Genomic DNA, 72,089 nt, shown 5'->3' on the forward strand with positions numbered 1-72,089 from the left:
AACGAGTCATGTTTTCAAGCCTATGTGAGGACCCTTAGAAGCAATGTTAAAAAGTAGGATTTCTGCAGATGGGCATGCTCAGTTGTGCTGCTATACTCGTGTAATAACACCATCAGGACGTTATGACGATTTTATCTTGTGATGCAAATCTCAAACGAAGGACTGGTTGGCTACCTCGAATAGTAGCGCCGATTTAACATGTTATCGTGATCGGAATTTCAAATTTTTAGTTCCGAAGACGCTATCGTATTATAACTGAAATACGTTTTGGCTTTTCGCAGGAATAGCTACGCTAAATGGCAATGTCTGGAACGCAAACAGACAATTCTGCTTGCGTGAGCTGCGTGGCCTGTCAATTCAAGACCCCTCAGCAGAGGACCTTATGGCGGTAAGGCATTATTGCCCTCCCTAAGTTAGCGTTAATAAAGCTAGTACTACTAACTGTGTTTGTGGCCTCCTGACCTTATTAGGCCGTGTCAAAAACGAGCCCTATCCTGATTTGCCAATATTCAACTTCAGTGCTCATTTATGCACCATAAACTGAACTATCTCTTCTGATACACACTTTGTATTCCGGTACATATTTTGTTCGTGCACTTAACTCTTTGTTTCGAGATTCCTCTTCCATTCTTGTGATTGCTGTCTGCCTGCTGGTTTCAATTCATTGTCTGCTTAGATCTACTTAGATTGGGAATTGTCTACTTAGATCAATGAAGATGACTAGAATCTCTCCCATATTCCGACTACTCGATAGAAAAGGTGAAGGGCTGTTCAGTTTCGCACAGCGAACATTAAATTTTGCCCACTCTAACGTATATGTACCGGAAAGGTCTGGAGTGCATGCCCATGCGGAAAGAAACAATCAACCGTGGTCTGACTTCTGAAGATTGTGGCGTTCATCCTACTTAGGCGTTCAACCTACTTCGACAAAATATGAAATCTCTCTATGCCATGCTGCCGGCCGATGCTCTACTGGTTCTGACAGCGGGCTCGATGTCTATCTGATGGCAGCTGAAGTTGCTTTCAAGCAGTGTCCCAGTCATAATGCGTGCACTGTGTTCTACGCATCTTTTGATGACTGCTGCACGCCTTCTTCGTTAGAGTTGAAAGTTGAAAGTTGAAAGTTTATTGAGTAATACAATAAAAGTTACAAGCGTATACAGCGAGAGGTCCCATGGTACAAGACCGCGGGCGGGACCTCCCATGAAAATAAATTTCAATATGCAACATAATATAAAATAATCAACACATTAATTAGCGACGAAACAGAATAAATATAAGCACATAGTGTAATATTACTTACTGAAATATTTAAATACAAACAATGTAATGCACGATAATGTAAAATAAAACACTCACAGATGCCGCGATACATAGAATCAATAACATAACAAAAAAAATCACAAATTAAGAAGGAAAAGCTTTAGTTCGACCTTGAATAAAGAAAGCGTATTAGTTTGTTTGATGTCTATGTTCAAAGAATTCCAAAATGATGCGGATGAAAAATGGAGGCATTGTTTCCCGTAGTTAGTTCTGACCTTAGGTAGTAAAAAGTTATTACGCAGCGCAAAACGTGTGACGATGTTGCTCATGATCGTGCCGGGAGAAAATATGCTTAGCGGGAGATAATGATGAAGAATCTTAAAGAATAGGATACCAAGGTTGTAAAAATAAAGGGCCGAGATAGGTAGAACGTTTAAATCTATAAACAAAATGCGGGAGGGTGACATTCGAGGGGTATTGGTTATGATGCGCATGGCTTGCTTTTGGAGTTTTATTAAAGGCCAGAGATGAATATGATAGGCGTTACCCCAAGATGAGATACCGTAGTTTAAGTGGCTGTGGATGAATGCGTAGTAAAGAGATAATGAAGTTTGGACTGGAAAATAGCTTCGGGCTTTAATTAGTGCGCGTAACCCATATGAAATTTTCTTGCACGTTTCAGCTACATGATGATTGAATTTTAAGTGAGGGTCAATGATAACACCAAGAAAAGAAACTCGATCTTGCGGTGAAATAGCAGCAGAATTGAGGTATAGAAGTGGTGTGATGGGCAATGACTTCTGAGGGGGATGGAAAATCTGAAAACAAATTTTAGTGACGTTAACGGACAGGCGGTTAATGTGGCACCAACGCTCAAGAGAATTAAGATCATTCTGTAGGTTAAGAATCACCTGATTAATGTCCTGGTGCGATGATAGCATGGTAGAGTCATCTGCGTATAGTATACTATTGCAATTCTTTAAACAGGATGGTAAATCATTAATGTAGAGTAAAAACAATACAGGCCCAAGAATTGAGCCCTGTGGAACACCCTTGTTAATTAAAGCTATGTTAGATGTATGGTCATTAATAGAGACTATGTGCTCTCGATCACAGAGAAAGCTCTTCAAGAGCATTAGGGGAGGTCCAGTGATACCATAAGATTCCAATTTGTGAAACAAGATGGAGTGATCAATGGAATCAAATGCTTTGCTAAAATCTATGTAAACTGCTCCTGAGAACATTCCTTTATCAATTGTTAGCCTAACGTAATCTATGAGAGACGCTATTGCAGTATCTGTAGATAGTCCGCGCCGAAAGCCGTGTTGACTATCTGTCAATATGTTAAATTTTTCAATATAACTAGACAACCTTACTTCAATTAGTTTTTCTAAAATTTTGTCAAAAAAAGGAAGAATTGCAATCGGACGATAATTATTTGGCAAAGCTGGATCGCCTTTTTTGAAGACCGGTATTATTTTCGCTATCTTGAGCTGCTTGGGATAACTGCCAGATTTAAAAACGAGATTGCAGATGTGGCAAAGGACTGGAGCCAGCAATGACCGGATACTTTTCACATGCTTTCCATGGATATTGTCAACGCCGGGGCCGGTCGTCTTTAAATTAGCAATTACAGATAGAATTTCGTCTGGACACGTGGGGGTAAGAAAAAAGGAGTGAGGGCAGCGCTCAAGAGAAGGTGTGCATAACGAAGAGAAAGGATAATTAGGTGAATTGAAAAAATAATTGCTAAATGTATTCGCCATTTCCTCGGGATCAGATAAAGTAACACCACCGTGGAAAATAGATTTAACAACACTAGGTGACATACGAATATTCAGAAATTCGTCAAGCAGCTGCCATTTTCGTTTAGAATTGTTAGCATGTGTGGATAACTGGTTTTCATAATAACATCGTTTAGCTTTCTTTAGAAGTGACGTTAGTACACTGGAATACCTTTTATATCTTAATTTAAGACGCAGATTGAACGGCTGGTGTTTAGTTTTCTTATACATGTTTTCTTTTTTCTTCAGAGAGTTTAACAGAGCAGTAGTTATCCATGGGGAAATGGGGGTAACATATTTTCTCGTGGATGATTGGAGCGATGTGCATTTACTGATTGCTGATGAAATTATTTTCGACAGCTCAAGTACAGCCACTTCTGGGTTCGAGAGACCTAAAATGTATGAAAGATCAGTATTAGATATGGCTTCAAAATATTTTCCGCTATCAAAAACTGACTTCCTCGTGGACATGTTGTTACTACAGCGAGATGATAGTGCGCAAAGAAATACCTGAAAATGATCAGTGACATCACATTCTATCACGCCAACCGGAGGAGCAGTGGGAAAATTCGAAAGAATATGATCAAGTAATGAATGCGAGCCATGGTCAGTACAACGCGTAGGCGTGCTAATTAAATTTGCATAACCATAGCTGTAGAAACAGGTCGTGTAGTCGACACAGATGGGATTAGTCATGTCTAGCATATTGATATTAAAATCTCCCATAATGAGAGTGTTCGCACTTGTGTATATTTTTATTTTCTTTGTCGAAAGGCTTTGTTTGCAGATGGCAGGGTGCACGCCTGAGTTATTCTCACCTTTTATAACTTCGTGCCTTCTCATTATCACTGTTCGTCTATATGCTAGCTTGCCTCCCGATGTCTCGGAAAACTTGAACTCCGGTCTGAAAGTCAGAGAAAATCAGAAAAGCAAAGATTAAGATGCGGATGGCGCATGCTTCTGAGGAAAATTACGCGGTCCTAATCTTTAGCAACGCGTATCCTGTAAGGTCACGAACACAACTGGGTGCAAACCTGTGAATAAATACGCTAGCCGTGCGAGCGAGTACGGAAATCCGTCGCCGCAGCTTCTCGCGAAGTTTGCCTTCTGTCAGGACTCTCATCTGCGCATGTGTGTCCTTTCGTGCTCACTGGTAGGACTTTTTATTCGCTTTCGACGACGACTACAATGCCAGCTGTCATCTTCCGCATACATATACATTTTGGCGGCGCACGGCAGACGACACAGCGTGCACAGAGTGCGCTGGGAGCTTTAGCCAGAACATGTGTTGCCTACGAAGAGTGTGAAAAATTATTGTGACTGCTTTTACTAGCAAATGAGTAAAATGACTTCTTGACCTCCGCTCATCTGCACCAAGAAGTCCAGTCGTTGGTAATCTTAAGCATATTTCAACGTGACCGTGGTACAGTGTGGGCTTAGGCGAACGTCGTACCGGGCCCCTGCCAACTAGTTTCGACTATCTGGTGTTGTTTACCGTCCTGACGTGTCTCAGACATTTATCGTTCCTCGTGTATAGCAGCCGGAATCAATAAAAATGATGGTCCACCGCCGGAATCGGCAGCATAAATGAACGAGAAAAAAAAAGATCAATAGAAACAGGCCCGCTAAATAACCAGACTAGGAAAAATTGTCTTTGACTTGACTCAGCCATGCCTGAATATACAAGAGAAAGCTTCATTATGCCGTGGCTATGCTTAATTAGCGGCTGTTTAGGCAACGCCATCCGAAGGTGGAGCCTCCACGGCTCTTTGCTGCCGCCTTTCGGCGTCTTTTGAGTCGCCGCTGAGCCAGGCGATGCTCCCGCTCTTATTCGGTCTCTGCCGCCCGCTGGGCACGTTTCCGCTCCCTTCTGCTCGCTAAATCCCTCGCATGGTTGGCAATGTGAGCCGGATGAGCAGACTCAGAAGACGTCGGCTCGATCCGCTTCTTTCGTCCGTAGCGATAAACTGACAGGCGAGCACGCAACAGTGACGCCTTCGCATTTTCAAGCGAACAGAGTCATGCGACTAGTCACGTGGCAAGACGACAGTCGCTGCAGCGGCGACAGCAGACGCGCGGCTGCAGCCTCGGCGAAGCACGTGGTAAGTCACGTGAGAGATAGACTTCCACCGCTCCTCCGCTTTAAGGTCAAATGTGGCCTCTCGGTGACCTTAGCTCCTGCTAGGCCAGTAAAGCTTTCGCTTTAAAAGAGTATGCAATAACAGACCTGTCCCCGCAAACTAAAGTTTGTATTGCCTCGTGCCATTGCTAGAATTGTTCGAATACCTGCTCCCTGAAACTGGCATTGTTGTGGTCGTCAAACTGTGGGCGATTTAAAAAATGCAATGCTAACAACGGAATAGCCACGCAGTACTCTCCGTTAGTTTGCTTCGTCCCTGTCCTGACTTTCTTCCTGCGGTGTAGCATTTCAGGCGCTCTCTGACTGAAACACTATTGATATTGTTGATTCTTAGGCTACTTGCATGAGAGACAGGTTTTCAGGTTTTATAGTGTGGGAATTCGAAATACTTGTAGCAATAGCAACTGGATCGCAGAGTATATGGAAACCAATTTATAATTAAGAGCTTCGACTTCTTTCTGCGAGCTCGCTCACTGCTGAAGCCTCTCATCATGCCTAGGCTGCTCAGACACTATTAAACACTATTACTAAATAGAGGTTCCCTTTCGATGAGAGGAGGACGTCAACCTGAGGTTGAAGTCCTGAGGTTGAAGTCCTGAGGTCAACCTGAGGTTGAAGTCCTCCTATTCAATGTTCAGCTGCACAAAAAAGCTTCGATATCACGCCGTGGACGTCAGCCTGAGACGTCCACCTCTGTCGTCGAATCCTATTCACTGTTCAGCCGCATCAAAAAGCTTCGACATCACGCTGTGTACGTCAACCTGAGGCTGACGTCCACGGCGTGATGTCGAAGTTTTTTGATGCGGCTGAACAGTGAATAGGATTCGACGACAGATATCGTAATGTGTCGGTAAACGATGTGTTTGTGGTATTATTTGTACACACTAAAACCTTTGCTCATCTTCTTTCCAGAAACAGTTCCACCTGGTGGAGAACTGGATTAAGGAGGAAGGCAGCCAACTGCTGCCTGTGAAGCGGCCACTTCAGGACTTCGTGGTCCGAAACGTTGGGTCTCTCTTGTACGGCTCGGGGCTCTTAGAAGAGGCTTTGGCTCTACAGCAGATGAGCGACGTGCTCGAGAAGCTGGGCACGGCGGTGTTCGAAGGACCACAATTCAGCTTTTGGCCGCGATTTCTGTGCCGTATTCTTGAGTGCTTCCCGTTCACTAGACTGGGGAGGTTCTGCAAAGCTTCACATGAATTCGATATGTTTACAATGTGAGTATACAACTTTTCGTTAGGTATGCTAATCTGTTCCTTATTAGCTGAAGATCTAGAAAACGCGCTTGCGCCTGCTCTTGTCAACATGGACGACAGCTAAGCTTGCGGCCAAGGACCCCGGCGGGTAAACACCGGCAGACTTACCAGCTTGTTTTTCAAAGTGCAGCCGACCATGATCGCGGAGAGAGAGCCAGTGTAATAAGTGAGAAATGCGTGGTTTCAGTACGAAGGTTTTAATATAAGCAGATAAGAATTTCTTGCATTTAATGAGTGGGCTTATGTCGCCTTGCGAGGTTTCAGTACGAAGGTTTTAATGTTAGCAGGTGAGAATTTCTTGCATTTAATGAGTGGGCTGATGTCGCCTTGCAATCTGTTTCTGCCCCAGCCTTAATGCCAAATCAGATGTTTAAAGATTAAAGCGTCCCTTCTGCATTTTGTCGCAATGCAACAAGCCTCACATCAGGTACTTTTTTTAGTGCCCTGAACAGTAAAAACTTTGAGACGAAGCTTTTTCATTTAGACCAAAAGAATACGAAAAAAGAATACTGTTTAAGAATACCGTAGGCGCGAAATCATACGGCGTAAGGTTCGCATCAAGGGAATTTTCTTCGAGCAGTATTCTTTAGAGAAACTCATTGTCATAATACGGCAAAATGCACTCGTCGATCAAAGCGTTGAAATCTTTGTTTGACCGTACAACATAATTGTAACCAGTCGTAATAGCTCTTTGTAGCCACAGCCATCTGAAAAATGCATCTCGCCTGGTTTTACCTATTTAACAAAACCAACGTGGAAAGGACATGCCGTGGACGCTTCGTGTAACAGCAAAAATACTTCCACACTTAAGTCAAGACAACCGTGTGTAAAACAACCAAGTTTTTTAATATTACAACTAGCTAGTCATGTCGCACTCTGCCGAATTTCCACTTAATAGAGTTCCTGCCCCATGTTCTGCATCTGCCTTTAATTTTTTTAGCAAGAGAATTCTAAAGCCATGCTCTTGTTCACTGATATAAAGTCTGCGCAGCAGCGCGACATTTACCCATATTTCTCTCTCAAGACGACAGATAAATGGTTCTATGCAAAAACAGAAGGAAGAGACAGACAAGAACTTCATTCGCTCTTACATGAGCATGATTGAGAAGGCAACTAACGAGAAGCATCCACTGTTCCAACGTGAGTTGCGAAAAATTCCTTAGAAACTCATTTTCTCTCAGGCTGCGTTTTAGAGGTAACTGGCTCTAGCAGTCCATCAAGAGCCAGCTTAACATCAAAGGTGCTTAATCAACTGTGCGAATACAAGGTTGACTTGCAAGAGGACAAACTGACTTACTCTTTTCGTTACCTTATCCCCTGCAGACCGCTTCCTCGTCGGCACATTAAAATCCCTGACTGCGGGTGGCACTTTCACGACGGTCGCAAAGCTGCAGTGGCACTTCCTTAACTTTGCTGTTCACCAGGACACCATACAAGCTCGCGTTCACAGAGAAATCGATGCTGCGGTCGGTCAGCACAGAACTGCAACGTGGGAGGACCGAAAGCGAATGCCATTCACTCTGGCATGCGTCTGGGAAATGGAACGCTGGAAACCCACAGCCATTTATGGAACTGCAAGACAGTAAGTCTACATGAAATTGTAAAGAAAATGACGCCATTTTTGCCGTACCTATCAGGCTGTCACTCTCTTAACGCACTCAAAATCAGCAGAACGGAAGTTAATTTTCAAGTACCATGAGAATAACAGTGCCCTCTTATGAGAATACTGAAGTTATTCCTGACTGGTGATGCGGCGAATTAGACACTGAGTCATAAATAATCTTCCATTCTTCAGTTAATCGTTTTTGTGATACTTGCGTTTTTATTTGTCCCGTAGCAAACTGTTGCACCTAAATATGCAGGAGAAACTGAAAAACCACTTTTTGTTTCACGAGTGACTGTCGAATATTATAGAGGTTTCCGATGGCACCGGTTTCCGATGGCGCAGCTTCGCCATTTGGTATCGCTATGTGCCACTTTGAAGGAAACAGATCAGAGCTTCTGCTGTTCGCAGTGCTGCATTTGTTTCGCCAAAATCGAAAGTAGAAGGTGCTAGACAATTACATCGAAAGAATAAACTTCTAGTTGATCTCCTCAGCTTTGAACGTTTTTCGCATTGCTACCACTCGTTCCTTGCACATTTCGTAACTAATAACTGTACCACGGCTCTAATTTTTGCGCATGAAACATTAGGCGTGCTTGCTGCACAGCAACAACAATTTTCCTCTTTATACTCGCGATTGCCGCCGTGGTGGCTCAGTGGTTATGGAGCTCGGCTGCTGGCCAGAAAGACGTGTTTCGACCCCGGTCGCGGCGGTCTAATTTCGACAGCCACCAAGTTCTAGAGGCCCGTGTACTGCGCGATGTCAGTGCGCGTTAAAGATCCCCAGGGGGTCGAAATTTCCGGAGCCCTCCACTACAGCGTCCCTCATAACCTCAGTCGCTTTGGGACATTAAACCCGCACACACGAAGCCAAGCTTGCAACTGTTTTTGAAAATTGCTCTTGTTAGAAACGCTTTCACGACTCTATTTATCGTCGGGTTAATTTTTATTTTCATTGGGCATCTCAAAAAGGAACTAATGTATTCACTGCATAGAACAAGGCTTAGCAATCATGCTGACATAAGGAAAACTTTTGCATTACCTCTGAAATGTTCAACGCCCTCGTGATGGCTTTTGAGAAATTTAATTCTAGTCGGTCACCAACTATAAGAGCTACCTTAAAATGAAAGGAAAGTCAGAAATCGGCCTAAAAACTTGCATGTCTGCTGTAAACTTGGCTACTTTAAATGTGCAATTAACTGAAGGTTTTTTAGTACCGCTTCATCGTGGAACCAAAAAAAAAGGGGTGTATTTTCTTCCCACAGCTCGGCAATAGAAATGGCCTCCAATTCATCGAGGCTGCGATTTAGGAACGGACCGCCGAACTGCTTGATGTTGGTAGATCCGGGAAGATTTATTGAACTTCACTAAAGTATACGTATGTGCTTGAGGGGTCATGTATGCAATTTAAACGTGAATTTTATATCTCATCTGCTGGATTGTGCCTTTGTACTGTGTCACTCGCATCAATATATTCGCTGGAAAATTCAGCATTATAAGCACCTTAATAAATAAACAAACTGAGGTCGCGATTCGTTTTAGCTGTGCACTTATTCAGGGTATGGAAAAGTACGTGCTAATTAAGAGCCTTATTGCATTGATCATGGACGCGCTGTATGTTTCTTTTTACTAAACTTTTCCCACTGAGCACTTTGAGCTTGCCTATAACGGTGGGGAGAAAGATTCTATAGCACATAAATAACGGCGTTGGCGTTTATGACCTGCTAATTTAAAATAGCGGATGGACCTACATGAAAATAAAAAATTATAAAAAGTTGGATTTACTAATGAGTATTGCTAACGTTGTGACAAATTCCCACTGTTGGCTTCAGAATGCTCAAGATTCAAAACTGAACAGACCTAAAATTGGTGCTACTTTTTACATATGGGCAAGGTCGCTTAGTAAGGTATTAACTTACACTTTATTATAAATTGTTCATAATAAATGTGTAGTTAAAAAAAATGACAGCGATCAGGAATCCTTTCTCGACTACATCTTCCTGAAGTGTTTTCAAACAGTTCAAAGCGAAAGGTAATAACAAAGAAAGGAATGTGTGCTGCATACGCAGGTTATTGATTATAGTGGTTATTTAACTAATTGCTGGCAACTATTCTCGCTTTCTAACTTTTAGAAGCTCAAAATATTCAGTTCGAGTTAGAAGTGTGTCGTTGTGCAATTAGGTGTTTGTGGCAGACATATCCAGGTTTACCGTCACATAGCGTCAAGGAAAAGCAAGACTCAGTGATTTCGTAACCAATAAGCAAAATGCTAATGATTGCAAAAGTATAATGAACTGAATGTAAAGCCTGCAAAAATCCACCTTACTACGGTGCCCTGTTGTTTTTAGCTAAAACATGCCGTCGATATGTGGTCCCTTGTTGTCTGCGCTAGATTCTATTTGAAGAAGTTCTCTTTGAGAACTCTAATCACATTCCACATCCGTAACTCTGATTCGGTTCAAGAGGACATTTGTGTCATTATTTTCTTTGTTCTAGTTCCGCAAATAAGGTCTTCCACCTCGTTATCCTTCCGCCCTTATTTTTCACAGGGCAAGCAAGGACTTTATAATAGACGGCTTTTTTATTCCCAAGGGAACGGTCATTTTTTTCAATCTGTGGGCCGTGCTCAATGATCCGTCACACTGGAAAGAGCCACAACGGTTTGACCCGAGTCGATATTTCAACAGCGATGAATCTATGGGGCCCAAAAAACCTCAGAGCTTCATTCCTTTCTCAGTAGGTAAGTACCGCTGATGTTCAGGCTGCTAGTTCGGAAAAAAAGACTGAGATACAGTTGTACCTATATGATAGTAAAGCAGTAGCTTAAACATTGTCGATGAGCCTTGAAGAGGCGAAAATATTTCCGCTGCCTTTGTGACGCCAATCGACGAAGAAGATTTATATTGTTTGACAATCACGATTGTACCACTATTTGAAGGCAAGCATATGAAAACGCTGAGATTTAAGCTTCCACTGTGGAGTGTAACCGATACATTATAATAAAGAGCGAATAGTTATTCATCACCGTAGTTCAGATGATTATTCTACACATATATCGCGTGTTATGCAAATGACTCAAAACAATGAACTGATTTGGTTGCGGTGTACATTTGGAGGCGTTCTCGGGGTAAACAAACGAAGGCGGAACAGCTCGGCCAACGCACGCAACGGACGCAAGCGCCCAGAAGAAAACGACACAGATGTCCGCGCGTCTAGCAGTGAAAAGCACTTATAAGTGCCCCTTGTGATGGCTTCCGGTAACCAGTGAGCACGGAAACAATAGGACAAAGGGAGCCCTGGGTGTGAACAGTTAGCGGTGTCCTGGCATCGCTCGTCCGCCTTGGCAGCCGATGGTGGCGCGCTACAAGTACCTGTTCTCGCTAAGCGCTTAAGGATCAGTGTCCAAAACACGCGCGTATCTACTGAAACCGTCGCACTAGCCGCTCCTGAAAAGCGGGACCGAGCGAAAGTGTAATAGGATCTTTTATCAAAGGGAGTTTGGGCATGTTTGGTGTGTTAATTGGAACGCACAACTTGCGGCTGCCGCTATCTCGAGGTGTGACTAAAGCGCCAACAGCGATTAGCATGTAAAGAAAAAAGCTGGCGGGGCTGTTCCAGGCCACGTGACGCGGATAATGTATTTATTTATGTATTTAAATTTTCTGCAGCGCCGTGACAGCATAATTGCAGGGGGCGATACATACTACATACATTTCAAACAAACAACATGGGCTACTCAGTCAGTGATACATGGCAATGAAGAAGAAAATAGAAAGGAAGTAGTGGCATCAACTGTGTGTACACATCTTTCACGTTTACTGGGAGTACCAATGCAAAAGAGAAAAGTCAATAAAGTATAAGTGTGCATTCACGCACGCCTCAGGCTCGACAACAGTGCACGAAAAGCATTCTCAGACCGACATTCAACAACAGCATGAGGCAGCTTATTCCACTTATTGATGGTATGCGGAAAGAGAGAGTGCTTGCAAGCAACAGTACGTCATTGCGTCTCGCGTATTTTCCATTCATGATCGCGCCGTTTCGATGTAAAATAGGGTGGCAGCAAATATATTTTAGGGTTTATGACAGTTTTATTAAAACAAATGCGGTAGAGAAATTCTTGTTTAATCTGTAGTCGGCGCTCCTTAAGGAAGTTCCTCTCCAAATCCTGCTTAATGCTGCTTCTACAAGCTTTGTTGCTCGTCCTGGTCCTATTGGGTCGAATAGATTTGGCTAAATAGGCAGGAGCTGCCGTGACTTTCGTTGCTAAACGTTTCCTCCGTGCTCAAACATCCTTAACTCAACAGCGCATTCTGCCGCCGCGGTGACTAAGTTTTTATGGTGCTCGGCTGTTGACCCGAAAGAAGTGGGTTCGATCCCCGCCGAGGCGGTCGCATTTCGATGGAGGAGAAAGGCTAGAAGCCCGTGTACAGCGTGATATCCGTGCACGTTAAAGAATCCTAAGTGGTTGAAATTTCCGGATCCCTTCACTACGGCGTCCACCGTCGCCTCAGTCGCTTTGGGACGTTAAACCCACATAAGCCAAACGAAACCTAAACTTGCCTTTATGCAGCTGCGTACACTGGCTCCAAATTGCTTTTAGTATGATATCAGTAAACTAGTGGAAAATGTTGCGCATCCGCAAGAAGGGACGTTCGCAAACGCAGCAGGCGGAGAAGCGAGTACGTTAGCGTTTTTGAAAAACTGGTCAAAAGAAAGCACCGTTCCTTCCTTACAGACGAGCGAAATCATGTCAGCTTCTGTTGTCTATAATAGCCAGCGCCAGCATCAGCCCAGCGCAGTCTATTAACGGCATGAGAGCAGCAGAGCTGTTGCTGAAACAGTCGTCGACACGACTTCGGCGGACGTGGCTGCTGCACTAGCAGCCTTGTCACTCGATCCTTTCGCAACCCTCTTCTCCACCTCCATTCTGTGTGCATGCAGCAGCAATAGTTGACCAACTGAAGCCAGTATACAAGCCCATGCGCGTTCTTATTATTATCACAGCCACAGCTCCAGCAGGGCACGCGAGCAAATTCTCTTAGCTGCAGCCTTACGAATCGCTTCATAGCATTTCAAAAACACTAATTCCTTAAAGGGAGCCAAGAACCGCAGAGAGGACGTTGAAGACGATCACGTAGACAAAGTTCCATGTCCCTGCCACAAACACCTTTCTTTAATAATAGGCCGCGTTAAGCCATTAGTGCGTGCCATTAGTGCCGGGAAATGGCATAAATTTTTATATACTTATATATCCTTGTTTTTTTTTCACCAAATATCTGCCCAAAAAACTAGGGTTGTAGAAAATGTTTAGCTCGTATTAATATTATGCCAATTCACTTTAGTAAGAATTTCTCCCCCTCCTTTCAAATGTCCTATCTTACTACTGAAACAGCGGCGCAAAAATTTATTACAACAGACATTACGCGCCTAATCCTTAAAGTTCGTTCCGACTAAGTTTCATTGTTTATTGCGCAGTTGAATTCATTCTTCAGTGCTCCGTACACTTCATTGATTTCTGTTCTTTGATGCCTTAACTTTTTTCCGGTAACCTGAAGAGTTGTGGGTCGAAAAATGTAGTCTGCGCTTTTCCCACCCGTTGCAGGAACGACGTCCGAGTGTCGAACACGGTGTGTAGCGATAGGCACGTCATCAGCAGCGTAACAATGACGTCCGCTCTTCCTAGGTTCAAATTTCTTGATCCTACTGCTCTGCTGCAGTCAATATCTGATCTTCAACCGGCGTGCAACATCTTTTGCAAGAACGTGGAGCATTTCTTAATCAGACATTTTGCGTGACGATCGGCTCGGATAGCTCTATTTAGAGCGGTGATCGAACGTCCTTTTATGCGACATCACTCGTTAACGAATTCCTTGTGTAGACATATATAATAGTTGACGCGTAATTTGTCAAAGCCCTCCTCCCCTCCTGACGATTTTCTTCGTCTAGTGCTCTAAACTTCTGCACCTTGTGTTCCCGCAAAAATTCCGGCGTAATCTAATTATTCGCGACGGGTACCAAAATAGGGTATCAAGATCACCGTCTCATTGCCTATGCCTCCCTTACAAAAAAAAGTTTTAGATAGTCTATAGAGTTTCTGTAGACTTCTGTCTACAAAGTCGATAGACACTCTATAGACAAAAGTCCATAGGCAATACAAATGCCATAGACAGTATAGACAATCTATAGATATATGGCCATACACTTTCAGTAGACTTTTGTCTCTAGACAGTCTTTACACAATGTATAGACAAAAAGCAATATCTATAAGAAGTCAATAAAGTCAATAAGAAGTCTATAGACTGTCTATAGACCATCGGGTTGCGTCTATCGACGCAACCCAAGGGATGCCTGCATGGTCATGATAACGCAAAGGAAACCAGCGTCCTCTCTGCGCCCTCGGACCACTGCTGGGCCGGAAAGGAGCGAAGTTGGGGTGGCTAGGGACGGACGCGCGCCCTCACGCTGCCTCCAGTCTTGCCGTGTAAGACGCACCTACTTTGTTTCGTTGGTGTTAGATGGCGCGCGAATGCAGTTCTGTGTAAAGCTCATCTATTTGATTAAATGTAGCGACACCTACACGTGCGCCTTGGAGGGGGATCCAAGTAGCAGCGCTAGCAGACGACGCACCGATCTCTTGTGGCATTCCGCGCACGCCTGAAACCGCGGTCAGGTCACACAGGAAACAGTTAATTAAACAAATTTGTGGCCTGCGCTGCTCATTAAACTTAAAAGGGCAGGGACAATAACTTGCACGAGCCCACGTCATACGCTCATATAAAACGCGCATGTTACGGTAGCAGCTCATTCTTCTGAACGACTCCGCAGTGGGGGAGTCGTACAGCGACAAGGAAATTTGGGCGTTTTTTGGATGTTTCATCATTTCGCTTAAGCCAGAAGTAGCGAGGATATTTTGGTCAGTGATTATGCTCGGTTCCCAGAAAGAAATATGTAGGCCGATCACGAGATTTCTGCTACTTTTGGAAACGTTGCGCACTAAGCGCCTCAGTAGTCGGCCGTGAATAATACCCGCTATTAAGAGCTTCATTGCATCTGTCTCTGTTCGGCAGTATTCCCACGCTTACACGGCCTTTCCGACCTGAGGCTATAGCGCTAGGATGCTATAATAGGTTGAATGAGGAGGAAAACAGGTTTGCACTGCATCAGGGGTTGGTCAGCAAGAAATCTGAGTTAGGTTTATTTGTTTTTCGGAGGTGCAGCAAAGAAAAAAGCACGTATTTGCACATTTACTTTTATTGCAATCCATATTCAAATGGTCCTGTAATACTTAAAGGGTCCTGTAATGAAAACATTATTCAAATTGTTAGCACACAACGCCTTAAGCTGACCTCGCGAACATCCCTGCTGGAGAACACGGCAAGGTGCGGCAAATAATTCCACGCGGTCTTTTCCTTGCACCCCAAAGCCACCACAAAACAGCCGCCTACCATATGGCCATCTGGCGTGTGGTGCTTGTGCATGGCGGTAATATCCCCCTGAACCTTTAATACATACAATGAAATCAGTGTTAGGGATGCTTGGTAAAATATTCACGTCTACTAGTACGTGCAGGTTATTTTGGATATCTTGTATGCACAACAAACCCGAAGGAAGCTCGCCTATATATGCTATCGTATTTAAAACGTAATAAACGGCAATGACACCTTGAAATCTCGTTCAGTAAGACATCCCGAAGCATTAGAATTGCATCAGGTACGAAATTACTTATTCACCTGCATTGCTGGTTTAAACGTGCGGCACAAATTAACTGAATGGCAAGGGTCGCTATAAAAGTCATCTACGCCTCTTCAATTTCTAATGACTTGGTGCACGGCCAACACAACATCTGTTTAATACAGCCAGAACTCGCGTCGAAGGCAGTAAAAACAAACGCGTTGATTGGAATACAAAGCTATTCGTGAAAATTACGGGGTGCGAAACCACAGTGTTTATTACCTACAAATGCACGCTATAAAAATGCCGAAACAATATTAGCGTTGCTGAGATATTGTTGATGCCACAGCATATGAGCGAACGAAAGCACGCCAGCCAGGCGAGCAGCTCCTGAGGTTAGCCCTATCGCAGTGTTTACTGTTTAAAAAAATTGCAAAATCACCCACTTCACACTATGAGGTGTTCGCAGTGGGACCACGTTCCTCGCCTCCGATCCTGTGAGGCCGTAGCTGCCTTGCTTTGATGTTATCTCACCAGCGACAACTGCAAAATAACTTTTTTCGACTTCCATGCGGTGCTGAAAGCGAACGCTCCACTTCCCGGCATAGCAGTACTTTGTCACGCTACAACCGCTTAATTCAGATGCATGATTCCTGCGTCCGTTCAAGCATCTGGTGCATAGACACTTCCAGTTTATAACTACAATGCAGCAGACGCAGGTGATGTACTTTTTGCTTAACTTATCGCCCACTTCACGCTCGCAAACGCGTACCTGAGTGCGTTTCGGCGCTACAGCCATCGCTGGCTGTTGCACGCTTCGGGCGGAGCACGTACAGGGTCAATCACACTTAGGGAACACGGCTTCGAGTGGCTGCGCACACGCGGAGCACTATTACGAGCAAGCCGGTAGCAAACCTGTGCAAAGGGGCAGATGACACGAAGCACCACGTCGAGGTCTCTATTCTCTAGCGCCACTCTGCACTGATTCATGAACGGGTTAGATGCAATGGCACTTCGCAGGTACGTGGCCACGCGGAGCCGTGTTCCCTCTAAGTGTGATTCACTCTGTACATAAAGAGTTCACATGTCGCCAATCGGTCTATCGCAGGGCGTGGCGGCTAGACCATGCCTTTCGACACCTTTAGATAAATAAAGCATCCTTATATCCATGTGAAGTGATTTCAGTTATGTGACCCGTGCGCTCTTTATAAGTTCTTCTGGCCGCGAATGTATAGATGCTAGATAATACACAGAGGGACTGCGTACCGACCATAGTTGTCCACGGGATGCGCGACAAAGTACCAAACAGGAAGAGAGTCAGGCGAGTGCAAGAAATCGCTCTGCCGTCGTTCGCAGCATCTTGACAAAAGGTACTCAGGGGGCTGGACTGGAAAGGCGTGTAGGTACGAGTTTATTTTATTAATTTATTTGAACATACTGCAGGCCGTTTTCGGGCCCATGCAGGAGTGTTTACAATGCATCATTATCAAAAATACAGAGATGTTCTCTGACCCAAACACAAAAAGATTAGGAGATTATTAATAGAGGACTCTATGGTTGTCTTCGATTACATTATGGCATCGCGTTGTTCTGTGTCTCACTGAAGCCATAAACACTCTGCAGCAGGACGGTGGAATAAAAATGGGAAAAAAAGACCAATATTCTAAAATCATCTACGAATAAAAAAAAACAATTTAAGGTTTTCCAATTTAAACCAATTTTAGGTTATCGTACTAGAGATGGAATACACCTTACTCTGGGAAAAAAGTGTCAGCATGTACATATCATGCCAGATATAAAATAGGAGAGCAAGTACGGAATGGAATGCATCTGGCCCACATTCTCGGGTAATCAATGGGAGGTAAATTGTATCGCTGAATAGGCAATGATATAATAACAGTGAAACGCCAATGGTCACAAATGCAAAAGAAACCAGGAGGCTAATAAAGTTTTTTTTTTATCAGAATGCGAAGAACGCAACGAGCTATGGATGGCAAAAAGGTTTAACCCGAAGCGACTGAAGAGAGCCGAGTGGACTCGAGAACAAAGCCGAGTTAGGTACCTAAGTCTCTGCTGAAACCAAGAAAGGGAACTGATTATGAACACTGCATGTAGTGCGCGGAAGAAATAGCCGACGGCCCGATTTTGAAGAACTGGGCTGATTTCAAGATGAAGTAAATGTAGCCGAGGGCCGAGAGAAACTGCAGCGGTAGGAATGGCGAAGCATGCGCGCTTAATTTTAATAATAAATAACTTGTAGAGGTCTTTATCATTTCGCTTATTTCTTCTAGTAACTATATGCTCGCTTTTTTTCAGATTTGCACTAAAGCCTCACGTTCTGCGTTTTATTTACTGCCATTTTTCCTGCATACTCCGGTACTAACTTTTGCTTTTTTTGCAGGCCGGAGAGCGTGTCCTGGAGAAAAATTCGCTATGATGCAGATTTTCTTGCTTATCACGCTTGTGCTGCAAAAGTACCGCGTGGTTCTGGACCAACCACTGCAACATGACTTTGAGGATCCAGAGCTTGAACTGCACAAGCTGCAAGATATCAGCTTCCGGTTCCTGCCCCGGAACTTCAATGATTCCTAAGGGCCATTCTTTTTTTCACGATGGTTACCTCGAGTGTTCTTTTTTTCTTTTCATTCACTTTGTTTCTTAGTTCTCAGCTATCTTTCTGTGGTGCTGCTTCCCGGGTGGTTCTTATATGCTGACGATCCTGTACCAAATTTTCATTTGCGTCTGTGCATAAGGTAACGAGAACTATTTGATAAACTATTAATGCAATCAAAGTATCTGTGCGAGGACTCGCTGCTCCTTACTCACGCCTGTGTTTTATGTTATTTTTGCTGAGCGGATGTATCCGCCGGGCGAGAGCTGCAAACGGCCTCTGTTTTGCGACGTGGTCTTCAGTAGTTTTTCTGTGTCAATCATCATCTTAGAGGGAAACGGCCAATAACGGCTGGTTTGGCCTTCTCATTATCAGGCCCAAAGTATGCAACGCGCCTTTCGCGGTGGATAACTGGACCGAGCAATCGAATGGAGGCGTGAACGCGGCGCATAACCACACCCCCAGCATACAATCTATGGGATTAAGGAAGGAGGCTTAGCTCTGCCCCGTATGTCTGAGGCCTCCAAGTGAAAAAAATACTTTTAAGAGGTGCTCCAAATGCAGAGCTCCTTACATGCAGAGCTGCCGCAGGGGATCAGTGCTTAGGGTGCTCGGCGGCTAGCCCCCGACAGACACATGTTCGATCCTGGCCACAGCGGTCGTATTTCGATGGAGGCGAAATGCCGGACGCCCATGTACTGTAAAGAACCCCAAATGGCTGAAATTATACGGAGCCTTCCACTACGGCGTCCCTCATAACATGACTCGCTTTGGTGCAATAAACCCGATAAACCATAACCTTTAGGAATTGTGTACTACCGCGTTCGGTTGACTCTTCATGTTCGGTCTGAAGAATGCGAACTAGAACAGGAACGCCTAAAAGTCGTGCTGGTACCATAAAGTTTTTTCACCGCGCAAGAGCTCTCTATCCCAACCCTGTTTCTTCTGCTAGCGGTTTTTTGAGCATTTATGTTGCGTCGGATTGTACGTGAAGGTTTTAACCCAGGTTTATTGACCTATGCTTAGCGTGTTCATGTCCAAAATATTTCTGGAGACAAGCTACAATTTTACTTTATATCGACGTATTGCAAGACTCAATAATCAATTTTTCTGCGCTCTCCTTCAGAATTTCTGTGCACAAACGCGCCCGTCACTTCGTAACAATGAATTATTTAGAGGTTGGCATACCAAATTACGGTCTTCAACACAACTATGCTAGATCTAAGAATAAGAATATCCGCAAGTGTCCTAGTTATGTCGAGAAGCCAGGACAGTGTGGACAACTGCCGATGGGGCGTCGTAGAATGAGCCACAGCAAATAAAGCTCTGCAGAACGAAGCAGAACGAAGAAGCTCTGCAGCTCTGCAGAACGAATGCCGCGATATTGTCCCGTGTTCTGAGAAGTGCATAGAAAAATGAGCGAGTAGCAAATCTGAAGATTTTTAAACACTCTTTGACAACTACTGAGCGAAGCGGACATCGACAGAAGCGACGAAAATGGCGCGGAAACAAAAGATATCCACTGAGTACTCACGTTTTAAAGACTATTCACGTTTTACTAGCGTCACGGCGTTAAAAGCTCGTGCTGGTCTTGACAGCCTTTCCCATCGTCGTAAACTCTACCGATTAACTCTTTTTCACAAAATTTACCATCATCCTTTGCTTCACGAGGATTTCTTTCACTTACCCACAGCAGTGTTTCCACGCCGTGACCATCCTTTCAAGATCAAACGCATCACATGTTACACTTCAAGTTTTGCCAAATCATTCATACCCAAAACCATTATTGATTGGAACCGGCTGCCTTCCACAATCGCAACTGAAACTAACGCGACATCATTTCATTAACTTTTAAAAATTCAGAGCGATGTGTAGTTTTCTTCTAGTTCTGTTCTGTTCGCCGTAATGTGTTTGAGTTTCGCTTTTCGTTCTGTTTATTCCGATGTTTTTATTTTTGTTTTTTGTTTCTTTTTGTTTTTTTGCGTCTTGTTGTACCGCCACATTTCGATTGTTGCTGACTACCAGTTATTGCTCTTTTCTTGCTTCTTTTTTTGCCCTGTTACTCATGTTAAATGTCCCTTCTATGTATACAATTTGTAATTTTTACCACCCCCTATGTAATACCCTCGTGAAGAGGGCCTTTAGGGGTATCTTGAAATAAATAAATAAATAGATCCATTGCTCAGCTCTGTTGGTGCCCACAAGCATAAAGACACATGCTGCTTGCAAGCAATTTGTTTTTTACACACAGCCGACCTTGAATATTATAAATACGGATGTTCCGAATTATTGTCAATATCGAAGATATAGCTTTTTCTTTTGGAAATCGTGTCTAAAAGTATAGGAAAGTGGCGCAGAATATTGAACTCCACTTCTGCTCCCCATGGAATATGCATTGAAGGGCGCGCCATGCCCCCGCAAGTCATACTTCTACTTGCGGCTGTATTCGATCTTTTTTTCGAGTGCGCGGACAGCTCGGCTCCCCGGCATTGGGTATTGATTGACAGCGGAAGTGCAGTGAAATCGCGTGGCGATGTTACTGTGGTGTGTGCTTGATGGTGGCATTCAGTGCCACATCGCTGTCACGCCGTGCACCCACCCCAAATAATTAAAGCTTACTGGGACTCGACTGGCATGCTTCGCTGCCACGTGTGTAGAGAAACCAACAGTACCTTGAATATAACTACTTAATATTGTATCTAAAGTGTACTGCCAACCGGATTAGACATCTTATGATAGCGCCTGGATACTGCTTCCTTGCTCTTTGGTGCAGTGCATACAACACCTAAAGCAGAAGAGCCACAGAATCACTTCCAATTGGGCTCGAAGAGGATGCTCGCAATGTTTGTGCACTGAAAGGTCGTTGGGCGTGCTCATCCATATTTCAGCACTGCGAACTCTTACGTCGGCTAGTACGACATATGATCAGCGTGCATATTTAACATGTCATGATATAACGAAACTCCCCAGATCCTTTCAAGCCACATTTTTTCAATACCACGCAGTTCACTCTTTTTCATTGCGCTGAATAGTGCCCATTTGCACCCAGAAGGCTACGAGAATCTTGATAAGTTTAGAGCGCTGCTCCTAATCGCCCCTTCGTAAGTTCAGCCGCCTCGCAGCCATCGGTGCAACTGAGAAACTATAAATAAATAAATATCTACAAATAAACAGCAGCGCTACTGGGACTGGAGTCAGATGTGCCCCGAAGAAATCAACTTCGCTACGCTCTGCACGAGAGCAGTAGGCTACCGCGACAGCTTTTTCTTTATTGTTTGGAAATCAAACAATAATAAAGCGACCACATTTTTTACGTACGCATATACTATTCTGCGATCCAGATACACATTCGCATGTCTTCGTAAACTTAATTCCACCAGTACATCAAAGTTGCGGCAGAGATACACATTCGTCAGGAACCCGCAACTATTCAGGCGGCCTGTCTTGTGCAGCAAGAACCCCCCGCATCAAGGCGCACTGTTCACTAAGCAGAGAATTTGATAGACGATGTGGTCCTGCGTGTCGATTCATCATGCAGCTTTTGAGCAGGCTTGATCTCCGAAGCTCGGCTTTTTTGTGTGCTGTAGAATGTTAGAATATAGTTGGCCAGACAACTCTCAGGAAATAAAAATTAATAAAAGAATTGTAAGTACCACGGTTTCGTACTTTCTTAGGTGTTCCACGCTTGGGAAAAAGAGAAAAAATATTTGGAAGCCATTCTGTATAAAAGCGCTGGGTGTTGTATTCACGTGAGAAAGTTTAGTTATAATGTGTTTACAAATTTTTTGATCAGGTGTGATTTGCTATCCTTTTCGAACTCACATGGGGCCCCGCTTGATACGTAACTTTGCGGCCAAAAGAAGCTGGGAAAACATCTACCACAATAACAGCATATACCGTGAATTTCTTGAAAGAAATCAAAGATGATGGAGCGCATAACCGAGGCCATTTGAGGTGGAACGGAAAATGACCACATCCTCAGCTTCCGCCGCTTACCACACCAAGAGGAGCTTCTTTATCAGATATCTCATCATCATCATCATCAACCTGACTACGCCACCTGCAAGGCAAAGGCCTCTCCCATGTCCGTCCATTTAACCCTGCCCTTTGCCAGCTCCGGGCGCTGCATCTCTGCAAACTTCCCAATCTTATCCGCCCACCTAACATTCAGCACCCCCCTGCTACGCTTGCTTCTCTTGAAACCCACTTCATTATTTTTAATTACCAGCGATTAACTTTCCTTCGCATTACATGCCCTGCCCAAGGCATATTTATTCCTCTTCGTTTCGACTAAGATGTCATTAACGTGTCTTTGTTCCCTCACACACTCTTCACACTTCCGGTCTGTTAGCGTTACACCTATAATTTTTATTTCCATAGCTCGCTGCGTTGTCCTTAAACTGAACCCTTTTCCTTAGACTCTGCGTTTCTGCCCTATAGGTGAGTACCGGTATGATGCAGCTGTTGTATCCCTTTCCCTTAAGGAACATTCGTAAACTGCCATTAATGACCTGAACCCGCGATATGCGCGCCATTCCATTCTTACTCTTCTAGTCGTTTCCCACTTATAATCCAGGACAGCGGTCACTACGTGCCCTAAGTAGACATATTACTTTGCTACTTCCAACCCTCCGCTAGCAATTGTAAACTTCGTCGCTGTTCCGAGACTTGAACGTTGCTTTAGATTTCGGTTAATCGATTTTTAGAGACACGATTGTGCTCTGCCACTCAGTGATCATGCATTGCAGTTCATCTCCTGAGTGAGTAGCAAGGAAATCTCATCAATGAATCTCAGATTATTTAGGCATTCTCCATTAGCTCTTATCCACAACACTTCCCAATCGAGGCCTGGGAACACCTGCTATAAATAGGCGGTGAATAGCACTCGCGAGATCGAGTATCCCGTCCTTACACCGCTCCTTAACAGAAATTTATTGCAATACCCCGCTCAACAAGCTAAACAAGGCAAGAGATCAGATGGGCCGCATGGTCCGCAGAGTCTCGAACAAGAAAGGAGGATTGCGACGCAAAGACACTCTGCGGCTGGCCAATGTCTTTGCAACAAGCAGAATCCTATACTCGACAACCTATCTTCGCCTCAACAAACACGACCAGAAAACCATCCAGGTGATCACACGCAAAATGGCGAAGAAGGCCCTCTACCTCCCGATAACCACGTCTCACCTGAGACTCCAAGGTCTGGGTGTGACGAACTCCTTCGACGAACTAAGAGAAGCCGACCTCAAAGGTCAATACACGCGATTATCTAAGACATCGTCGGGACACCGCCTATTATCCCGTGTACACTTAGAACGCACGATTCTAACCAATAAGAGAGTAAGACTCGCAGGAGTGGCGTTACGCCTTGCACGTAAGACCACTCCCGATTAAAATGTCCAGGGACGACCACGAGGGTAGGCGCAGGGCCAGGGCAGAACCCTAACTCACCACTACGGAAGGAAATCCGGGATATACTACGTGTACGCGTCCGGCTGGCACCAAGTCGGGTGGTACACGGCGGTGGTGATCCACGAGTCCGAAACAGTGAACGGGCTTACCTTCAAAGCCCGAAACGTAACCCAAGCAGAGGAATTCGCCATCGCGTTAGCGGCAACACACTACAATTCCAAGACAATCATAAGCGACTCGCGAGGGGCCTGTCGGGACGTCCAACAGGGCTGGGTCCCGTACCTGGCCTACCGGCTACTGCAAAACAGCTCGTACGCAGGAGGTCCATCCCACCGCTTCATAGTCTGGGCTCCGGTCCACTCGGGGCTAGGAGGAAACGAGGCAGCAGACTCAGCCACCCGCACGCGCTCTAACCGGGCAACCTCGTCCCCCGCCTCCTCTGAAAAAGTAGCGGAAGCCACGCCTGCCTACACTTTCAGGGAAATAACTCACCTATACCAAGATAGACATAAACTGTACCCCCACCCGTGTAAAGGATTAACGAGAGCGGAAGAACGCCTATTCGTCCGCCTCGTCACGAACACCATGATGTGCCCGGCCTCCCTAAAGCACTTTGACCCTGCCTTCTCCGGGGAGTGCCCGCACTGTGGGGAGAGGTCCTCGGACCTCTACCACATGGTCTGGGCGTGCCCCTCCAACCCTGCCTTTACTTCCAACCGAAACCCCACCCGGGAGGACTGGGAGGCGACCCTACTCGCCTGTTCCGACCTGAAAGCCCAAAAGGCGATGGTCGAACGAGCAATGGCGGCAGCGGAAGCCACTGGGGTCCCGTACAAAGGACTCCACCTAGTGTTTGCGAGGGGAAAGACACTAAGCCAACCTTCACGTAACTCCCTCTTTTCACAGGAAATTCACGTTTTTACCACCAATACCGCAGCGGATGCTTACAAATGTCCGCAAAAACGAACAGCTTACCAATATCAGTCAAACGAAAAGCATAAACGGCTGCATCCTGCTACAAAGGTATCCTGGAGCCAAAGCTTGAAAGCTGACGGAAAGATAACAAATTGTACTCAGTGTTGCGATGCGTGCCATGAAAAGAAAAATGGCACAGGTAACGTCGACGGACAACAGAAAAGCAACGTAGACCAAGAACTGGAGTTAATCGGTCATAGACAATGAAATGGGCCTACAACAGAGAGGATCTCTTGGGAAAAAAAAGGAAACCAAAGGAAGGAAAACACACCCGCGAGTGGCAAACAGTTGAGTGTGGAAGTTAGGTAAAGTCTTTGTGTGGGGGAGGATGGGGGCTAGAGGAAATAATTAGCAGTAATCGGGATGAATAATATTATTTCTGTTTGTTCATACTGCAACTCTATCTAAAGCTATCGAAGAAATGGAGCTGAAAGATCAGAAGACAAACGTTTTCAAATACAAGGAAAACAAAGGTAAAATTGCCGACGATTACGATAGTTCCTAATGCGAAATTTGAGCGCACCACATCAGGTGTTTCAGCTTTTCGATAGATTGAGGCAAAGAATTCGAGCAAGACATGTGTGCACAATTACAGACAACTTGTTATATTTAACACATATTCCTTCTTCAAGAAACACTCCGCTAACAGTTCTTGATTGTCATGAAGGAAGCTTTGGGCTCGGAGAAAAAGATAAATATACGCTCACTTTGCTGCACCAATGCCTGGTTCTCAAATAAGAGATCTATGCAAGTATTTAGCGAGGTTGTCACAGCCGCTGGAGGCTTTACGAGCGAGAGGAAAGGGATGTTCTCCCACATGAGTTGTAAGGAATTCCTGTTTGTCTTTTATCTACATTAAACTCCCCACCTACCCTGCCATCTTGGCAGGTGGCCATTAATGGTTGATCGCGAGAATTTTCTCACCGTGGTCAGCGCTAACGCATACAGCCCACATCTGTCCCTCATCACCCCACGTACAGCCGGCCAAATCTTTAGCTGGCGCGCGCGACAGTCGCTTTTTCTGCGCTCCTGCATTTTGCATCGAAGAAAACTTGCTCAAACCTCAATATTAAGCAGTGGCTTAGTGAGCCTGTGCTTAGATTTGAAATTTTCGCAAGTTTGCTCCGTCATAAGCTGCAGGAGCACGGGAAACGCGGCCGCCACGCACACCAGCTAAAGATTTGGCCGGCTCTACATATAAGTGCGATTCAGGCGTCCACTGACCCTGGGAGCTAGTTATGTGCACTTCCTTCCCTCAAAACGATCGGAGTGTAAAACTTTATCGACGCCAACGCCAGTGAACACAATGAACGCCGACGGCCTATTCGCAACTTCCACAGACGGTGTCGCGGCCACGCGGCGATCGCTAGAAACGTCGAGCCGATGATCAACGCTGTGTGGTGTTGACTGCGAGAACTGAGAGCTCAAGGCGCTCGCGGCCCTCGTGCTGTTTTCTGCGTTTTGTGCTTCTTGTTTCCTTGGTATGTAATAGTGTGTAGAAATCAGCAAAACGGCATACAACAGCAACCGGATGTGCTCGGTACCTGAGTGTACGAATCGTGCTGAGAGGGGCAAGGTAAGCCTTCACGCGTTTCCTTCGGACCGGCGTAGGAGGAAGACATCGGCGACGAAGCTTCGAATTCGAGAACGCGTCACTGAAGCAATGACAGTATGCAGTGAACATTTCGCGCCGAATGACTTCTTCTGGGGCACAGTAGGTAAGCGTGCTTTTTGCGGCCTTTTTAACGGAAACCGTACTTCAGGAACGACGTACAGAGTCGATCATCTTGTACAGAGTGCTCGAGCGTGTTGCTACGGGGCAAATAAACTCAAATTTTATTAAATCTACTTCTCTAAGAGCTGTAAAGAATGACGAAGATAGTTACGAAGTGCATTCTCCTCTCCGTGAGTTCAAATATCACATTAAGTCAGCGACTGCTTCGAAATTTCACTTTATTGGCTCCGCAAAACACATATCGAGTGCTCTATACAAGTGTGATCGACTCTGTACTACGAACGTCACTAGCGTGCTAGCTGCAACGTATCGTTTCAAGAATACGTTTTAAGATCTGCTTGAGCGTACTACTCTTGTGCTTATTTTTGGCGCGGTCTGAAAGCGCCTCAGCAACGACGAACACTCAGAGAACGCGGTGTATGCTTAACACAGGTTGGTGTATTGAACTCTAGTGTTGAAAACGGAGCAGCGTATTTTTGTTGTTGTTGTTGTTGTTCGCAGCCTTTGTGCTGTCTTAGATGTCGCGGTTAATTCTATAATAGTTTTGCATGTCTGAAAAAAAAAACATGCGCGGTGGCAAAGACGTTTGCCACTATTACATGGAGCGCGATCCTAGCATGCTACGCGAGCAAATGTTTGTGTGGTCTTCCACGCAGTTAAAAAATTCGCGTATTTCCATTTCTCGGACAAGGAGTATGCTACTGATATACCTTCTGTTAACAGGAACATGGACTCCATCTAAAAGGCGTCTCAAGAAGGCGGCAATTCCTTCCAAGCACCTGCCCGTACGCATTCATGACCTTCAGAATGAAGGTGCTAATCAAGCATCGCGTGAAAGGGTGCTGCAAGCATCTGCAAGAGCTGCATCAAAAGGTATGTGCGGCTGCAAAGCCCCTTGCTGCGAGCAAGTCATTTTGTGTTTAACAGTAACTCCTTAAACTAAGCGTGAATAACGTCGGAGGAAAAGCTCCTCAATGTAGAGGTTGTTGTGCAAGATAACATGATAAGCTGGTAAATTATGTTTTGGAAATGTACCTTCTGCTTTAATCTAAAAAGTGTGCCCTACTCATTGCTTAACACGTGCATTTATTGAGCGCGCCAAAGAATAGTCAGTTCACTTCATTTACAAGTTGTTATCTCGCTGAATGAATTCGCAGGACTTGGCACCAGACAGCCAAATTGAAGGGGCTCCTGCACGCCAGCATCATCTGTGGCAGCGTCTCAAGAATGCACGGAGTGCTTACGACTCAAGTGCAGCATGCGTAAGTATAAACTTTCCTTGTTACTGGCTGTTAATCACTGCGATGGCTTAATGCTTAATGAACTGTCAACAGCAGCGCTACAAGTCAAGCAGGAAACAACCTGCCAGCCATAAGAGAGCCATTGTTTAAGCGTATAATTTGATTAGGCCAACATGGCTTCTTTTTTTCACAAATCGATAGTTGCTGTAGTGTAAAATTTCAGACTACTTTGATTTTGTGCATTAGGCATAAAAGAGTGCTTTGCAATTTATTTTCAATGCAAGATACATCAGAGGCCGCAAACAGTGCTCAAGCAGAAACTGAGGATGATACAGCAGCGCAGCATGCAGCTGAGGCTCTCATCAGCCTCGGTACAAGCCCTACTGAGATTGCAGAGCTGAAGAATGTGGCGGCTCAGGCAATCCTGCAGCTCGACCAAAACACTATTGGGTTCACTTCCACGGGTCTCCAAGTAGACACCAGTTCTGCTCCGACGAGAAAAGGTCTTCTTGACGTCTTGTTAACTAACAGAACTGTGCGGACATTTAGAGCAGTTGAAAATATTGATCTGCTACTTGCCATATCTGAGCAGGTTGCTAAAGTGGACTGTTTGAAGACTGAGAAAAGTGTGCTAGAGAGAGCTGACCTGGCTCTGGTGCGTCTGAAGACTTCCTTGTCCTTCTTATGCCTTTCAGTATTGTTTGGTACTTCTGAGGCCACTGTGCATCGGCACTTCTACGGGACCCTGCGCACCATGGCTGCTGTGCTTGAGGCGGCCATTCCTTGGGCGAGCAAGGAGCAAATCAGCCGCAATGAACCGAATTGTTTTTCAACCTACAGAGGTGTAAGAATAGTGCTGGACTGCTCAGAGGTAAAAGTAGAAAGTCTCACTGCGCATCGTGTCGAATACTTACCTACTCTCATTACTAAGGCAAGCACACACTCAAAGTAATGAAAGGAGTGTCTCGAGGTGGTTTAATCTCTTTTGAGGGTGACATTTTTGGGGGACGAGCATCTGACAAAGCGCAGAACACACCGATATTCTTGAAAAACTGCAACCATTTCACGATAACATTATGGTGGACAAAGGGTTTAATATTGAAGACAAATGCCATGCACTAGGAATTGGAGTGAAGCAGCCGCCGTTTCTGCGAAATCAGGCACAGTTTACTGCAGAGGAGGCTGCGAAGACAGTACAAATCACAACGGCAAAAGTTCATATTGAGCGTGCAATACAATGCTTAAAACTCTTCAGAATACTGAAGGGTCCCATCCCTTGGGAGATGTTGGCTGCAGCTGATGAAGCAGTGATTGTGACTGCTGGAATTGGTAATATATCTGCACCAATACTAGCAGACATAAGATTTCACAGTTCTATTTAATCCCTTATTTGTGTGAAACATGACTGTGGAGCATTATTTTAGGTCACTGAAAATTGTTGGTACACAAATATATGCATTTGATGCTAGTATGTGTCCACATTTTTGTTTGAAAAGATGAAAGCTTGCTGCTCATGTTGTACTCCAACTCTAGGTCCGTGAACCGAGCAGGCAGCTTTCATATTTCATTTCTAAACATAGTGCGACAATTCATGTTGGTGTAAAACTATGTACTCCGAGGCGTTTGTGTGTGTGTGTGTGTGTGTGTGTGTTTGTGTGTGTGTGCGTGCGCGCGCATCGTAGTTCACTTGTTAGTTCTGCATACACTCTGTGACTGTGGCCTGGTGCAGAGGTCTTTAAACAATGTGTCTTAAGGTATACCTAAGCACATGCGGCCAGCAATGTTCTAGGCAACTGGGACGTGTACCATTTTTTTGAGGACTGTACTCACAATGTACCTATTCATACTCCTTAGGTGGAACATAATTTTTGTCACACTGGTGCAGGGACACATGTAATAAGTAGCCATGCCTGTGCGATGCATGAAAGCTTTTATGAGTTGCACCTTTCACGTTAGGCTGGTTTGGTTTTGTCGATCAAAGTAGTAGTCACTAAACCTATAGTGAAATACTCTTGCCTGCTAAACCATAGCAGAGTATGGGAAGCAGCCATTCCACACTAATTATACTTAGCATACCCAGAATATTTTCAGTGTGATTTGTTTGAACGCAAGGTACAAAATAGAGAAGAGAACACTAAACAGATTGCAAACTGGTAGTCTTTGTTTTGTACGCTTCGTCGGATGGGGAAAATAACGAGTAAAGTAGATTGCTGTGATTTTATCAATGGTAACCTGGATGTTAATCAATGTGTTTTTGGATTGTTTTTGGATTTATCGAAAGCATTCGATACCGTGGAGCACTCTGTTTTGTTAAGTAAGTTGGAAAGTATTGGATTCCGTGGTCCATACCAACAATTTTTTGCAAGTTATTTGTCACAGCGTAAGCAAGTAGTGAAAATTAAAGAATCATTTAGTGCTTTTTCTGATATTCAGTATGGCGTTCCACAAGGTTCTGTTTTGGGACCCTTTTTGTTTAATATTTATGTAAATGATATGGTTAACCTTACATTAAATGCAAAATTATTTCAGTATGCTGATGATACAGCTTTAGTGATATCCCATGAATCTAGCCCACTCGCACTGAAATTACTTCAGTACGATATCAATAAAATAGTAGACTGGCTATCTGGAAATCAAATATACATCAACATAAACAAAACTGTGTTAATATGTTTCAGAAATCCGCACAAGAATGTTGATCTTTCCCAGTCGGTTCTACTGCATGGTAGCAACTGTGCCAATTGCGAATGTTCGCCACTACCCTACTCGAGCAGTGTTAAATATCTTGGCCTATATCTCGATTCCAACATGTGTTGGTCTTCCCAAATTGACTATTTATTAAAACGACTCCGTGCTCTTTCTGTCCAGCTTTATCGTATAAAATACACTACACCTATAAACTTGCGTCAGACTGTGTATAGATCTCTAGGAGAATCTATCCTTAGATACGGCGTTTCAGTGTATGGTTCTTGTGCACCTTGTAAGATTAAGAAGGTAGATAGTTTCCTGTGCAGAATCTCCACTAATTTATTGTATGGCACTGCTCACGAGAAGTCCGACCATAATACCAGAATGGTTAAAGCAGGAGTTATTCCTCTGCATGACTTGTACTTACAGGTGGTAGTTCTGAGAAATTACTTTTCAGCACAGTTTAAACAGCCAGATAAAAAACCAGAGTCACTTAGGCATATAGCGCGTTATAAAGTTCCCAGGGTTTACACACATTATGGTAAAAGGACACGACAGTTCTATATACCCTACCATTTTAATAAACTACCTGCTCAGATGTTTGGTTGTGATTCGTTGACGGCTGTGAAATCTGGACTGCAAGCGTGGTTTGAAAGTTTCAAAGAAAGGAAACACTGATTTGCTTTGTAATTTCTACCTTGTTTTAAATTTGTGTTCCATTTATTACCTGCAGATTTTCTTTGCTTTACATAATTCTCAATCGCTAAATTTGTTGACTGAACTATATGTAATATTTCGACTATGTGTTATTGCTTTTTTTCTTCTTTCTTCTTCTTCTTTTTCTTTATGGATTGTAAAGTGTGCACTTTCAGCGCTAAATTTGTATTCACCGCATGCTGTTGTGACTGCCGTGGCCCGCCCACAAGCGCTTGCGCTTCTGCGGGCACACGCTATGTACTGTGTATATATATCTTGCAATAAAATTCATGTATGTATGTACTGAAGTCGTCGGATGAGGCCGTCAATGTATGTCATGTCCTTTTTCACAGGGATGACGAGTGACTGCAGCTTGCTATATAAAATAAAATGAGCTTCCTCAAGATCTCGAAGGAAGAGCCCAAGCTGAACTTGTGAGAAGTAGGCGTGTGTTGGCCGTAGGCCGCACCTTTCATTCTCGTACACAGTGTAAGGAACTTTATTATCCTTGATAAGGTCAACAGTTCTCTGGGTCTTCCCTGTTGCGTGGGCGTTCCCGTGCTGTCGTGCCGGCAGGCCGTGAGAAAGAGAGAGCCAGGCGACCACTCCGCTCCAGGACCAAACACAAAGTGATTTATTCCAAACCCCCTAGCTGCGCTTCAGCTTAAGAGGACGCCACTATTAAGTTCATAGGTGGCGACCCCAACATCTCCCCCCTTCAGGCACAAGTTCAAGCGATCCGGTGGTACTACACGGCGGCCGCTACGGGTAAACACAACACCGTCACCAGGACGTGAAGGTCCCGCTGTAACAGACGGCGGATCAGGTGCTGCTACCTCTTGAGTTGTGGGGTGAGGCTGGAGAAGTGCTGGATCTGCTGCCCTCAGCACAAAGGGAACAAGGTGTCGACGATTCCGCTGCAGAATCGTTCCTCGCTCAGTTTCGACGACGAAGGACCTTGGACGCTGTGCCTTGCTCAAAACTGTAGCACGCACCTGGTCAGGTCGAACCCAGACCTGCTCACCAGACTGAAGTGATGGCAGATCCCTGACGCGATGATGTCGGTTGAAGTCCTTTGCAGTCCTTTTCTTGTAAGAATCATCTCTGAGGGCTACCTCCTCCCTTTCGGGTCAGTGTGGACGAAGCTTTTCATCCGGCTTTGGGACTAGAGTTCTCAGTTTCCTTCCCATTAGGAGCTGAGCCGGGCTGAAGCCACTCACACCTGGTGTGTCCCTATAGCTGAGAAGGGCTAAGTGAGGATATTTCGCCTGCGGAAGGTATCTTTCACAGTCCGGATCATTCGCTCTGCCTCTCCGTTAGACTGTGGGTAATGGGGGCTACTGGTGATGTGGTCGAAACCATAAGATGCGGCGAATACGGTAAATTCACGTGAAGAAAATGGCGGACCGATGTCTGACTTAACCTGTTGCGGTATCCCATGACGGGCGAACAGGCTTTTGAGCGCCTCAATGACCACCGGAGCTGTTGTACTTTTCAGTGTCACCACCTCTGGGAACCGGGAGTAGCAGTTCACTACCATCAGGAAGGTTTGAGAATTGTGGTGAAAGAGGTCCATGCCCAGAACTTCCCAGGGACGACCAGGGAGATTCGTAGGGAGGAGTGGTTCCGCTGAATTCACTCGAGTAAGGGCGCACCTTTCACAGCTGGTCAGGAGGGAGGTTATCTCCGCTGTTATGCCAGGCCACCACACAGATTCACGAGCGAGGGCCCTGGTGCGGCCGATGCCCTGATGTCCCTCATGCAGAAGCGTCAAGACTGCTGGCCTCATTGCTGCGGAGATGAAGAGGCGAGTGCCTTTGAGGAGAAGACCATCACAAAGAGAAAGTTCATCCTTCACTGATTCATACTTTGAGACGTGAAGAGGTATCTTCGACTTCTTTGGCCAGCCGTGCTGGTAGAAAGAGATGAGCGTGGTGCATTCTCCATGACAACTTTGGGCATACCTGACATCCAGCATGTTCAGAGGAAGCACATCTGGAGCAGAAGCCACGACTTCGGTAGCAAAACGTTCCATTGTGTCTACTGGATGCACTTTTGGAGGGATGCGAGGCAATGCATCCGCTGTAGCCAACAGTTTTGCGGGCACGTACATGATCTGAAACCTGTAAGGCATTGTCTTAAGCCTGAGTCTTTGCACCCTCGGAGGAAGCACGTCAAGTTCCATTTTGCCAAACAATGACACGAGAGGAAGGTGATCAGTTTCTACGGTAAAGGTGATGCCCCTGATGAACTCGTCGAAGTTCTGGATGGCCCACGCTGTAGCCAAGGCCTCTTTTTCTGTTTGGCTGTACCTTTGTTCTGTAGTGGTCATTGTCCTTGAGGCAAAGGCTACTGGCCTCCGCTCACCAGTCGGTTGTGCTTCTAGCAGAACTGCACCTAGTCCAAAAGAGCTGGCGTCGGCAGAGACTGTTGTATCGTACGATGGGTGGTACTTGGCCAGGCAGCGTTCGGACGTCAGAAGTTCCTTGACTTTTTTGCATGCAGCTTCCTGTTCATGCTGCCGAGTCCAACTAGCATTCTTATTGAGAAGAGTGCGTATCGGAGTAGTGATTTCCGAAATATTAGGCAAGAACCTGGCAAGATGATTCACCATCCCGAGTAAACGTCTGATACCTGCAACGTCTGTGGGAGGTGCATTGCATACACTGCATCGATCTTGCCTGGGTCTGGCTTGATGCCTTGTGCTGAGACGACGACACCTAGGAAGGAGACCTCGGAGACCCCAAAACAAGACTTGCCTTTGTTCAAGGTGACGCCTGCAGTTGCAAGACGAGTCAACACTTGCTCAAGTCTTGCATCGTGTTCCTGCTTGGTACGTCCAAAAACAAGAATATCGTCAATCATGTTGACAACACCGTCCTGACCTTCAAGGATTCTGGCCATTTGCTTTTGAAAATATTCCGGGGCGGAAGTGATGCCGAAGGGCAGTCGGCAAAAACAATAGCGACCGAAGGGTTGATGAAAGTTGTCAATTCTTGCGAGTCTGCTGACAACTTGATTTGATGGAAGCCTGCAGTTGCATCGAGCTTCGAAAAAACGGTTACGTTACTGATGAGCCCAAGAACTTGTTCAACAGTAGGCAAAATGTGTATTTCCCTGAGAACCACTTTGTTTAGTCGAGTCAGATCCACACACAAACGATACTTTCCATCCTTTTTTAGTACTACCACCAGTCCGGCGCACCACGGAGTTGGTTTATCAATACGGCGAATGAGGCCGTCGCTTTCGAGTTTTTCAAGTTCTTGGCGAACACCATCACGCAGTGGGATTGGTATCCGTCGAAGTGCACTGAGTGAGAAAGGCACAACGTCTTGTCTGAAGCGAATGGTGTACTCATCTCTGAGCGTGCCGAGTCCACGGAACAGTTCCGCATGAAGCGTTGGCTGGGGAGTGTTGACAGTACCCAAAAATTTCACAACTTCAAGAACTTGGCTGGCTGGTAGACCCAGTAAAGGTACTGAAAGTGCCTCAATGACGTAAAGGCGCTGGGAGCTGGTCTTCCCTTGCCAAGACAGCTGTGCCAAATACGAACCCCGTACACGCAGAGGTGGGCCACCGGGCCTTGTCAAAATAGCGTCTACCTTGGCGAGCTCCGCCGGGACTCCGGGGAAGTCACTTGGAACTGCGGAAACCTCGGCACCTGAGTTTACTCTGAACTGAGTTGTGTAGTTGTCGATTGTGATATCCACATACTTGGCTTTAGCTGGCGTCTCGAGAGCATGCATTTGGATAGCATTGAGTTTGGCCTGCCTCGACTTTCTGGAGCGGCAAACTTCAGCAAAATGCCCTTTCTTACCGCAGCTGTTGCAGATAGAGCTCTTTGCCGGGCACTCTGAGCGTGCATTATATGCGCGGCCGCAGAAGAAACAGACCGGAATGTCACGATAGCGTTCCGACTTCACGTCCATTGTCCGTCGTCGACCGGCCGTCGCGAAAACTTCTGAGTCGCAGCATCAATATTGAGCATGCTTTGCGAGGTGGCCTGTGCGAGTGAACGTTCCTTGTCCGCGTCCTCGGACTGACGAGCTTGCGTCCAAGCTTCTTTTAGAGTTAGCTTCGGGGAGCAGCAAAGCTTATCGGAGAGACGCGTGTCGAGCAATCCAACGACAAACCTGTCCCGGACCAAGCGTTCTTCCACCGCCGGTGACGGGTAGTTGCAACGTTTGACTAACTTGAGCAGTTCGGCGTAAAATGCGTCGACACTCTCGCCAGGGTGTTCAACGCGCTTGTGAAAGCGAGACGACTCATAGAGCTCATTACAGGGATGCACGAAGTGCTCCGTGAAGCGTTTGACAACTGCGTCGTAGGAGGCTAACTCGGCAGCGTCGAGTGAAAAGGTGTCTAGCAGCGAGCGAGCTTCCGGGCCCATACAGTACAGAAGCGTACGTACTTGCACGTCTTGCGGAGCGTTCCGTAGTCCGGAGACAGCGGCATAGTCCTCGAAGCGAGACTTCCATGAAGACCAACTTGCAGGGTTGCAGAAGTCGCACGCGTCTGGCGGCTGCAGAGTGAGGCCTAGCCACTGGGCCTGCTGGGCGCTTTCCGGGAGCACCTGTTCACCGTTGGCGGTCATTGAGAGCTGCTTTTAAGACTGATTTTTCATGCTGCTGTCACTTCTGACACCATGTTGCATGGGCGTTCCCGTGCTGTCGTGCCGGGAGGCCGTGAGAAAGAAAGAGAGAGCCAGGCGACCACTCCGCTCCTGGACCAAACACAAAGTGATTTATTCCAAACCCACTAGCTGCGCTTCAGCTTAAGAGGGCGCCACTATTAAGTTCATAGGTGCCGACCTCAACATTCCCAAGCACTGGACTTTTTATTTCCAGCAGTAGCTCTGGCTTACCGTTGCGGAAAACAACTCCATCTGGACTATACCCCAGCCATGGTATAGCAGGGTTGATGATTAACCTGGCGTTGCTACAACACCTTCAGCATTTACAGCATACTCGTCTAGTGCTGGTTTCTCACAGGCTTTTCCATAGCGTGTTGCTTCATTCCCCTTGAAGTTCGAGCCCAGCATTCGGGTAATTGTTTGGTCCCAGTGAAGCTCCTAATGCGGAACAAATCTGTACAGTGTGTGCCATTTGCTTCCTGTGATGCGAGCCATCTGTTCCCTCATCCGTTTCGAATAATCTTGATTCACTGGGGTGATGCAGGTATCGAGAGCTTGAGACGGCGTCATACAAACACATTTTTTGTAGAATGCCAGTTCATCGCCTGGTAGATTTTGCATGTCAGCTTTGTATATAGTCATTTTGGTTGCATCCTTAAATGCAATGGCATGGAAAAGCAAATGCTCATATTTTTGAGAACTCCTACTGTCTGCTAAGTGCTGCATCATGAGCATTGGCTCCAGGCTTGTGTCTTCACAAGGGATGTTTTGATCTCTGTAGTTTCTTTCTTTTAAGTGGCTACGACCTGTCTCGTGGAGAGAAAGAGTGATGTTTGGAGCGGCAGCAGTAAGCTGATGGCGAATTTCTTGCAGCTTGGATTCCTCTAAGCGTAGTATGGGCTGCGCTTGCACATGGCAGAGGTCTCTGATTTTTTGGGATGGTACAAAGGCGTCTCTTTGAGATTGCCCCATGCTTTCGTCACGTCTGTCCCCGTTAACGTGTCCAGGTTTCGGATGCCGGTTCTGTACAAAAATACAATGTTCCAGCTATGTATACACATGAAGCTCTTACATCTATGCGTGAACATGACATAATCTATGATATTAGTCATGATCTTTAAGAGCCAACTGAATGTGCTAGTTATTTGTAAGTATTGTGCACAACAGTTTTAGACAGTTGAAATTTTGTTGGCTTGTAAGGTTTCACTTCCAAAAGCATCTCAGGCTATGAGAGACGCCATAGTGGAGGGCTTTAGAAATTTCTACCACCTGGGGTTCTTCGACATGCACTGACCTTCGGGTCAGTAGCCGAGCACAATAGCCCCTAGGCCACCACGGCTGGGCAACAGTTAAAATTTATGTCCGAATCAGAACTGCAGCAGGTAATCTAAGCTTAGTACAGCAATCCAAGGGATGAACTGTATTAATGGCGTACTTTGAGTACTTGTTTGCAGTAGCAAGTATCTTTGATCTTTGTTCCAGTGCAGCCCCATGCAGAAGTTCAAATAAAAGTTACTGATGTTTTTTTTCTTTGAATATGCATTCCAGATTCTACGTTTTTACCTGTAAACAAACAGCAGCAATGCAATCGTGTGCTTGCATCTCGTTGATTTTCCTGCTTTACAGGTACAGTGACCCTTTAAGAAGCCGACATGAATTTTCCATTAATAGAATACTAGAAGCAGGCTTTCAGTAAATCTAGAACTAATTACCTTTACCTGCTCATTCATCACTCTATCCCCCACTCTTCGTAACCAACGCATCCCTCCTGGAGTGTGTGATTGACCTTACAAGAGGTCAGAGTATCAAACGGGTCTCTCTAAACTGGTTCGTTCAGCCCTCGACCATTAAAACAAAGTTGCCAAATAAAAGAACTTCAACTTTGCTTTCAGTAAATCATGAGTGTTGTGCATCGTTTTCTGCATTTCATTTATGTTTACCAGTCTGTCAATGCTTATTTTCACATACCAATGCATGCCTGGTGAAGGCTACACACTCAGAATTTCCCAATTCCATGACAAACCTTGCGCTTTCACTCTACATTCGGAACTGCTTATTTTTCAATACTAAAATTTTAAACTAATTGCTTCTAATATGCGTCGCAGATTAGATGAGCAGGGTCGCAGATTAGACGAGCTCTGACGGGTTGAAATGACATCGCACAGCACACGCGTTTTTGCATTTCCCCCTAAACGTGATCAGAGCCGAACTCACAGTCTAGCGCTCGGTTGTTGAACACTGCGGCACGATTGTGCATATAACGCCAATTGCGTAGTCAAGCAAAAGTATCGCATACAATGCCGAGGAATCAAGAGCTGCTCTGTGGGGACGCATGATTTCGCATCAGTGCAGCAGGTGCTTCCCGCATGTGAGTATAGTATGTACCGAATTCACACAGGTAGCGGTAACTCATAACAACACGGCAGCATTTTGGCTCGCATTTCTTATAATTACGCGAAAAGAGAGCACTTCATCAGCACATATGACGGGAATCAAGGGCGTTCGGCCTTCAGAACATTTTGCTATCGGGCGAACAACTTTTTGCACCTGCAGCAACCACACTTCACCCGACAAACATGCCTGGTACAACTGAATGATTTAAAACAGCACACTTACCTGTATTGGGTTCTGTATGCAGAATTTAAAACAAAGTTCATGAGGTTTCTGGAGTGGGTGCGATGTCTGTACACAGAGTCTTCGGACTGTAAGAGACGTGCCCGATGAACCTTTTATGCAGCAACAGATAATATGACCGGCATTCAGTGCTCAGCAGTGCGCGAACGACTGCCACGCAGAGCACTAATCGGGAGGCATAAACATGCCTGAACACGCAGCGCTGACAGACGAGGGACGATGAGAGACGAGACACCCAGGGCGCTTAACTAACAGCTTTAATTTCGAAGGAGGGCAATCCGCACGTTTTATACAGCACCCAAAACCCGTGAGTGTAGGGCACATGCGCAAATCAAGGCAAATAACAATAAAACCAAAGGAAGCAGGGTAAGCGGGCAGGCGCATATTGACCCACACAATACAGAAGCAAAAAAAAAAAACAAGAAGGATTCGTCATTCTGGTCGGCCAGGTGCCAGGTACGCCCCCGAGGACACTAACACCAAAGAGCGGCAGTGAAGGGGGCAGGAGAAAAGACATTAGCAACACTTGGTAAAAAGGAAATCTACATGCGCCGGCAGTCCGGTGCAGCTTGGTGAAGAACGAGATAAAAACGATAGAGAGAGAGAAACAACTTTATTGCCATAGATTGGCGGGATTTAGGGCAGGTGGGCTTGGTGTGGCCCCCAGGTGGGGGCGACTTCCTGGGTCCACGAAATGAGTGCCAGTTGGATGCCCTTGTCTGGCCTTTTGAGGAGTTGGTTCCATCCGTCTTCGGAGGGAGCTGGCAGTAAGGTTCGAGGGGGCGGATTTCCCGCGCAACCCCAGAGGATGTGAGCCTGGGTGGCGATTTCACCCTGGTAACAATTTTGGCAGACGGGGTCGTATTCCCCGTCTGTGATAAGTGAAAGTCTAGAATGGCTAAGGATGGAGTGTGTCTGCAACCTGCGGAGCAAGGTGGCTTGCGCTCGATTCAAGTCGGGGTGTGGAGGCGGGAACTGGCGTCTCATCTCTCTGTAGAGGTTGGTAATTTCGGCAAATGTCTGGGGAGCCTCGGCAAGAGCGTCTGGGTCCGTGGGGCCGGCCGCCCGGTTGGTTAGTCCTCGGGCTAGTCGGTCGACCCCTTCGTTTCGAGAGTTTCCCGCGTGGGCGGGTACCCAGACCAGATTGATCTTATGGTCGGGAGTGCAGCCGCGAAGGATGCGTGCAGCGGGGTGGCAGATAAAACCTGCCGAGTAATTTTGTATCGCTCTTTTGGAGTCGCTGAGGACTGTGCGCGTACGTGGGTCAGCGATGGCCAGCGCGATGGCGGTTTCTTCTGCCGCTGTCGGAGAGTGAGCTACTACTGTGGCGGCGGTGACGAGAGTAGATTGTGGCGTGGTTGCACAAGCCACGTATGTGTTTGCACTTTGCCGTGCAGCATCTACGTATATTGCGTGTTCGTCGGCAAGGTATGTGGCGTCTAGTGCTTGGGCTTTCAGCTGACGGCGCGTATCATGGCGGCCAGGTAGCATGTTTTTGGGGATTGGTTTTATAACTAGGCGGCTATAGACCCCTATCGGAATGGGCGTCGTGGGGTGGACGTCCCCTATGGGGTTGATGTTGAGACGGCCAAGTATGAGCCGCCCGTGTTTAGTGCGTGAGAGGCGGTGGATTTGGGCGGTCTTGTGTGCCTCTATGAGTTCTGTGAGCGTGTTGTAGATGCCGAGTTGGAGGAGGTGCTGTGTGCTGGCGTACTGAGGTAGCCCCAGTGCCGCTTTGTACGCTGAACGTATAATGCTGTTCACAGCTTCCTCGTCCTTCCGGCGGAGGTGATAGTAGGGGTAGGAGTAGACTATCCTGCTAATGAGGAAAGCTTGCGTGAGCCGACAGAGGTCATCCTCCTTCATACCTCTCCGGCGGGTGCTGATGCGGCGGATAAGGCCGTTGATCTGATTGGCTGTGGTGCGGAGGCGCTGAATGGCCTCCGAGTTTTGCGTGTTGTTCTGTATTAACATACCCAGAACGCGGATGGTGCGGACCGGAGGTATGGGATGGGTATCGACTTGAAGCACAATAGGTTCTTGCGGGTCGGGTACGGGCAGGCGAGCTCGTCTGTCCCTGATGACTAGTAATTCGGACTTCGTGGAGGAGCATGTGAGCCCGTTCGCCTGTACAAAGGAGTGTACTTTATTGATTGCTGTTTGGAGGGAGTTTTCGATTTCCCCGTCAGAGCCAGAGTTGGTCCACAGGGTAATGTCATCGGCATATATTGAGTGTTTAATGTGAGGTATCTCTTCCAGGAGCGGAGGGAGGCCTCTCATTGTAGTGTTGAAAAGGAACGGAGATAGGACTGCTCCTTGTGGTGTTCCTCGGGTGCCTAGTGTGATCTTCTCGCATAAAAAAAACGATAAAATGCCAAAGGCAACGACGCCAAAGACATTAAAATCTCAGAAGGCGATGTGAAGACGTACATAAAAGGAATAAAGTGAAAGGGTGGGCCTTGTTTTTTCAGCCCCTCACCGCCTCTCTAGACTCTCCAGGAAAGTGAACGGTTCCGGTGTAAAAGATCTCGAATGCCCTGTTAAGCATCGTGACCGTTTCGTAAGTTGCAGCACAGGTATTGTGCACTCAATTCCTTTGTCTTGCGCCAGAGAATATATCGGCCAGACTGGTCGATGCATTAATAAGAGACTGCTGGAACACAACGCTGATTCTAGCAACTTAGCCGTCCACGTCCGTGACTGTAGTCCTTGTCGCCGGCGCCCTCTGATGTATAAGGAAACAAAAATTCTCGCAAAGAGCAGCAACCAACTCACTCGGGAGGTAATTGAAGCAGGGTTCATCAGGAAGGAATAAGACGTATGCGTCAGTACGCCCTCAGTAGCACTGTTGAAAAAGGAGTTGGCGTTTCTTCTCCGGTCACTGTAATTTTGGCGCCTTAGTTCCTTACGCGGCTTCTTTTCACACCCCAGTCCTGTCGCCACTTCTCTTTAAGTTTTTTGAGGACAATAATTCTATTCTTTTATTCTAGTTTTCATCCCCCTCTTAGTTTTAGCCATCTTCGTTCTTTGAAGTCGATTTGATGGTTTACGCTCATCCCTACCTTTAAGCCGTGTTCATTGTTGGCTTCCATCGCATCTTTTTATGCCTTGTTTTTTGCGATTGGCTTTCATCGCATGATTTTAGGCTATGAATGTTTCCCCCATTACAACCACCATTTCACTTCATTCCTTTTATGTACGTCTTCTCACCGCCTTCTGAGATTTTGATGTGTTTAGCGCCGTTGCCTTTCCCATTTTATTGTTTTTATCTCTGTCATCACCATGCTGCACAGGACTGCCGGCGCGTGTAGATTTATTTTTTACCAAGAGTTGTTAATTTCTTTCCCCCTGCCCTCTTCACTGCTGCTCTTTGGTGTTTGTGTCCTCAGGGGCGTACCTGACGCCTTGCCGACCAATGTCTCAATCCTTCATGGATACTTTTGCTTGTGTATGGTGCGGGTGAATATGCGCCTGCAAGCTTATCTGGTTTCCTTTGGTTTTATTGTTATTTGCCTTGATTTGCGCATGTGCCCTACAATCACGGGTTTGGGTTGCTGTATAAAATGCGCGATCGCCCTCCTTCGAAATTAAAATTGTTATTTCAGGGCCCGGTGTGTCTCGTCTCTCCTTCGTCCCTCATCTGTCTGCGCTGCACGTTTAGGATGTTAAACCAACTTGCCCATCGACACACCCTGCTATTAAACAGACGCCGAGTGCGCCCGAAGAAGGCTCTCTCGCCACGGACCGCCGAACAAATGCTTCGCGTGCCAGCGCAGCCCACTCCTACCCGTCAGTCGTGAGTACATCGACGTCCACGCTAATCGAGCTGCCTTTGTTTTGTTCCCGGACACAACATTCTTCCTGCACGTACTGCCTTTTATTTTTTTTTTCTGAGACTAGCAATTTATAATCAGCTCTTCCTCTGCCTATTCCGCCCGAACGCTCCGTGGCTGCACTTAGTTGCTCAATGGGTTGGGTACAAATGACGCCTGTGTGTGACTTGCACATATACTTATTTTCCCCGTCGGCTGCGCAGAGTGTGACCCCCAGAATTTCTCAATAGAAACAGTTTTTTTTTTGTTGCGGCCAGCGTCGGCAGAAATATACCTTTGAAAATTGCCCGTCAGATAGGTGGGAAAAGGTTTCCAACAATCACATTGCAAAATATGGCTTTCGGACCCCACCACGATGACACAGGAGGTCATGACGTTTGGTTTTTCAGAAAAGCTCAAAGCCGCTGAAGTACAATTCTGTTGCAGAGGCCGCATTTCGATGGAAGCGAAATTAAAAGAAAATGCACGTGCGCTGTGTTTTGTTAGTAGACGTTTAACAACGCCAGGTGGGCGAAATTAACGTGGAGTGCGTTTCCGCAGCACCTCTTTCTTTGTTCCGCTTCGTTCACTCCTTTGTTTCTTCCTTTAGTCACAGCACGGTTATAGTGCCTTCCTTTCCGCATAAAACTCTTGCATTCTTATCACCTCCTCATGCTTTAAAGCACCAAATTCGAAGCTGTTCTAACTAACCAAACCAAAATAGCTGCTAAATGAACACAATTTTTGCTCTTTTTGCGCTGCCAGAGATATGCTGGAGCATCGGTGTGAGTCGAACATGCACCAGCCATTCCTGAAAAATCTCTTTAGAGAGAGCGGACGCTCGCTCAGAGTCATTTAGAACACAGACACACAGCCTTGCATTCTATTTCTTAATCTTTGCGGTGGATGTTCGACATACATTTGCAAACCGTCCTGAAGAAAAACTGCATCGAGCTTCAGAAATTTCCACCGGAGAACGCAGATTCTTACCCCAAGTGTGCGCAGTGTAGTCTGCAAGCTTAATGAGCCTTTCGAAGGAGAGGTATTAGGAGGAGGAGGAAAAACTTTATTGAAAAGAAAGGTAGTTGTTCGTATTACCTATCTAGATGACACTAGTATTTTTTTTTTGCTGCCAATGATATTAATCTTCTTGTTGAACAATGTAACAGTGCAATGAAATCAATAGAGGAATGGTCGAGAGCAAATGCAATGAAGATAAATGAAAGCAAAACAAAAGCGATTATATTTAGGCCGAAAAACAAGCACATACCTCCGCATCAAGATATTATAATAAACTCACGATGCATCCATTTAGTCGAGAATTTCATATGTCTGGGTGTCACCTTTTCCGCAAACATGTCCTGGGATATTCACGTCAAGCATGTTCTAATCAAAATAAGTCAAATAACTGGTGTAATAGGTCGTTTAAGATATATCCTTTCTACACACATCAAACGTTTGCTTTATTATTCACTCTTTCAATCACACCTGTACTATTGTCAATAAGTATGGGGAAACACAACATCCACTAATATAGAACAAATCCACCTGTTACAGAAAAAGTATCTCCGGCACGCATATAATGCTCCTTATACATCTTCCACATCAACTTTTTTCAACAACTCTGGTGTAATTCCCGCTCACAATCTCTATAGATATCGCTTACGTCATGTAAGCGATATCATGTAGGAAATCTACAGGAATATCAACAATATACGTAACCTCCCTTAGCAAAAACTAATACGTTTGGAATATACGGAGGGCTATTTAAAATGTATTTTAAACATATTTTGTATTCATGAATGCACTAAAAATATGTAGGAAATACGTTTCTGAAATTTCATGCTTGGTATTCGAAATATATTTTTAAAATGTGCCAAAAATACCTCACTTAAAGCATACTTCGAGCACTTTTCAAATACATGAAAAAGTATGCATGCAGTTTCAGCATCTTGTCAGTGTATTAAAAGTGTATTTTCGGAAATATGAAATTAATTCATCGAAAGTATACTTCAATTCTAGAAAACGGGCAGCCCTTGTAAACGTATATGTATGCAGTTTTAGCATCTTGTCAATGTATTAAAAGTGAAATTTCGTAAATATGAAATTAATTTATCCGAAATATATTTAAATCCTAACAAACGGGCAGTCCCTTTAAACGTCTTTGCACACTTCTAGCTGCCATGAACAGTCGAGTGCTCGAAATCGCGTTTCGGGAAATGGCATTTGCGTGTCGTCAATGTATTTGAAGTGTACTTCCGTCAATACGCAATTAATTCGTCCAAAGAACACTGAAATTCTAGCAAATTGGCAGTCCGCATTAGCATGTTTGCAGCGCACTACAAACTGTCGTTGAACAATCTAATGCTCAGAATCGAGTTTCGGGACATCGCATTTTGGTGCTGGCCATCTATTTAAAGTGTACTTTCGTAAATACGCAATAAATCCGTCTGAAGTATATTTAAATTCTAACAAATGGGTTGTCCGCGTAAACATATTTGCATTACACTTCAAGCTACCGTGGAACAATCTAGGGCTCGAAATGACGTTTCAGCGAAGAGTGAAAACTTTCCCTTTCTTGTCATCCTTTCGTTTATGGTAACTTCTAGCAGGAAGGTGATCACCACTTATACCCCTGCTACACGGGCGCTTCGAATGCCTTCCAGCAGAATGTCATCTAACGATGCTACACGTGTTCTGTCTAAGGGAGTGCTTGAAGATTATATTACGCCAATGAATATTAACCGCGTCAGCATGAAATTTCCCCGGGAGTGTGCCGATGAGGACGACTGCACTCATACTGTTGTTTTAGATCGCTTGTTTACATAACATAAAACGCAATCTGCGCTTTGGTTCTATTAAACAATCTGCTTTCTTTTTTACTGGTTGTACTCGTGATTGTTTACGCAGCGCGACAATGTGTGGGAAGCGATGATGCGATCGCACGCCTGAGAAAGCCGGGTTGTTGCCATCGCGCAGGACTGGCGCTTCTCGCTTCTTGTCCCGGCTTTCTCCGACGTGACCAGTACTTTTTTTAAAACTACTTTATCCAGAAGTATGTCTGGCGACTGTTCGCTTTAACTGAAACGGCCTAACTTGTTATCCACAAGCTAGCGACGGCGACGACTGCTGCTGGCCGTAAAGCACGACTCGGCAGTCTGGGTCACACCGGCGATTCCCGTTCATCGTACGCGTGCCCTGCGATGTAAGCAATAGTTGATTTCAGGTCACTGTTGCCAAAACTACACCTGGTGACCATTTGCATTCGCTAAAGCTTGTGATTCGCTCTTCACAACGACCGAAATCACAGATCCAACCCTGCGAACTCGCTGGGCCTAGTCGTCGCGGAAGGGAACAGAGCCGTCGTCGATTGAAACTGATTTGGCAAGCGCTTATCGCTGGTGAGTGTTCAAGTATGCACACGTGGAATATAGCCGTTCGTTTCGCTCATTTAGAAGCGCGAGCATATACACACCGCCGCCTCATCACCGTGCTCTCGCTCAGCCGCCGACAAGGCTGACCGTCCGCCGACCGGATTCGCCGGTGTCGTTGGCCTGAAAAACGTGTCCCTCTAGAATCATATTATAGTAAACTAGATATTTCACTATAATTACATGCTGTTGTTCAGCGTGATATATACTGTCGTTGTCGGACTAGTGTGACCGCCGTCGTCGTCGTCGTCGCTGTACACTGAAAACGAGCTGAGGCTTTCGAATGCGTTTCGAAAGTGTCGTGCAGCACCGCGGCAGTCCGTCGAGTCCGAATGTCATTCCTATTCTCGAATGTCATTTCACTCAATGTCATTCGACCATTTCCGTGTGAGAACGTGATAGCATTATACCAGCAAAAGCGCCTTGGGTACTTCTGGGTCCGAATAAGCCAGCGGAAAGGACCCCGTGTGGCATGGCAGACCGGCTCCCTTACACGCCCATATATCTGTTGGTTGACAGTTCGACTCCTGACCTGTGCCTGACGCAAGTTTCAACTAGCAATTCCGTTCTCAATGAATCCCAAATTCGAACGCGACCAGTAGGGTACTTCTGCGATAATTTGGCAGCCCACAGTATTTGCGCAAAAACAGGCATCACCGTGCAAAATAGTGCGTCGCTTTCCCTGGGTATATATACGGCAAGCCAAATATAGCGCTTGTCGTAGGATTTGTTGTTTGCTGTGTCACTGTCGTCTTGGTATGCGGTGTGTAGGTATCTGCCGTTTCCCTTCAATCACGTGACCTTATAATATCAGACTCCTGTTGATTAATGATAAATACCCGTGTACGTTAAGAATTAACCCGTGTCATTCCATGGAGCCGCCCGGTAGACTTTTTTTAAGCCCGAGTAAACATATTTTTAATGTATTAAATGTATATTTTTAGTATATTTCTAATGTATATTTTTATTAAATTTTTAATGCATTATAAATATGCTAAGCGGGCAAAAATGTACTTTTCACTTATTTTTAAGAACGTTTAAAATATTATTCCTAGTATACTTAGAAAGCATTCGTATTGCAGTTTAAGCATAGGGACAAAAAATGCGAAATAAATATGAAATTAATACAATACGTTTGAAATGCATTTTTAGCACATCCTCTTTTTCGCTAAGGGCTATCCCAATTACAGGACAGAACTCCAAGTTACATTACAAGACTCTTCGAGGATTGGTCAGTACCGATGTCACGTTCAAGTTACAGGAAACAATGTTTTAATTACACTGTACCAACGCTTTTGAAGTATTATACTTCTGTCCGTTTTGACCTCTTCACGGGAACCTACAAAGGTACAAGAACCTCCAGCAGATGTATTTGATTTCTATGTAATGTTGTCTAGCCTTGCAGTTGTTTTGCATTTTTAGCAGTGAATTCCGCTGTTGTTTTGTTTTTCTTTGTTTTCTGTTGCTTCCTTCTACTATGAGTACTATATCTGTATCGTATTAAATATGTATGTATATGTTTGGATATCAAGAACATGTTATGTGATGCCGCCACTCTGCCGAAATAAGGGATTGTGGACCCGTCAAGCTGTCCAAGGACAGCTTTTTTTTTCTACACTCCCCCCATCTGTACCTGTTGGAAAATAAAGATTTGATTTCATTTCATTTCAGCTTAAGGGTGGGGTCCTTATTCTGGGGCTCCACTGGGTTGAGCTGTTCTGCGAACCTGTTTATGAGGGCCCGGCGGTCCTCCAGGTTATCCCTAGTCAGCAGCGCCTCCCATCGCTCAAAAGACGTGTTTTCAGTGTGCAGATTGTTTGGTTTGGCCCCACATCTCCACGACATGTGGAAGAGTGTAGCACGAGCCTGGCACAAGGCGCATGTGTCAGTGTATAATGTTGGCGGCATGAGATGTAGTCTATGAAGATTTAGATATGTATTCGTCCGTATCAGGCGGCGCTCGGCTTACTGCAGCGATATATATTTTCTAGGGCTTCTACAGCTCAACGACGACAACAGCGAAATCAGGTCGTTATGCATAATTGTCCGATGAGGTTGACAGACTATTCTAACGCACGCACAAGTATCTTCCGGGGTATGGGGCCGGGTATTCGTGTTCACTTTGCAGCGACAAGCCACGGAGCACTTGCAGTGAAAAGAAATGTCTCAAGCACCACTTCTAAAGCGAGGACAATAGAGGATGTAATACAGCAACCAAGGTAAAGAGCGCACAGAAGCTTCCACTCTAACCTTATATAATCGTCAGATTCTTCTTGCTCCTTACAGGACATGTCAGCAGGATACTTCACGCAGTGGATGTAGGGCCAGCCAGTCTCGAAAACGCGAGAAACCAGAGATGCCATTAGATCCCTGAGCGGACTTTCTCTGGCCACCAAGACGGTGGCTAGCTGCGTGCTGAACCGCGGTCCAGCTTGCACGGTGCCACTAGACTCCTCAGCGCACCCGAAATCTAGATCTGTGACAAGGACGTGACTGCCGCGCGAAACCATCGACAAGCACCACCTAACGTAGTCAGCGCGCTTTCGCCGCGGCGCTGCGCTCGTCACCAGAGCGGCATGCAGGTCGCGGATGAACTCGCTGTGAGCGGCTCCGGTGGAAAGCGCCTTCGCCGCGTACGCACCCGGGTCGACACATACGCGGAGTTTTCCACTGCGCAGCTTAGGGACCAGCTTGTCTGCCGTGTTGTCAGAGTCGAGCCGATGGCCAACGCCGACGCTTGTGGTCAGCAGGCTCTGAATGTAGGCTGAGAGCAAGAACATGCCGAGAGCCCAGGAGGCCAGGACCAGGCGTCTTGGGAGTCGCGAACTCAGGTATCGAGGGTACGTCGGTGACAAGTTCAGCACTGCGGCCACCATGGCGACCAGTGTACGTCCCAGGCCGAAGCGTGCGCTTCTCCCGCCGACTTTGTTAAGGAAACAAATGCATGCGACAAACGCCGACGCCGAAGCAAAGACAACAGCCAGCAGACTCGAGACAGCGCCGTACGAGACGACGTTCACCCGCCAGCTCATTCTTTTTTGAACGTAACAGCTGAGGCTAGTGGAGCTTATTACCTTGGTGAAATCGAAGTGCCGAGAGCGTTCAAGGTCATAAGCCATGTGCGCGTCCACTGCATCGGCGCCGAGCTGAATGGCGGACCTTATCCAAACATCGTATTGAACAGAGATGTACCGGCAGCTTGCGTTGAGCAGGATAAGCGCGTCTGTAAACCTAGTCACGCAACTGTCGTTCATCTGCCACATGCCAACAAAGCTCACAACCCCGCACGGAAAATATGTTAAGTTTTCCCGCGACAGCAGCTTCTCTTCAGGTGCGCTAATCAAATGCCAGATGATCTGGCCTACGCCGCTGCTGTTGCTCTTCCGACATTCTAAGCCTGCTCGCTTATGATTCGGCACACTGTCATGGCGAGAGGACTTGCAGATCGCATAGGGTGTCCCGCTTCCAGTTCTTCTCAGTTCACCTACCGCGCCCTCCGCAACCCAGTGCACGAACGGGAAGTGGTTCACTCGTGATTTCATGGCATCGGTGAATGATTCCTCGGCCAAGAGAGACATAGGCAGGATGACTACGACCCTCTCTCCGCGAAGGATATGCTCGTCGAGGAGGTCGAAGTACCGAGGCCAGTGGTTGCAGTGGCGACGCAACCTGACAGCCATCCCCCGGAGAGCAGTCAGCGTTTCGCCGCCCATGTCAGAGGAACAGAGGACGTCGATGGCGTACGCTCTGTTCACGAATGTTGGCATGGATGTCGCGCTGGCTGCTGAACACTTCCGACACACGCACACTAAACACATCATTAGGTGATAAGCGACAACAACTTTGGGCTTCATTCCTGGCGCTCAAGATGCGTGGCAAGCTCTTCGCTGTGATATTTGACAATACTTGGCTGCGGCCTGCAGTTGTCTTTGCTTAGAACAATGACGCCATACAAGGCGTATGCGCTGGCTTATCCGATGCCTTCGTTACCTATTAATGGCTTCCCCAACTTCGCAGGCGCAGAAAACAAACACATACAGTGATGACACGAGGCGAATGCGGCCTGTGTCCATTGTTTGTCACTACGCCTTAATGACATGCATATAAACAATCATAAATGCGCACGCAGAAGTCAATATTCTCGGAGGTCGACCTGCAAAGATCTCGACTTAGGTGGCAGAAGGCGGTGCAGTAAGCTTTTCATTTGTCTTCGATCGAGATATTGACCAAGGGTCGTGTCTCGCTTTTCGGTACACAGCGAGAAGCCATATGTGAGAGAGCGTGACAGCGAGAGACAAGGAAGGAATCACCAAAAGAGGTTCCAGTATGCTTGCTTGCACCAGTAAAAGAGGAAAGACAGCTATATAAGGTTTTGAAGACCAAATTATGAAGTAATACAGATGCATCACTGCCTCAATACGCGACCTTAAATTCACACATTGACAAACTGACTTGAAAAATTTCATAACGCCTATGGAATTTGAGAATTTGGTTCATCACGAGTTATCAACAATAGGAGTTTGGTCTATTTCGGCCAATTAGTCGACTTGTGTGGAATACCAGCTTCTGGCGTTCAATTGTAATGAATGCAGTATAAAGAGTTGCTCCCCCGTAGACATATATGCAAGCTTAATTTGTAGCAACCCAAATCTGGCCATTGTCATGCACTCGCTACCTTTCTCTTACAATTGCAATGTGACGGTTTCGGTGCAGTGCTCTCGTCTATTCCACATGTCTTTGAACCATCGCAAAGATCGAACTCGCACTATTGCTCACATTTATTTTCTTTTCTCGCCGTCATCATTGCTTTTTCCCTTTCTGAAATGCACACGGGGTCTCAGCATCATTTTCGCGGTCACGTGTGCAGCAGCTAAGAGCAAGGAAGGTACTCCTTGATGCGCCATCTTGACCGCAAGAATAGAAGGTTTGTTTGCGGTCCAGGGTTTCGACAAATATACTTGTCTTCATAGATGCGACTCCGGTCACGTTTGACCAGGTTTGTTTATGCCCCTCCATCTGAGGAGGAAATGTCTGAGAGATTAATGGATAGACTTTGCCTGATTGGGGAAGAGGCTGGTACGATGGCATACTTTTTCTTGAAGTGCCTTTTTCACATAAGACTTCGTGCTTTAGTCAACGAGTTGAGGCTGGGAGCCCTGTCTCATGTTGACCCATGCGGATCGGCTGTCCGCGTTAATCTGGACGTTGATACGGTGACACGGTGATACGGGCGTCGATACGGTGGCGGCCAGGTCGCGTAACAGCTTCTACCCTCAAATTTGGCAACTGTATCAAGGTAAAATGAGTGCTACCTACGTGAGGACTGCTGCTTACTAATGGTGCAGATTTTTTTCAATCTGTATTATACTCTGATTAAAATTTTCAAGACTACTTCACTCCGGATAATTTTAATAAAATCGAAGGGAACGACAAAAAGTGATCTTGTACGGAACACAGGGCAAGCGAGATCCCTTATTGCGGACCCATAAAACCCAGGAAATCACGATTTCCTCGCACAACGCAGTTGCGCCCAGCTCCTCAACACAAAAAATCCGTATCAACCGGAAATTGAGCCTCGGAAGGAGCCTTGATGAACATTTCATGCTCACAAGCGACGTCCCAAGCGTTCTCGATGTACACATATGGTCGGTTCTTGTTTTTGCTTGCTTACTTTGTTCTCCCAGTGTCCCATAGAAAAATACGGGGAGATATTGTGCTTGCTTTCTTTGTGTAACTTCCCTTTCTCTCTCTCTCCCTCTTCGCATCCGGCTAGTTCGCCAAAGGCAGCGAGGGGCACGGAGCACGCGTCTCAAGGTATCCGGTGAGAAGGTTTCTCCGGTCCCAAGGCATCAAAATGTATGAGGATACCACAGAAGCAATGGTTAGAGAAAAACACAACAAAGAGGAAGTGACATGCTCCGCACACACACGTTGAAAATTGTGATAAAAAATGATGAGGAAAAGGACCGAGACGATTTGCCCACTTGCCTCGAGAGGTCAGGGGGGCTTTTAGAAGACAGCCTAAAGATGAAAAGAGTGAGACAATGCATGCATACGCCACCGTCAAGGTCACCGGCCTAACTGCACCTAGTGCAGGACAAAGGCCTCTCCCGTGTCGCTCCCATAAACACTGGCCCGTAACAACTGCGGCCCCCTATCCCCTCGAACTTCCTAATCTCATCCGTCCATCTGACTTTCCGCCGACCTCTGCTACGACTGCCTTCTTGGACATGAAAGGGCCATCGGTTATCTTCCCGTCGCATTAAACGCCCCGCCGATACGCCCATTTCGTCTTCTTGAGTTTCAGGTACGGTATCTTTAAATGTCGTTTGTTCCCTGAACGACACTGCTCCCTCCATGTCCCATAACACTACAGTAGCCATTTTTAAAATACTCATTTAGAATTCGAAGGCTCCCTCCCAGCAAACGCGAAGTACTGCTTGCCTTTTTCATCTCCAAAAATGCGTCCACGTTCACGTGACCATTCGTGCTCAAAGCCGGCGCGGCGCTCCTTGTACTAACTTCGTCCTTATGAGGTAGGGCGCTCGACCATAACACGACAGTGCGAAATGCCTTGCAGTGCTGCTCGAGATTAAATCCCGGAACGAGTGCGTGGCGAAGCATGCTGTTAGCCTGCAAAGAAGCAGCCGCAGCAGTTACAAAAATGCGAGGGGCATCGTGCACAGGAGGTCGAACCGGAACCGAACTGAACCCATATTTTTCTGCCATCCTGGAATTGAACATCAACCGGCACAATTCAAATGATTAGAGAGTTGGTTCGACCCCACTTTTTTTTGCACCATGGAATACTGCGCTTTTTTTTTTCAGACAAAATGAGATCTCCTACCACGTAGATTTACCCACCGAAAGCTGTCCGCGCTAGGCAGGGTGAAAAAATGGCGCCCATGCATTGCGCGACAACAAAACTCTGGGCACCCTGGTGTCTAGAAAAGTAATCTTATTGCCGCTTCCATAATGTCTCTTCGGTAATCATAAAACATTTTACACCAGACTGACGTGAAATCTTGAGTTTATTACAATCATAATGTTTGCAGATAGTTTCAATCAAATTGTTAACACTGCTTTAACCCATAAAGCCCCGAATGAGAATGCCTTCCTTTTATTCCTGTCATGTACCATAAATATGCCAAATACATTTACAACGACCCAACCTCGTTGTGTACCATTTACTTTCGGAGGTATTCGTTGTCTCAGACAGCAGATACAAAACAAGACCGGCCACGATGGCTCAGTGCCTGTGGCTCTAGGCTGCTAATCCGAAGGTGGTGAGTTCAACCCCGGCCACGGCGGTCCCGTTTTTATGGTGGAGAAATGCAAAACGAAAAAAAGACGATCAGTAAAGCCAAATGCAAATGAGGTGAGCTAGCATTTCGGTTTCACTTAGGTTCCGCTGTTAGGATCCATTGTTCACAGATGGAAGTTATTCGAACAGCGATAACGCGTTAATGTCCATATGTGCTTGATTGGTCATTCCCTACTTTACATTGATAGGGCCCCGGGAGTCCTCATACATCTCCTGGCGCAATGGTGCAGTGGTTAAGCAGTACGCGACTACCCTGCAATGGCAGGTGCGGCCATCGGTGGGGCTTGTGAGGTCCACGTTGCAATTCCCGAGCAACCTCTCGCGACCAATCATTAACTTTGCTGCCACCTGCCGTGGTGGGCACTTGATCAGTAACCCGATGGGCAGTCGCAGGTGAGCAACATTATTTGCTTACGCAGAAAGCTAAATGCGGGGAATGGCCCCCACAAGTGATAGCGCCCCAAAACGCGCGTGTGCATTGCGGAGTCAGTGCACTTTGAAGAGCCCCAAGTTAATCTAGAGTCCTCCCGTACAGAGTCCCTAATAATTCCCTGTCGCTTCGGCATGTTGAACCTCAGATAATATTACTATCATTACAAAATACAGGCTGCACAAATTGCTGCAGATTTTTTTTTCATAATCAGGGCATTTTGTTTGACGCAACCGATATAAGCGAAGAAGGCCTTGTTTCAGCAGCAGAGTTACTTAAGCGAAACAAATTGAATAGCAATTACACAAAGTTGTATTGCGCTACGCATGTGCTCGCTGGCACATATGATAATGATTAAGTACACAAAGATGATTTTGCAGTGAAGTGTAAATGCGATGAAATGATTTTGTGCTTTGCCGACGCGCTCAAATGGTTCTGCCTATTAAAAAATAAATGCCAATCTCTTGCTGGCGCCTTCGTCAGGCTGTTCTGGAAATGCTTGATATTGAATTGTCTATCAGGCGGCTTATATCTTAATCTCGATTTCGCATTTCGGTTTCATTGTGTCTGAGACGAGTTAATTTCAGATTTCTTTATCTTAGCATCGTTTACATCGATACTGGGGGGCCGTAGACTAAAAGCCACAGAAACGGCTTGACGAGGCCCAAGGCTCCATACACCTGACATAGACTGACAGAGCAGGAAATCGTATACAGTGCAGGAATTTACACAGAGTGCCCGCATGCAAGCAGGAAACTAAAATTGAAATCTGAAAGAAGGAAAAACAAATTCTCAAAAAGAGAAATCAGCTTACACAATACTATTTAAATAACTGGGAAGCAGGAAATGAAGCACTTGCTTTCCGTAGTTAGCGCGAGTGCGCGGAACTTCCCACTCTGGTGACGTGCGAGTGTCACGCACTTTGCTTTTTTTTTGTGAGACTCGAAACAGTATTAAAGAATTTGTTATTCTACTTTATGGCCATTTTGTAGCGCTTAAGAAGGGTCATTTCATGAAAGTCACGTATTGAGAGTAAATTGAGGTCTTTAAAAGGGGGTTCTGTATGACAGCCATGCGGAGATTTAGTTAGAGCACGGACTGCTTCCTTCTGAGCCTAATGAAGTTTGGTAATGTTGGTAAAAGTGGCGGTTGCCCACACTAAATGACAGTAGTTAATGTGGGGCATGAATATACTATTGTAAATTATGAGTTTCGTGCTTCTAGGTAAATAAAACTGTAATTTGGTGAGTATTCCGCACACACGGGAAATCCTGGATGCGAGCAACTCTATCTGCATGTTCCAGGTCATATGTTCTTCAAAGGGTACGCCAAGACATATAATTTGAGGGACAATTTCAGTTTGATATGTTCCGTATTTTATTTCTAAGTTATTGTTTATGCTGCGGTTTTTCAGCCGGAACAGCACGGCTTGTGTTTTAGTTGCATTAATTCCGAGAGTTCGCAGTGCTCCATAAGGAAAGTCTTGCTAACACAAGGTTGGCATCGTTAACCACGTCAGTATACGATGTCTCGCCCATTGAAAAGCAGTGCGGTGTCATGCGCGTAAATGATGAGTTTAGCGGCATTACCTATGTTAACTACATCATTTATATAAAGACAGAAGAGTAGCGGCCTCAGTATGCTTCCTTGTGGCACACCTTATAATTCTGGAATCTGAAACATGATTGTTAATGCATACCTGCTGCTTGCGGTGTTGAAGATACGATTGTAATAATTCGTAAAAACTCCTCGAAAACCGTAATGATTGAGATTTTTAGAAAAGGTAGTGCGATTAATTTGCTCAAATGCTTTTGAATAGTCCACAAACACATCCAGAATACACTCCTCAAGCTGAAAAGATTTCAATATTTCTTCCTTCTGTAAGAAAAGTGCATGTTCTGTAGTGAGGCCCTTCATAAATCCAAACAGAGCGCTTGTAATTACATGGTGCTTAGTGATAAAGGAAGTCATGCGTGTATATATCAGCTTTTTGAAACCTTTAAATATACGGGAAGTATGGATATCGATCGGTAACTGAAAAATATTTTTATCACCACCTTTGTATATTACAGTCACTTTCGCCTCCTGCATTCTTTTCGGAAAACTTCCTTCAACGAAAGCAAGGTTAAAAATAAATGTTCAGACAGGAGAAATAACGTATATAACTTGTTTGACGACTTTGATTTGCAATCCATCGACATCATGGCAGTAAGTATTTTCTAGTGATCTGAACACAGTAACTACCTCTTTTTCAATGGTATTAGCTAAGAACGCACTTTCACGCGTTTAAGCCCTATGGAAAGGCATGCACACCATGCACGAGTCCACAATGCTGGAAACCATGTAGCCCCATCAAGGCCACGACATTGAAGTTGGTGCAGAGGAATTTACCCGACAAGCTGAAGAAGCGTGACAGCTTGCAAGACTGCGCATTCGGAACCAGCAAGGTCGCGACGCCCGGCTTTACAATCCCCGCCATCGAGTAGTGACGTTCGAACCGGATGACAGAATGTGGCTGTGGACTCCCATTCGACGTCGAGGGTTTTCCGAGGAACTCATCAAGCAGTTCTTTGACCCCTACAAAGTGCTCCGTCAACAGAGCGACGTCACATGCCAAGTTCTTCCGGATGGCTCGTCCACAACTACTCGTCGTCAGCAGAAACCCGAAGTGGTTCATGTTGTGTGGATGAAGCCTTACTTCGCCGTGCAGTCATCGCATGTTTCTTACGACTGCTTATTTTTTCCCTTTTTTTGCATGCATCGGGCCGATGTCTTTTTTTTTTGAGGAGGTAATGCAGCGTGTGCATCAGCAGCTGCTGGGCAGCTGCTCTTCGCGGGACTCGTGCGCCAAAAGAGAGAAGAAGCTGAAGTTCCTCTCCAGCTCGGTGCTCTTGGCTGGCGCCTCGCCTCGGCTTGCGTCCCCGTTGTGAAGCCTTGTGTTCTGTTCCAAACGCCTACGTCACAATATATATATATATATATATATATATATATATATATATATATATATATATATATATATATATATATATATATATATATATAGGGAAGTATACGCTTCGTTAAAGGAAACATATTTATTCGACTCGACGTTTCGATCGGAAGACCGATCTTCTTCAGGAGTGATTTTACTTTGTTAATGCATCCCCTTTTATAGGGGTGGGTACAGAACAGGTAAGTGGGAAACACGGGGAAAAAAAGGAGAGTGCGAGGAACAGGAAGAAAATACAACGTCCAGATGCGGCCTCTGCTTTGTTAAGCACCACAGGCTTGCTTATTGACAGGCGTGTCCAGCTGAGAGGTGCTCGACAGGTGCGTGGCCGTGCAGCAACTTTCTCCTGGCCGCGAGGGCAGAAAAAAACATAAATAGAATCTGACCCTTCAACAGACAGAGCAGGGAAGAAACCTCGGAAAAAAAAGTGAAAAAGGAAAAAGAAAACCTTTGAAGCAGTGCTTTTTCTTCGCACCCAGCAATAATGCACCCACGCCTGGTTGGGCGAAAGTATCGGAAGGAATGTAAAAATTGTAAGCTTACGTAGTAAAATTGAAAAGGAAAAAAGAAAAAGAATGTGGCGTTCGTGGGACCACAAGGTGAGCAGACCCGGGTGGGGGGGGGGAGGGGAAGAAGGTAAGGCACAAATGTGGCATGCAGAAAGGGGTATGGCCTCAGACGACAGGGTCAGCGTTGCTTTGTTTAATTTCGTAGGCCTCTGACCTCGGATGAGAGGTGAGGGTGCCGTAGGTTTCATTAATGCCATTTTGCACTGTGTTAAGTTTTAAAATAAAATATGATTCTCGTTGCTCGCGCTCACAAGTGTTTTTGAAGCCACTCTGTAGTATTGTTATTTCAAGTTTGTCAAACTCGTGGCCTTTCTCGCGGAGGTGTTTCGAAAGAGGGAGGTTGGGGAGGGATCGGGTATGTGAGCTGTGGTTATTAAATCTGAATCGGAAGGAATTGTCTGTTTGGCCTATGTATTGCATTCGACAGTCGCCACACTCGAGCATGTAAACCACGTTGCTGGAATCGCAATTGAGGTCTTCCCGGATAGAATGCTTGAAATTTTAATGCGTGCTTTTAGCTAGTGCCGTGGTTTCCATGTGTTTGCAGACTTGGCAGCGGCCTTTTTCGCATGGTGTGCAACCTACAGCTATAGATTTATTGACTGTCGAATGGACAACATGGTTTTGCAGATTTTTTGGTCTTCGATATGTTACTTGGGGGACCGTTGTGAAAATTTTTGAAAGCCGGTCACTCTGTTCTATGATATTAAAGTGTTTTTTTAGGATGTTGTTAATGTTCGGGAGATTATTTGTGAAGGTTAGTATGAGATTACAGCGCTGTGATATTAACTGAGATTCCTTAATGACATGATTAATATTAGTTGCTTCTGGCTTTTTAATGGCATCGTTGATTATAGAAGACGGGTAATGTTGTTTGTTTAGAGTGTCTCGCATGCGATTAGCATTTTCGTGAAAATCTTCCGATCGTGAGCAAATTCGTTTGAATCTGATGGCCTGTGAGTATGGGATTGAAATTTTGCTGTGGCGTGGGTGGCAGCTGTTGAAATGAAGATACTGTTGTCTGTCTGTGGGTTTTTTATAGACACTAGTGATTAATGTACTTCCTTCTACTCGAACCAGAACATCCAGGAAGGTAATTTCATTGGTTGAGTAGGTGTGTTTGAAAGAGATATTGGGATGAATTTTGTTGAATGAGGCGATAAAATGTATGAGTTCGTCCTCGGTTTCTGTCCAAATTATGAACATGTGATCCAGAAAGCGTTTGTAAAAAGCTGGTTTTGTTGGATATGAGGACAGAAAGTGTGATTCAATTTTGTTCATAAATATAAAACTTGGCCGGCGCGCCGCACCGATCGTCATCAGAAAGACTGCCAGCTATACTCGAGCAGCGACAAAGCATGTCTGCTTATGTTGGGAGCTTTCGGCAACGGCATCGCTCGCGGGCTCTCCGAGCGACGAGATCTGCTGCTGCCTGGCTGCCGTGGTCGTCGCTATAGGCCTATAGCTCGTTTCGCGTCGAAGCCGCAGCGGCCGGCGCTTCAGAAGTCGCCTGAGCTATAATAAAAGGCTTACTATACACATCGCTTTACAGTCAACAGCATCATCTCACAATAAAGTAATAGTATGGTCACTTTCCACGACTCCTTGAGTAGCGAAGCGAGCGGGCGCCAGACGAAGCGGACCCCAACGTAGGGCCAGCGGCAGCTGCAAAGCGGTTGTGGCCAGAAATTTGCTCGTATCACAGTTGTTACCTTTACCAGCAGCTCAGTATTGGTCAGCGATCCTCAAAAATGACACATTTTTCACATTTCTTGGCCTAGGGCTTATTATTTACGCCAAGAACACTCCTTAGCTCATTTTTTATGATGCCGGCAGACGTGATCCAGGCCGGTCGGCCGGCCGGCATGCTCGGCGTACTTGACGTTCGCATAAGGAAATACAAAACAGCCATTCTACCAGAGATGATGCTTCCTAGATTCAGCAACGACAACATGTCTGTTCAAAAGTGGAACTCTCGGCAACGACACTGACTGCGGGAACGCCGGGCGACGAACTGCGCGCTGGTCCCAGGCTGCCCTAGTCGCCGCTAGGCCTAATGGTTTCTTATCGAAGCCGCGGCTGACGGCGATTCGGAAGTCGCTTGCGCTATATCAAAAGGCCTACTCTTCACATCGCTTTACTGCGAACTCGTCCCATAATAGAATATATATTCGATTTCCACGACGCCTTCAGCAACGGAGCTAGCCGGCGGCAGGCGAAGAGCCGCAGCAGCACCAAAGCGGTTATGGGATGAAATTTGCTAATATCGCATTAATCACTTTTACGATCAGCTCGGTATTGGCCAACGACCGTCAGAAGTGATGTATTTTTGACATGCATCTGTACCAGGGCTTGCTATAAACGTGAACAAACAATACTAGCGAGTTTTTCAATCGCCGGAGGCCGGCATCAAGGCTGGCAGGCCGGCCCGGCGTGGCTCGGCCCCGAGCGCCCTGAGGAGCGCGCTGTACGTCATCACGACGCTGCCGCTGTCCGCGCTCGATTTGGCTGCCGCTTCCCATCGTTGCGTCTGCCGCGCGCGGCTCGTCGTTGACATCTAGCAAGTTGCACGCAGGCGACGAGCTGCGATCGGACGGACGTTGCGACGCCGTTCGCAACAGCGCACCGCAGTGAATCACACTCACTTTTCGCACATGTGTCTGCGACCACCGGAAATAAACAAGCAGAGCGCCATTGCATGACGTATGCATAAGCGGAGCATCGGCCCGTCTTTTCTTGTTTTTTCGGAGCGCGCCCCGCGTGTATGAGTTGAGGGTAGTATGTGGGGGAGAGGAGGAACATCATTTTTAATCGGCGATATCTTCGGTGTTGATGGAGTTCGCTTAACAATTTTTGCGGTGCGGCGACAAGTGATGGAATACCGATCTCTCGTGGGCTTTTGCTAACCTTGGCAAAGAGCTTTCCAGGGTCCCTTTAACAAAACAGAGGCCGCATCTCGACGTTGTATTTTCTTCCTGTTCCTCGCACTCTCCTTTTTTTTCCCGTGTGAGTCGCACTGCCTCTAATAATCTTTTATGTGTACTTTTCTGCTATGTGCTTTGTGTTTCCCACTTACCTGTTCTGTACCCACCCCTATAAAAGGGGATGCATTAACAAAGTAAAATAACTCCTGAGGAAGATCGGTCTTCCGATCGAAACGTCGAGTCGAATAAATGTTTCCTTTAACGAAGCGTATACTTCGCTATATATATATATATATATATATATATATATATATATATATATATATATATATATATACCACGAGCTCTGCACGCGTGCGCAGTAGGGTGACTCCGGCGGCTACGGCGACACGCAGTGGAAAGGGCAATTTCGTCCATGCTAGACTTCCAATCCGCAGGCTACAGGTTCGAAGACTTCAGCAGATTCCTTTCTGTGTGGCTGAGATAGTGCATAGTGATGTGTACGTCCACACTGAAGTTCTTGCGGCACAAGAACAATACCGCGACCAAGAGTTTTCATTCCGATTTCGATTCTCTGAGGAATCGGTGCAGGCGCTAATGGGGGGCCTGCAGCTCCACTATAAGGCTGACAACCGAGGAAGTCCAGTTCTGCCGTTGCTCTCACTGTCCTCGATTCGCTGCCTGGTGGAAATCCACATACTGCGGCAACAGCCGTAAACAAAGCCTCATCCCGATGACGCTTAGCTTACGGCTGTTGCCGAAGTATGTGCGACTTCCAACAGCGAGCGACTCGAGGTCAGTGATTGCCAGGTTTTATGGCATAGGCATCTTTCCTGAAGCGACGGGTTGCATTGATCGCACCCGTTTCCGGATTAAGAGACCAAGTGGAGACAACTTGGAAGTCCTTCACAGCGGAATGGCGTATTTTATGTAAATGTACAAGTAAGTACCGTAGACCCCGTATGTTTTAAACGAATATTTTATTACCCGGAAAACTGGCTATCGTTTTTCTCTTTCTATGTGTGTGTGGAAGAACACGTTAATATTTTGGTACACTTTCCAGTGCCGAAACGCATAATATTGCCGCGAATCATTGTACTGTGCATTTTTTCATTCTTCAAAGGTGCCAACAAGCGGCTTCATCGCTTTGTGGTGCAAGGCGCTACCAGACTTGTCTCTAGTGACCGCATTCAGGCGGAGGCTATTCTAGGTTGTTCCAGACTGTTGTAGTAGCTTTGCATGGCGTATCTAGAAGTTCGCTATCAGTTTTAAATTGAGCATTAGCTGACGACTGCGGCGGGCATTATGTTCCACGACAGCCGTGCACTTTTGTTGCCACACCGCCGCCGAGTCATTCAGTTCTTTGCGGGCACAAGTGATCCCAAGTGAGCAGTTTTTCTTAGAAGCCATTTTCGCTGTCCTCCTTCTCTCCGGACTGCAGCCGCCAGCACATGATAATATGCGAACTTGCCTCACAATTGTCAAGCTTAGTAACTTTAGTGCTTCAGCACCCAAGTTTCTAAATTGTCAGTATTGTTACTAGCTTGTCCACAATGACTACCCGAGGCACTTCTACGTCCTGCCAAATAGATTATTCTTTGTTCGCAGTACTTCGTTTGGGACAACTGGACGGACATATTAGTCACGTGATTTCTAATTTTAGGCAGTTACTGGCCCTGAGTTGCAGTTTTTTGACGTTGTCGCAAGTTGGCCATACGGTGCGTGTGCGACAGCAAAATTCTTTCGACCAGTCGTCTAATGGCGATGTTAAGCCACCGCGGTGGCTCGGTGGTTACAAATCACATCTGCGGACCCGAAGGCCGAAGCTTTGATCCCGGTCGTGGCGGTCGCATTTCGGTGGAGGCGAAATGCTAGAGACCCGTGTACTGGGGAGTCAGTGCACGTTAAAAAACCCCAAGTCATCGAAATTATCCGGAGCCTGATACGCTTTAGAACGCCAAAGCCCTTAAAACCATAAACCATAATGACGATGTTAGACGAGAATCGTCGCGCCTGGCGTATTGATTGGGAATCAGTAATGTGCGTGCCTCTCTCCCTTTTCTCGGGACACCCCTTCGGACCCATGAGCTTCCGCTTAGAAAAGCCAAGAAATACTCAAGTTTTCATTCCCTGCCTGTATAGTAATATCTTTTGGGTTCGATACCCGGTCGGTTCAACAGAAGTCCGGCCAAGAACCATAATTCAATACAGAGGACGTTCGATGTTTGGAAAACGCGCTCTGCTTGCCTCAAGGCAACGTTCCGAACCAAAATGGTGAGATTTTGTGAAATCATTACCTCAAACGCTGCACTATACAAGTCGCTCGTAAAATGCATAACATGTACTCAGACGGTGACAATGATAAACCAAAGGATAATCATCTGGAAGCAATCATGCAAGCAACAATAATAATAATACCAAAAAGAGGACGCGGTTTGCAAAAAATGCGAACGTCTTCTACGTGTCCTGGCACATATCGTCCGATAATCAGCACATCATGGGAGGAGAAGCCTAAGTATGTAATGCTTTGAAAGCATGCAAGAAAAAATAACCACTAACCTGCAGTGACAATAGTGTTGTTAGCCTTATGTCGGCGAGCATGCTGGCTCCAAAATACTGTGCGTGATCAAAGTACAAAAGTACTAGCATGTGGACTGCTTGGTTGTTCATGATCGTTGCAACACGCTTGGCAATTCGCGCTCTCTCTCATGCGCCTTCGTTTTGTTTTCCCCGTAAAATGTTCAGCGCGTTGCTGCCATCATGATGAAAGTTGATATCTTATGGTCTGGGAGTATATATCTGACAAACGGACTTCGATCCTTTCTTATTCTTCTAGCCATTTAAAGATCGTAGGCCGGACCTACGATAACTCCTTGACCTAAGATGCATTGGTTTAATGCTTTCGATGCTATGCCGCCTAATGTCAACTGTTGTTCGTGTTCCATGCTGCTCGCTAATTAATCATTAATCTTTTTACCCACCGCTCCCCTTTTGCCTGTTAGCCTCCAATCATAATCTGCACTTCGTCCGCTGAGTTACTTGCCAGGGCATTGTTGTCAGGTGATAGGAGATTACTAAGGTATTCTGCAATCATTTCTATCCATTATGTCTATTTCTGCGGTGAGAGTGTCCATCGCATCGCACTAAATAATGCAGGTACTACTGCTGGGGAACGGTGGGGCATTTTACGCAGCAGGGCCGCTCGTGTCCGAGGTTCCCACATAAGGAGCAGGTAGGCGTCGAAACGGTCAACAGCTAAGAGAGCGAAACTGTCCCGAGGGAGGCGGAGAAATGAATTCCACCCCCCTTCATATATATCGTAAACATAACACCGTTCCCTCCATATCCAATCGCAATGTGACTGCATGTGCATCGAGTCATATTGTGATAGTGCTTGAACAGTGTTAACGACGTTCTTGACAGTGCGCTCAAACTCTCGGAAGCTCAGAATCTCTTGCGGGGAAAACGTCTGCAACCACCTGGAGGCCTAAAGATTGCCCTTACTTGGAGAGATCACGCTTCGAGAGAAAATTTAAGACCTTAAGTGCGCCGTAAGCAGGCTATTATCTGCTTGTTAACGATTTCACGAAGATTGAAAAAATGTTCATACTATATGCTGAGAAGCTAGCAGCATTATATCAGGAGATTCAAGGATTCTGCCTGTTGTTCTCGAATGCTGTCGATCTCATTCTCAGGAGAGTATCACTTATAAGTTCGCACTTTGTGTTCTCTCATGGCATTTACCCATACTTTCTGAGGTGCTCTCTTCTTGTGCCTTCAAGCAGCACGATCTTTACCGTGCGCAACTGTCAGCAGCATTAATATCCTCTTATGACATGTTTCAGGGCAAGAACAAAATGCAGCTTCAAGCCTTCAGTGCAATTGTAAAACGGTCTATGAGTCACTTTTGATTTAAAGTCAATGTTTATTACACGTCAGAAACGCCCACGCAGAAAATCCTCACAACATACCAGCTTTGTGTACCGGATCAGCTCCCGATGATCAAAGACAAGTCCAAGCACTTTTAGCTGGAAAAAATAGGTATCCGCTAGCTATTTCGAAGGTTCGATGCCCCTCGTTTTTGTGATGTCCAAGAGGCATTCGTGGTCATGTGGCTTTACGAAGACTTGGTGACATGGGCGAGATGCTACTTTGGTATCAAGTCCTTTATTCTTTTCTATGTTGCTGCAGTTCTACACACCGCTCACAGTCTGTAACGACAGACCCGGCGTTGTTCGAAGCATCGTTTCGCGAGCAAGACTTCCAACACGAGGACAACCGACGCTGCAGCACAGCAGCCGAGGTAAAGGGCGCACAGCAGTTTCCACTCTAACCTGATTACAGCTTCGTAGTGCTCCCATCGCTTGTAGCAGTCGTAGGAAAGATGATAGGGATCGCAGTGAATGTGTGGCCAGCCTGTCTCTAAGACGCGGGCCACAAGTGACTCCATCAAGTCCCTGTAGGGACTGTCCCTAGCCACTAGGACCGTGGCCAGCTGTGTGTCGAACCGCGGTTCTCCCCGCACGATTCCAGAATAACGCGGATCACATTCGATATTTTCCTCTGTCGCAAGGACATGGGTGCCGCGTGCAACCATCGACGGGCACCACTTGTTGAAGTCAGAGCGGCTTTGAGATGGCGCTGGGCTTGTCACCAACGCAGCGTGGAGATCTCGGATGAACTCACTGTGAGCGGCTCCGGTAGACAACGCCTTCACCACGTACGTGCTAGGATCGGCGCACACGCGAGGTTGTCCCCTGCGCAGTTTGGGGACCAGCTTCTCGGCTGTGTCATCGGAGTCCAAGCGCAGGCCGACGCCCACACTGGTGGTCAACAGGCTCTGCACGTAAGCTGAAAGCAAGAACATACCCATGGCCCAGAAGGCCAGGAGCAGGCGTCCGGGGAGTCGGAAAGTCAGGCATCGGGGGTACGTCGGCGACAGGTTAAGGAACGCAGCCAACGTGGCCACGAGGACACGCCCCATGGCAAAGCGTGGGCTCCTTCCTTGCGCTTTGTTTAGGAGGCAGATTGAGACGACAAACGCACAGCCGCAAACGAAGACATCGACCAAGAGGCTCGAGACAGCGTCGTACGAGACGAAATTTACCCTCCAGTTCATCCTTTTCTGAACGTAATAGCTGAGGCTTACGACGTTTATTATCTTAGTGTAATAGAAATGTCGGGAGCGTTCAAGGTTGTATGTCATGTGCGCGTCCATCGCGTCTGCGCTGAGCTCTACGGCGCTTCTCAGCCATCCATCGTAAGCGATAGAAACGTACTCGAAACTTGCATTGAGCACGGTAAGGGCGCCCTTTAGGCTAGTCGCGCACGTGGCGTTCCCTTCCCACATGTCAGTAAACGTGACGACTTTGCATGGGAAGTTAGCAACGTTTTCGCGCAAGATTTGCGTCTTCTCTGGGTTGTTAATCAAACCCGATACAATCACTGCGACGTCTCTGTCATTGCTCTTCTTGCATTTCAAACCTGCTCGCTCTGAATCCGGTGCAATGGCTCTACGAATGTTGTTAGTAGATTCGCACACAATGTACGCGTTGGCGTTTCCACCCCGTCCGGATGCAGTCTCCGCGACCCAATGCACGAGCGGGAAATTGTTCAAGCGCGACTGCATGGCGGCGGCGAATGCTTCCTTGGAGAACAGAGCTACCGGCAAGATGACTACAACGCTTAGTCCTCGAATGATGTGCTTGTCGAGCAGATCGAAGTAGTGAGGCCAGTCACCGCACCAGCGGCCCACCTTGACAGCACACCGCTGGAGAGCCGTCGCTGTGTCTCCGCCCATGTCGCAGGAACACAGCATGTCAACGGCGAACGCCTTGTTTACACCTGTCTGTCCTGTTCGCTCGGCGGCTGAAGGATTGATGAACGTGCAAACCAAGTCCATCGCCAGGTGACAAGCGATAACACCTTTGAGCTGCATCTTCCCCGCAACATGCACTGTCGACGCTTGGCTTGCTTTTGCCGACAAGACACGTTTTTGGTCAAAGTCGCTCTTGATGAGAACTACGACGTCATTCGGAATGCACCACTCTGCGAATGAGCCCTATCGAACTTCATTAATAGGATCCACGGCTTCTGCAACGTTGTAATCGCCGAATACAAAAAGGAGTACTATGACATGAATCCTATTTAAAGGGCAGGTAATTGCTGACGACAGCAGCAAAATTACGTGCGCTTAAAGCAGTGGCCATGCGCGAGGACCAATGAATATATTCACGCTGATCTGAATGCACGCGTCTTCCAGGCGGCCCTTGCATCTGGCTTTAGTGGATATATTGATTAGAGGAGGTAGCCTGCTCTTCTGTGCTTAAAGAGAACAACGGAACAGTAGTAAGGTAGTCTATGCGTTAATTATAGGAACGCGAGATCTGAAAACAATGCAAGAACCGTGTGTAACGTTTAATGAAAGGCGCTGTGCGGCGTCCTATTTTTGTATTTCCGGGAACGTCAAAGGGAACTGGTTTTTGGTGTTTCTGTGGGCGAGGGAGTTGTATCCATGCAAGCATGTACAGGAGACTGCCGGCACGCAATCGCAGTATCGGGCTGCTCACGCACTCCGTATATACAGGGTATTAAAAATGAGGTGTTGCAGATTTCTTAAAATTAGGCGCTGTGAGGTACGTGAAATCGAAATCTGCACATAAGTTAAGCTGCCAGGTGGACACAAAGTGCGATGAAAATTCTCGCCGTCAGTCGCCTAATATACAAAATGTATTTATAAACTTTTTTTAACCACAGCGCTTAGAAAGAATATTTGTATTAGTGAATTGCAGGCGGTTACATTTCTAGACAGGCCCATTTGATAGAATTCTAGAATAGAACTCTTCGAGATGTTCGCCCCAAAGTTTCCATTCATTTCAAATTATTACGCGTACAAGGCGGTGGCAGTCGATGCGAAACTCCTCTCTGGTGCGGTACAGCTGTTGCATCGGATGCTTTCTTCTATTTCGCAAGCCTAAAGGGGAACAGTTATCAGCTTCACCGGTCGCTCTAAGCTGTTGCAAAACGAGACGCCTCGTCACGACGGGAAGAGTTTCGCGCCGATCATTACCGCCATGCGCACGCAATTACGCGGATCGAGCTCAAAAATCGGAAGCGGATATTTCCGAATATCAATTTGAATCTCAGCGCCAGTGAATATCAGTGTCTCTGTCCGTATGGTCATTCTTCTGTCTTGTCCGTGTTCCTTTTTTTCTCTGGTTCCTGTGAAATCTGAACACACGCATGCTAGGAGAATTTTACCGAGTGCAATCGTCTGGGAATACGACTGCCTCTCAGTTCCCAATATTAAACGTTCCGCTTCATGCTATTACAAAAAAGTTCAATGATCAATTTTTGTTAAATAAAAGCCTTACGGCGAAGTTAAATTCACACTTTGTACCACATAGATACTTAGTTATTTGCAGAGGCATTTTTCACATACCTGGCAGAGTCTAACTTTTAAAAATCTGTAGAGCGTAATTTTAAACATCCTGTGTATAGTTATCGTACTCAGAACGGCGCAAGCAGCTCACGCGCCTTTCATGAATATGGATTCGTTCTCAATGTGGTGTGGAAAACCTGCTTCTCTCTTTTCGTTTCGACAAGGCCGACCATCATCATCGTGTCTCAGGACAGCACCAGCTCGGCGAGGAGGGAAGTGTCCCGCATGAGGGAAGCAGAAGCAGCGACGGGAGCGCCACCTCGAAGGGTACGCGGAGCTGCGCTGAGCCGGATAAAGCCTCGCCGTGACCCGGCCTGAGTCATGAGAGGTTGCAGCCGCATGGAGATCTGTTGTGCCTTGCCGCTGCACTTCTGGATGCAGGCGAATCGAGCGCAGTAAACGCGCGCTTTCGTCATCTCCCCCAGCAAATGTTCGGCGATGGCTCTCCCCAAGAATGCAGCGCGCCGGGAAAACCCGGCCGCCATTGTCGGCGCGTACAAACCTTAGCCGCCGATACCTCCCAAGTCGCGGCCCTGCCCCAGCCGGTAAGTCGGAAACACTTCTTACGTTAGCCTCCTATTTCAGAGGAATGCATCGTTGATGTTTTGTAGCTAGTTGGCCCGCTGTATGTATTCACTGCAAGTGTAATAAAAAGCATATGAGTGTTCACGCTTTGTCTTCCCTCCCTTTTTTCTCCCGAGCACGAACCCCTCCGCGGTTAGCGAGCGGAAACGCCGCATCCGCTAATTGGGAGTGCGGGGACGGAAGGCTGTCCCCCAATAACTCCATAGTGTGTTCATACTTTTTGCTTCTCGTTTTCGCCTGAAACACACATGTCTGCTGATGTAACTTGGATTTTTTTTATTGGCGTCTTGATATTAGCGACGCGGAGCTACGATGACAGTTTTCCCAATCTCTCGTTTCGGCCGTACGATATGTAAAACTGCAGGCTGAATCAGGAAACCTAGTCCGACCAGATGTTTTAACCGTACTAAAACACTTAACTTTTGTTCAGCTGTTTGTTTCTTTGTTCTTAATTTGTGTCTGTTAAGGAGGTGCAGAATATATTTTTTCACAATGCAACTGATCGGCCGGGGTCAACCAAACTCGTAGCCTCCACCGGCACCACCAACTCCTTACACCTCGAATCTTAGTATTCTGCGTGAATTGTTAATCGTAAAGTGTGAGGTTTAATGTCTCAAAGCGACACGTGGGCTACGAGGAACGGTGTTTTGAAGGGCTCCAGATTAATTGTCGAGCACAGGAGTGTTTTTGTATTCCGCCTACACTGAAATAAGGCAGCCGCGGCCGGACTAGAACCTACAAACTTGAGATCTGCAGTCGAAAGCCAGAGCCACTGAGCCACAACGGCGAGTAGTAGTACTTTTTCATTGTGCGACGAAAAGTAATGCGTGCAAAGAATATTGTCTTGCTCTATCTTCTGCAATGTTCTTGTGCAAATAAAAAAAACTGCAACAGAATCTTACTAGAAAATGATTCTCAGCCAGTGAAGCGATGCGGCCGCGTAAAGGTCTGCTACGGATAAAGCGGACACATCTTTGCCACGCAAATATTCGAGGAGTTTTTAAAGACATAAACAGCTGGAACACCGCAGGAGGTTTCTTCTAAATAAGAGCAAGCTTTTAAAAATAATTTCGCCGTTTACGAAGTTCGTCTAGAGCATGATTGTAATCGGTCGTTTTGACCCGATCAGAATATCCTTCATTCATACAATTTGGTTATTACCAAAAATAAACTGGTTAACTTTCCGCTGTTGACTTCAGGGCAAAATTTTATGTAGAACCTGGTAGTGCCGTGTTGAACATTGGCCATTTCAGGTATTGCCTTCAATGTTACTTTTGCCTAGTTCTTTTTTTGCATTGAAACAAAAACAGCCTCTTGAAAACATTCACTTGATGGTGGTCTCATCTATATGAGTATTGTTATGAATATCCGTGTAGTGTGCAATATCTAGTTATCGAAACTCTTGTAGTTCTCCTCGTTCTCGTAGTCTGCATAGTAACATTTACTTATGTGTGAAAGCTATAAGGCCCAAAGTTATAATAGTGCAATAGTTTGTGTAGAACTCATCGTTAAACGACTGAAGTTCTAGGTCATTTCTCAATTTAGATAAAGCCTTCTGAAGTTATCAAACGAAGTTTTATGCGCCAAGTGAACAACCTTTTCATCAAAAAATTTATGAAGCTTAGAAATCACCACAAATGACCGCGCCACTCCGCAGCAGTCATAGATTCTATTGATTTTAAAGCATCTTCATGCAGTATGTTTTCAGTCATTCCCAACCGAGATTCACTTTCAAATGTATTTTCGAATCAAAAGTAATGGAAAATCTCTCTCTTTTTTAAAGGATTGCGCATTGACACCAAAATATTAAGTGCCGCATATAAGCCTGTAAGGGCCGCACTCCTTAATAGTTTGGTTTAGTTTACGGGGGTTCGGCGTCCCAAAGCGACTCAGGCTATGAGCGCCATCGTTTTGAAGGGCTCCGGAAATTTCGACAACTTGGGGTTTTTAACATGTACTGACGTCGCACAGTACGCGGGCCTCTAGCATTTGGCCTCCATCTAGCATTTCGCCTCCATAGCATTTCGCCTCCTCATATATTTGCCACTCCCGCAATCTGGGAGCCGATAACCTAAAATATACATAAACTGCTCTACACAACCGGTGTCGAGCGGGAATTCTGCGTGATGATGTTCTGCGCGACAGCGGATGGGAGGCAACTCCCGCTTTCCGTTGTCTTCAAGCGAAAGCACTTACGAAGGAGACATTTTTGAAGGGAATCACTTTGAGAACTCAGGAAAGTGGCGGTACCTCCGATACATTATTCTAGACTGGTGGCAAAATGAGCGGTCTAACCGGCAGGGTGGGCATCTTACGTAAAGCCCTGATGGACTCGGACAGCTTCCGATGCCACCAAAGTGACCGCACGAAGGCTCTTTCCAAAGCACGCACGCCGCTCATAGTCTTCCCTAGCGGCTTGACAAGCGTGCTGCAGTCGTCCGGTGTGCCTGTCAACAGAAAAATAATTGAGCACACCTCAGGCGGCTCTGCACTTAGGAGGTGGAGCAAGAGGAGGACAAGCCCAAGCCGGACTCCCACCTGCTACACCTCTGGGAAGCGCATGAAGGTCTCCTCAAGAGATGGCTTAAGCAGAAGCACAACAGGCAATTAAAACTTAAAATTGCAAAAATTAACCGCGAAATAGAGAAATATACTCAGCTGAACTAAGCAGAAAGCGCTGGAATAACACGTGCGACCTCATGAATGGGCAGTTAGGAAACAAAAATATCTGGCATTTATTCAGACACCTTATAGACCCAATTGGTACCAAACCAGCGGCGCAGAAAAATCTCCTCCGCATAGTCCAAGCCTACCCAGGCAGCAATGACCAGTTTCTACAAGAGCTCCAATGCACATACATTAACACGGAGAAAAGCGCTTCCCCATCTGAGGACTATCTGGGAGCGAATAACCCAGGCCTAGACGAAGAAATCACAGAACCGGAGGTTCGCCTTGTGCTAAGGACCATCAAAACCGCTTCAGCGGCAGGAGAAGATGGGATCACTAATAAGACCTTCCGTAACCTGGATGATGCGTCAATCACAGCCATTACCCAATACTTAAATGAGTGTTGGAACAACGGTTCTATCCCAGCCTCCTGGAAACATGCAAAGCTCATATTCATTCCCAAAGAGGGCAAGAAACTAGATCTTCAAAATCTTAGACCTATCTCGCTAACTTCCTGCCTAGGCGAGGTCCTAGAGCACGTAGTTCTCAACAGACTCAACGCTTATGCTGACAGGGAAAAACTCTTTCCTAGTAACCAAATTGGCTGCAGGCCTGGCCTCTCGACTCAGGACATACTCTGGATGATTCACAACGATGTGTTTCCTCAGCCATTAAGGGAAAAACGACTATATGCCATCCGCAGCTTAGACCTATGCTAGGCTTTCGATAACTTATCCCATGAATCAATTCTTTTGGGTCTCTCCGAGGTGAACGTAGGGGCCAGGACATATAATTACATCAGAAATTTCCTTACTAACAGAACAGCCTCAATTAAATTTGGGGAGCTCCAAGGATCGGCGATTCAAATGAGTGCCAATCCCACGCTACAAGGGGCAGTCCTCTGCCGCTTCCTTTTTACCGTAGCTACTAGATTCCTCCCGAAGCTCCTGCGCAAAATCCCACACGTCAAACACGCGCTGTATTGCGATGATATTACTATATGGACTAATACCGGTACCAAGCAACACGTAGAAGAGCTACTACAGAGGGCGGCAGACACAATCAGCTCGTATGGCACCGGCATCGGGCTAACGTGCTCCCCAACAAATTCTAAAGAGCTTGCAGTGTAGATCACATCATGCGCTGGATGCGACCACTGCAACAACTTTAATGCGAGGAAACTCTTGAACATCGAATTGGGCAGAAACAATATCGCCGAAGTGGATAGCCTCAAGATCCTTGGCCTCACCTTCCACAAAGATGGGGGAGGTCAAGATGCCCTAAAGGCCATTCGGGCCACAAGTAAACAAGTACAAGGACTGCTCAGAAAAGTAACTAATAACAACAGGGGGATGAAGGAGCAAGATCTCTGCCGCATAGTGCAAGCCTTCATGATCAGCCGCATTACATACTCTTCACCCTACTGCAATCTGAAGGCAAGAGAGGTAGAATCGGTTAAAGCGACAATTCGAACGATGTAAAGAGCAGTTCTAGGGCTTCCCAAATACGCCAAGACGGAAAAGCTACTCGAACTAGGCATATACAACACACTGCAAGAGCTGATAAAAGCGC

At 46.1% G+C, this 72,089-nt stretch overlaps 1 protein-coding gene and 2 pseudogenes across 1 annotated transcript; 2 read left to right on the forward strand and 1 right to left on the reverse strand.

The window, feature by feature from the left end:
* The first annotated feature begins 5,068 nt into the window (after positions 1–5,068).
* Positions 5,069–18,312, forward strand: LOC149362180 (cytochrome P450 2B11-like). Its single transcript, XM_089568237.1, has 6 exons — positions 5,069–5,149; positions 6,100–6,404; positions 7,468–7,583; positions 7,767–8,025; positions 10,596–10,786; positions 18,122–18,312. The coding sequence occupies exons 1-6, from the start codon at positions 5,069–5,071 to the stop codon at positions 18,310–18,312; spliced, it is 1,143 nt and encodes a 380-aa protein (XP_089424363.1).
* A 9,656-nt stretch (positions 18,313–27,968) lies between these two features.
* LOC149362181 (uncharacterized) lies at positions 27,969–29,073 on the forward strand (annotated as a pseudogene).
* A 4,609-nt stretch (positions 29,074–33,682) lies between these two features.
* On the reverse strand, positions 33,683–35,669 carry LOC149362182 (uncharacterized; annotated as a pseudogene).
* Positions 35,670–72,089: the final 36,420 nt, after the last annotated feature.

This window comes from Amblyomma mixtum, chromosome 2 (genome assembly GCF_055824585.1).
Source record: "Amblyomma mixtum isolate Tamu chromosome 2, ASM5582458v1, whole genome shotgun sequence".
NCBI lineage: Eukaryota > Metazoa > Arthropoda > Arachnida > Ixodida > Ixodidae > Amblyomma > Amblyomma mixtum.

Excerpts from the sequence above, each read along its gene's own strand:
- LOC149362180 (XM_089568237.1), top strand. The coding sequence starts at position 5,069 with ATGCGACTAGTCACGTGGCAAGACGACAGTCGCTGCAGCGGCGACAGC. Across the intron at positions 5,150-6,099 it reads CAGCCTCGGCGAAGCACGTG|AAACAGTTCCACCTGGTGGA; the intron begins GTAAGTCACGTG and ends TCTTCTTTCCAG. Across the intron at positions 7,584-7,766 it reads GAAGCATCCACTGTTCCAAC|ACCGCTTCCTCGTCGGCACA; the intron begins GTGAGTTGCGAA and ends TATCCCCTGCAG.